We start from the raw sequence: 72,089 nt of genomic DNA, 5'->3' as shown, positions 1-72,089 counted from the left end.
AGTGATGATGACAAGAAATCTATCAAGAGAGCACTAGCAAGCATTGCCCTCAACAACAAGTCCTCCATCTTCAACACTTTATCAACATGCCTCATGGCAAAGCCTACCAAGGTAAAATATGATGAGAGTGATGATGATGAATGTGAAAGTGATACTTGTAGGAATGATGATGATGAGGATGAGGAGTACACCAAGGAAGAACTCTTGGACATGTGTGAGCAAGTGCGCGCTTGAAATAAGATGAAGAGAAAGGAGTACAAAGAATTACGCAAGAAGGTAAAATTTCTTGAGCAATCCTTTGATGAGCTCAATGCCACTCATGAGAGGCTCATGGAAGCCCATGAGAAGCTTGGCAAAGCTCACTCTAAGCTTGAAAAGGCTCACTCCTCTCTCATTGAGTAAGTCAAAGTGGAGGAAGCCAAGAAGGAGCAAGTGATCGTATCATGTGATGTGGGACTAACATGTGATCTTATTGATGAATCTTTTTATAAGCCCATTATAGTTGCTCCCACTAACACTTCTTGTAGCACTACTACTTCTACTTCACCTTTGAGTGATGGTCTCACTTGTGATGCCTCATTAATGATGGAAAATGAGACCCTCAAGAAGGAGGTGAATGAGCTCACTCGTGCCTTAGGCAATGCCTATGATGAAGATGCCTGCTTGCTAAAGTGCTTGGGTAGCCAAAGGTTTTCTCTCAACAAAGAGGGACTAGGCTATACCCCCAAGAAAGGCAAGGCGGCATTTGTCACTCTCAAAATTGGCTTTGTGAAGGGCAATGGTCGGTTTTGGAATAGATGTAAGCAAGTTGGGCATGTAGAGCAATATTACAAGATTAACAAGAATAAGCTACCTAATGTATCCTCAATTAAATTTGATTCTTGTTACATGCTTTTTAAGGGTGCCAATGGTGTGAAGGCTCAGTTCATTGGTACACAAATTGTGGGCCCAAAGAAGGTCATTTGGGTACCAAAGACCTTGGTAACTAACCTTCAAGGACCCAAGCAAGTTTAGGTACCTAAAAAGAATTAATCTTCTTTTATAGGTCAATTATAAAGCTGGAGGAAGGCATTGGGTGCTTGATAGTGGGTGCACACAACACATCACCGGTGATCCAAGAATGTTCAATTCAATCAATGAAAACAAGAGCAATGGGATTGATTGTCGTAGAACCAACCAATTTATAAGAGCACAAGTACAATGGCAGCCCACAAGCGGTCGCACTGTCATACTTGAGCCCATATAAACCCGATAGTCTGTCGAGTACCATGACGGGTCTCGATAAACGATCCACAAACAACCAAGATCATACATGATTCAAGATACATGTCATATATTACATAAAGTTCGCAGATACATTTCCATCATCAGAGTATGAAACAAAGTTATTACAAACCAAGTTTGATAGATAATAGCGAAAGCAAATTAAGTTTGAAAGTAGCATTTGCCAACATACGATCACAGTCCACAAAAGCATATAGAGGGATTAGTAAAGAAGCCTGCCCAAGGCTTACTCCTCATCCACAGCGGGATAGAAGCAACTCTTGCCATATCCATGATATACTATGCCATCTGCAACAATGGGAATAAAACCCTGAGTACAAGAAGGTACTCAGCTAGACTTACCCGTCATAAACCAGAAATAAATTGACTCCAAGGATTATGCAAGGCTATATAAGTAGAGATAGCTTGACAACATTTGCATAAAAAGCGATTAACTCAGTTATACAATTATAATTCCGTTATCAAGTTAATTATAACTATCCATCTCTAAATTAGCAACTATCCTGTGCCAAACATGTGGTATATCATTTTAAGAGCATACAATAGTAACTATAGCAGGTATAGTAATTCCATGTTTATCCAAACCATCATATTCCATAATACAATTACTACGATGCTGGAGCTAGCCAAGTTTCTCACTATCCAGGAGAGATGGCGATTCGAATCAATTTCAACCAGCTGGGAATTTATTCCTAACAAAAAACCTAGGCAGACCAGATCAACGGTCACCTTAGGTCACCTTTAGTACAACTCAAGTACACATTTTGCGGGTTCACCCAGTGCCACACAATCAGGGACAACCAACTGACAGCATGTTCAGGCCCAGCCTGCCCTTAGGCTCACGTGTGGCTCCCCACACATCCTTACTACCATCCAGAGTGCGCACTCTTACAGAGTGGGGCCCGGCCTGAGTTGAGCTACCCGGCTTCGCGGTCAGAACGAGTTATCCGGCTAGCTAAGTGATAGGCATGCGTTTAATCTTGTTAAAAGGTCCAACAACGATACGGTCCTTAATCGGCACAGATGGAATCACATGAGTCAACCTACCATAGACTCCACCCAGCCTCGATTTACATTATCCCATGGTTCTTTTCCACGATAGCAAATATAGCCAACCGTACTTCGGTATCCACCTATATCTCATAGGTGATAGGGAATCACCCGACTTCTACCGGTCTAAGCATGGCTAAGCATATACTCGATCCTGGACCTACATAGGGTTAAAGGTATATTTTTGGATAAGGTAGTTTCATGCATCAAGTGTTTCTAGTCAACTCTTATAACCTAATGCATCAATCATAAAGGACTCAAGTAATATTTTATAAAACACTAGGAGACTTAGAATGCTCCGAGGCTTGCCTTTCAGAAAGGAAGTGGGACGGTGGTCAGGGCACTCCGGAAGCTCTTCTAGGGCCTACTCCTCTTCTTTAGGAGCTGCAGCTTGAGGAATCTCCTGCAGGTCCCCTTCCTCTCATTCGTTGAATTCCAGCAATGTTATTTCCTCTGTCGATCCTATATGCATGAATATGGCATAAGATATTGCGAATGCATACATACTGACAAGTATAGTATGATGACACATGATGAATGCATTCTTGTAAGTATTCTTAACAGCATGGTGTTAAAGTAATAACAAGTGCATCATGTTTTACTGAGTATGTGCATATCTCTTCTTGATTACTTAATCAAACACTTCAACAATTCATTTACTACACCACAAAACATTAGCTACTTGTTTTACCCATAACTGGAGTTATACTTATCCAAATGCTGTGATCTTGGACTTTCTGGAAAGATTATAAAATTTTCTACAACTCTTATTTAAAAACCAAAAGCTAATTCGCACTCTATCTTAACCAAAATAGGCAATCAATCCAGTGCTGCCAAAAATTCCAGAGAGCAAGCATTTCGGAATACTGACTTTAAACAGCTATAACTCCTAAACCCTTTGGCCTATTGTCCTGAAATTTTAACACAAGATATATGAAGAAGTTACCTACAACTTTGTTATTAACCATTTTTACAGCAAACATCTAATACGTACGTGAGCCTTGCCTCTGGTGGATCGAAGGTTGTATGAGTGTGCGATGGCTGGGTGAAGCTTGAAGGCTGCGGCACGGCGGTGGGGCGCCGTGGTCGCGTGCAAGCTGAAGAGAAACAGGGGCGGCGGCTAGGGCAATTCCCGGCTCCCAAGGGAAGCCGAGTAAATTGATTACTCTTGCTTAATCATAATTGTGCCTGATTACAAATATTTATACTCTAGGGAAATATTGAGGGAATAATAAAAAATATGCTAATGGGCTACTTTAGGCACTAATGGGCCTGCGCCTGGTATATTGCAAACCGGTCATAACATCTCAGGTTAATACGTACGTGAGCCTTGCCTCTGGTGGATCGAAGGTTGTATGAGTGTGCGATGGCTGGGCAAAGCTTGAAGGCTGCGGCACGGCGGCGGGGTGCCATGGTCGCGTGCGAGCTGAAGAGAAACAAGGGCGGCGGCTAGGGCAATTCCTGGCTCCCAAGGGAAGCTGAGTAAATTGATTACTCTTGCTTAATCATAATTGTGCCTGATTACAAATATTTATACTCTAGGGAAATATTGAGGGAATAATAAAAAATATGCTAATGGGCTACTTTAGGCACTAATGGGCATGCGCCTGGTATATTGCAAACCGGTCATAACAACATCATTTTTACTATGCAACATTCCAAACTACAGAATCTGTCCGAAAACTCTTCTCACCCGAATTATAAAGCAATGATATTCTTACTGCATATAAACATTCCAAATCTGACCTTACCAAGCATACCAATAGTTCAAGGACATCAAATAAACTCAAGAAAACATAATGTCCAATCCCAAACTATTCATTTAAATGCCTTTATCAATTTAACTAGATAGTTAGGTTAAATAATTAACATATACCCAATGTGCATAATAAATTCTCAGAAAATTACAGTGGACTCCTAATTCTCACAATAGGCCACTGTGGAAATTTCATACCATTTGCACATGTACAACATCCTATGCAAAAATAACAAGCTAGCAAGGGTTATTTTAGTGAAAATAGTAAACTCTATAGAAAAGTGTCAAGCAATAGATTATCTATTTTTTCTAGCTTCATATTAGTCCCATACTACTGTACAAAAATTTTCATAGCAATATATTACATATTTTTATCCCTACAAATTTCCTTAGAAAATTTTATTTATTAATGAATAAATAGAAAGACCATATGTAAATCAAGTTTACAGCAAGCTTATTATTTTTGCTAGCTAGAGCATGTCAATACAAAACCCACAAAATTAGAATCACAATTTTAGGAGTTTTCTAGCTCAAGATATCTAATTTACAAAATTGTAAACATACAAAAAGCATTTACCTAAATGCATTTTAATCCTTAATAAAAACATTAGAAACTGTACCTCTCATATTTTTATAAAATACTACACTTCCAAAGGAATACAACAAAATTTGGTTCACCAGAAATGGACATCTATAACTCCACTTATCATTTTTCAAAGTTAGCATGTAAAACTGAAATAAAGAAGGTATCCTACAACTCTACAGCCACTGACAGGCGGGACCCACAGGTCAGTTGACCCCACATGTCAGCGAAACAGAAAACAGAGGAACACACGGGGCGGCGCTATCTCGCCAGCGGCGACCTCTCCGGCGACGGCACCTGGACTACAGTGACCCCCTCGACCTAGCGCACACGCTAAGGTATCCAGGTGGACGGATTATCGACGCGAAGGACAACGGCGGCGGCCATGGCGGCGCGGCGGTGCGGGTCGACGGCGATATGTCAGAGGTGACCATGACGACTCAAACCAAGACTCGGACAAGCATCCATAGGATACGGTGAACCTATTACGCACTCAAATGGGGCACTCGGTGGTCGGAGTTGGCCGGACCATGGTGACGGGCCACGGCGACGGAACAGCGGTGAGGGCTACGCGTGGCATGGCGGCTTACCGGGTACGGAGAGCAAGCAATGCGAGCGTGGTGAGACTCTAGAATGATAGTGGAGTGGTTGTGGTGGCGAACGAGCAAGGTGGAGTGAGCTTGTGCTGGAAATGGCGATGGCGGCGCTGCCTGAGCTGCTGCAGCTGCTGTGCTGCTACGAACGGTGAAGGAGGAGGCAGAAAATGCAAATGCGAGCGTGGGGATGGAGCGGGCGAGTGCGGGGTGTGATGTAGTGCCCTCTGGCCCAGCGTGGCCTGGCTGGTCAGACCGGCAATGACGCATGGCTTTTCTTCCTCCACGCGGCGGCCATGCTCTGTTGCCGGTCGGCCATGACAGCGCGCGGTGCGGCATTCGTCAGAGTGCGATCCTATGCCTGACAGCGCGATTTGAAGCAATTAAATCTCCTAATTCGTAGCTAGTTAGTGCAAACAACCTAAACAGAACTTGTAGCCCTAAGTACCAGCTACAAAACTCCTTTAGAAATCAAGGTCTAATTTGCAATGGATAGAGAGAAAAATCAACTCAAAGTAGTGACCGTCAGACTGGAAGCACGCAGGACTTAGAAAAATTTCCTAAGTGCTGAAAGCAATGAAATGCTGATTCTTGTGAGCAATTTTCAAGCATGTTAGGGGCTAAACTAGTCTATGACCCAAACATAAAAGTTGTTCCCCTTATCAAATACTACAACTTTTCTTTAGTGCACACATCCATGAAAGTCTCTATCATATAGTTCAAACTTGGTCAAACCTAATACATTCAAATGATGACTTATACTTGAACTATGACTTAGTGACCAAATTAGCCCTAGCCGTGAATACCAAAGTTGTTCATGATGACATACTAAACATGTTTAAGCTATTCCCAAGTTCACACAATCATTTCATGTATTGGTTACACATAAAGCTTTCCAGATCAACATACATAGCATCACTTAAGGACTTGATCCTGCAAAGTGATCTTCATGAACATTGTTCCTCTAGTCATCCTAAGTGTGGCTAAGATGTTTTAGTGACCCACATCAACCATTTACATATATTCACTCATGATCATAAACATATACAAAGAAAACATAAAATAACACACATGTTTCATATGTTTCAAACACATGTTTCCAATGCAAAAGCTTAAATATGAATGCTTGATGCTCATGCTCATGCAATGTAAGTCAAATTATGCAACCTTAACACCGAGGTGTTACAGATAGTATCACATTTTGTGACAATGGCAAAGGCAAGGTCAAAAGGCTTGGTAAGATTGCAATATTGTCACACCCCAAAATTTCTAATTTTGGGTTATGCATAGAAAACACTAATTAAAATAACTGTTTTGATATTTGGATAAAATTTACCAATCTTAGTTTGAACTAGCATAAATTTAGTTATAGGAAAAATGTGAATTTCAAGCTTTTCCAAATTAATTTGACGAGCTATTGCTTGATGTGATGCTTGGTTGTTGATTTATTTCATGTTGTGAGAAAAGATTCTTAAAATGTGTTTAGTAAGTCGATCTTCTTTCTCCAGCAATTCTTAGTCTTTCTCACGGATCAAATTCCTTGTTTTCCAACTTAATATTTGCTTGAGAAGTATCCTAAAATCTTTTCCATGAAATCCAAATCACTCCTTCTTGCTCACTATTCATCAACCTATCTCCATGGATACCTCAGGAATTTCTTCGGCTTTTTCCAGAACTTGTTCCCACTTGTTTGTGAGCATAATCTAATTTTTAAATGCTCTAAAATATCTTTTCATGAGCTCCAAATACTTTATTTGGGTTCGTCTTGTTCTAAAATATCTCTGAGAATTTTCCCTGAATTTTCGAAGCCTTCAGAGTATTTTTCGTGGCTTAAAATTCAATTCTGGACTTTTCTAGAATTATTTTATCCATGAAATTAATTAATTCTGAAAACAATAAAATATCTCAGATTTCCTTATGCCCAAAGGCCCATGTCTTTATTTACTAATAGGCTTTAATAATTAATTAGGCCTATTAGTAAAGGTGGAGGGTGCAACATCAATTAGTACTATATTGCTAGTTGATGTAGATATGGGGAGTTTTCTTCCTATATATATCAACCAACCCCTTGGGCAAAGCACACCAAAACTACCATATGGGGAGCCCCTAGTTTAGAAAATCCCTAGTGTAGTAAATTATATTTTTCTCCTCTTTCCGTCGCCGTCGCCGTCGCCGCCGTCGCTGGTTTGTTTTAAAAGAGCCCCTCCAGTTTTCTATTTTCAAACCTGTAGCCCATAGCACTTTTTCAGAATCTGTTTTCTTCTTTTAAAAGCGTAGTTTCATCGGTTTAGATCCAAAATACGTTTTCAGCTATTTACAGAATTGCCACTGATTTTGTTTTGGCCATAACTTTTCTGTTTTAACTCCGATTTGATCCGTTCAAATTGCGTTAGGTTCATAATTTCACAATTTACATGTTCATACTACTGTTAAGTATATTTTTAACTTTTAAAATTCATGATTAGATTTAATCTAATATTCAACTAATAGAAATCTTGTTTAAATCATATCTTCTGCGTCTTAGATCCGTTTTAGTCCATTCAAGTTGCGTTAGATTCATAGCGTCAAGATCTACGTGTTTGTAACAGTGTTTATCATGTCACTAACACTGGAATTTCATGGTTTGAATCATATCTTAAATAACAATTATGCAACTGGATCTTATAAATAGAATATGATTTGTTTCACTTTAGTTTTATAAATCAAATCTAAATTTGACTTAAATTATAATCTCTATAAAATATCTTATATATGTTTTTATACCATTAAGACACATGAAGCTAATAGTTTTATGAGTAGATCTTTTGGTAGTTGTATCTTTTCAACCGTAGCTCCGATTAGAGTGCTTTTCGCGCCTGTGTGTTCGTAGCAATGCGTAGATTAGTTTTCAAACCTTTTTATTGATTGGTGTATTGTTCTAAATTTACTATGTTTGCTATGCATGTTTGTATGGATGCTTGTGTGGTGCTTTTCGGTCTTGTCCAGTCGGTGAGTTTTGCGTTGGTGATTTAAAGGAAGTTGGAGACCAAGAAGCAATGCTACGAAGTTTTGGGATTTGAAGAAGGATCTAAGTTTAAGGCAAGTATAGCATGGGATCATCCTTGATGTCCTATTCACTTTAATCACTAAATTTCATATGCATGTGTCCACCTTGATACCCTTTATAGGATTCCCTAGAAATTGTTTACTGAATACCTTGAAACCTCAGGATCTGTGCATTTGGGTATTACTTTTGCTAGCGCTTAACATTGACCATGATCTTGATACTTGATTAATAATTGAGCTATAAACTATAAAAGATGACTTGTTAGCAACAATAGGAGGGTTAAATTCCCTCTCCATGAGGACTCATTTGTAAGTGATCATCCGGGACTTACAGTACATCTGTGAGGGCTACATGGCTCTGGCTCTAGTTGCTTAGAAGACCTTTTCTAGCCGGCTTAGAGGATACTACGAGTTGGGTATAGGATAACCTCTATCATGTTGAGCCTAGCTATGGAAGCGGCCTTTTATTTTTGGAAGGGGGGTTCCTATATCCGATGACCCTGCGGCCCTTCCCGGTTAGACGAACTTTTGAGTGGCTTTATATAGTTCTCTGTGTTTTGGGCCTAGCTAACCCAGGCATTTGAGAATCATGACTTACAGTGAAAGTGTACACCTCTGCGCAGAGTTTAATAAACTGATATATCAGTCATGCTCACGGTCACGAGTGGCCAAGGGATTCTTATGCCAAAGATGAGCACTTGTCTAATTATGCTTAACTAAGTTGTCTTTGAGCTGTTTATTGTTCTTGTATAATGATCATGTGTTATGGGAACTATGGTGCTACCTTGTTGCTAATAAATGCTAAAACTTGATCATACACTTAAAAGCTACTTGTAGTTCAACCAGTGTCAGCTATTTGAACCTCATAAACCCCGTGTTATATTTGCTGAGTTCGACATGGACTCACCCTTGCAATTTCCCCCACACCTCAGGCTGGATATCAGTTTGCTAGAGTCTGAAGGAGTTAGGCTTATGATCAACCAGTCAGTTGTCCCTGTGTATTTGGAGTCTTCACCTGAAGATCGGAGTAGTCTTTCCGCCGTCTATACTCTGAGGTTATAATCTTTATACTAATATGCTATGTATTTAAGCATTGTCCTTTGATATTACCCTTATTTGTAGCTATATGTAAGATTTGACTTTCTGGGCTCACATATGGTGTGCATTCGGCTTTGTCCTTGAAACCGGGTGTTACAAATATCCAATGACTTGAGTATTTCCAATGTGCTACTAGTAGAGAGCTTGAACTTCAACCTTTTGTCGGTAGCTCAATTGTGTGATCTTGGTTTTAAGTGCATATTTGGTGTGGATGATATAGAGATCATAAGTGTAGATGGCTCTAACTTGATATTCAAAGGATTTAGATATGAGAATCTATACTTAGTTGATTTCAATGCTAGAGAAGCTCAATTGACAACATGTTTGATCACTAAGTCTAGCATGGGTTGGTTATGACATAGAAGACTTGGTCATGTTGGAATGAAATAATTGAACAAGTTGATCAAGCATGACTTAGTTAGAGGCTTGAAAGATATCATATTTGAAAAGGATAAGCTTTGTAGTACATGTCAAGCTAGAAAACAAGTTGGTAACACACATCCTAAGAAGGGCATGATGAGCACATCTAAGGCATTTGAGTTGATGCACATGGACTTGTTTGGACCAACCACATACACTAGCATTGGTGGAAACAAATATGGATTTGTGATTGTGGATGATTTCACTTGATACACATGAGTGTTCTTTCTTGTTGATAAGAGTAATGTGTTTGCAACATTCAAATCATTTGTCAAGGGCATTCACAATGAGTTTGAAACAACTATCAAGAAAGTGAGAAGTGACAATGAAAGTGAGTTCAAGAACACAAGAATTGATGAATTATGTGATGAATTTGGAATTAGACATCAATTCTCAGCCAAGTATACTCCTCAATCAAATCTTAGTTGAAAGGAAGAATAGAACTTTGATTGACATGGCAAGATAAATGTTGAGTGAGTACAATGTGAGTCATTCATTTTGGGCCGAAGCAATCAACATGGCTTGCTACTATGGCAACCGACTCTATTGTCACCCCATGATGGAGAAGACGCCTTATGAGCTATTGAATGGAAGAAAACCCAACATAGCATACTTTTGGGTCTTTGGTTGTAAATGCTACATATTGAAGAAAGCCACTAGATTGAGTAAGTTTGAAAATAAATGTGATGAAGGTTTTTTGCTTGGTTACTCCACTACTAGCAAGGCTTATAGAGTTTGGAATTTGGCTAGTGGTACTCTTGAAGAGGTTCATGATGTGGAATTTGATGAAACAAATGATTCCCAAGAGGAAGATGAGAATCTAGATGATGTAAAAGGCACTCAATTGGTCAATGCAATGAAAAACATGGACATTGGTGATATAAGGCCTAGAGAGGTAATTGATGTTGAAGATGACAAGAATCAAGTGCTCTCTAACTCAAATGTGCAAGCTAGTGGTTCTAATGATCAAGTTCAAGCAAGTACTAGTCACGACAAAGTGCAAGATCAACAAGTGGCTAGTTCATCATCTCAACCAAATGATCAATCAAATGCAAGCAATTAAGTGCAAGTGCTTTAACCAACCAATGTTGCAAGAGATCATCCATTAGACACTATCATTGGTGATATTTCAATAGGTGTGCAAACTACATCAAGATTAGCTTCATTTTGTGAGCACTTCTCATTTGTGTCATCTATTGAACCTAAGAAGATACATGAAGCCTTGAAGGATGTTGATTGGGTCAATGCTATGCATGAAGAGCTAAACAACTTCATAAGAAACCAAGTATGGGAGTTGGTTGAGAGGCCTAAGGATCATAATGTGATTGGAATCAAGTGGGTCTTTCGGAACAAGCAAAATCAAGATGGGATAGTAATAAGGAACAAAGCAAGATTAGTGGCTTAAGGTTACACTCAAGTTGAAGGTCTTGACTTTGGAGAAACATATGCCCCGATTGCAAGATTAGAAGTAATTAGGATCTTGTTAGCCTATGCTTGTGCCCACAATATCAAGTTGTACAAAATGGATGTGAAGAGTGCATTTCTCAATGGGTACATTAATGAGCTTGTGTATGTTGAGCAACCTCTCGATTTTGAAGATGACAAGAAACCCAACCATGTTTACAAGTTGAGAAAGGCTTTGTATGGATTAAAACAAGCACCTAGAGCATGGTATGAGAGATTGAGAGATTTCCTACTCTCTAAGGGATTCAAGATGGGAAAGGTTGACACCACTCTGTTCATCAAGAAGCTTGGAAATGACTTGTATGTAATGCAAATCTATGTTGATGATATCATTTTTGGTCAACAAATCAAGATTTTTGTGAAGAGTTTGGCAAGATGATGGCAAGTGAGTTTGAGATGTCCATGATTGGAGAGCTTAGCTACTTCCTTGGTCTTCAAATCAAGCAAATGAAGAATGGCACATTTGTGAGTCAAGGCAAGTATATCAAGGACATGCTCATGAAGTTTGGAATGGATGATGCTAAAACTATTAGTACACCAATGAGGACAAGTGGAAGCTTGGATAGTGATGCTAGTGGCAACATGGTGGATCAAAAGATGTATCGGTCTATGATTGGAAGCCTACTTTATGTGACCGTATCAAGGGCGGATGTGATGTTTAGTGTATGCATGTATGCTAGATTCCAAGCCTCACCAAGAGAAAGTCAATCGAAAGCAACAAAGAGAATATTGAGGTACTTGAAGCATACACAAAATGTTGGATTGTGGTATCCTAAAGGAGCAAAATTTGAGTTGATTGGTATTCGGACTCTGATTATGCGGGATGCAAAGTTGAGAGAAAGAGCACATCGGGCACATGTCAACTATTGAGAAGATCATTTGTGTCTTAGTCATCAAAGAAGCAAAATAGTGTAGCACTTTCAACCACCGAAGCAGAGTACATTTCGGCCGGCAGTTGTTGTGCTTAATTACTTTGGATGAAGGCTACTTTGAGTGACTTTGGAATCAAATTCAAGCAAGTGCCATTTCTATGTGACAATGAGAGTGCCATAAAGCTCACCAACAACCCGGTTCAACATTCAAGAACAAATCATATTGATGTCCGCCATCATTTCATAAGAGATCACCAACAAAAAGGGGACATTTGCATTGAGAGTGTAGGCACCGAAGATCAACTTGTCGATATCTTCACCAAGCCACTTGATGAGAAGAGGTTTTGCGAGCTAAGAAATGAATTGAACATACTTAACTTCTCCAATATGTGTTGATGCACCCCCACTTATATGGCATGCCTCTCCTTCGAGCAATCCAAGGTAAAAGTTGATTGGCATGGCATATATACTTGCTAATGACATATTTAGTGCATCTAGACATATTTCACATTTGAATTGGCTCATTCATGAAAATCAAATGAATTTGATGCTTGTATGGTACCACTATTGCTTGTATGCTTGAAATGATCTAGTGGTAGCATATGACATGTTTGTGGGCTTGTAAACCTAATGTTTGATCTAGAAAATAAGCTATAAGTGTTTAACTCAACATGGTATAAGATAACCCTTATTTGGAGGTGTGAAGAAGCTTGTCCTTGGATCAAACCGAGTTAAATATCTTTTACAAGTAATCTAGATTGAACCAAATTGAGAAAATAATCCTCATTTCACATGGTTTCACCCCAACCTATCTATAATTTGAGCTCACCTTTTGTGCTAATTATTGACAAAGGGGGAGAGAAATTCACAAAGATAATAAGATAGGAGGAGCAAACAAATGAAATGACATTATAAGGGGATCAATCAAAAATACACACAAGTAGGGGGAGCAAGCTCATAAACTTGTATATTGCATTTTGATGTGCATTTCATATATTTGCTTGCATAGCACAAGTTCTAAATTTCAATATCCATGCTTGTGTGGTGTATGCTAGTTATAGGATTGAATGATGAAATGAAAAAACTAGCATGCATAGGCTAAAGTAACTAGACTTATGTATATTCTATGGAAACTAGACCCTTGCTTGTAATATTGATCTCATGGGGTATTCTAGTTTTTGTGTATGTCTAGTTACTAATGGTGCTAAGGATGGTATATTGGTGCACTCCAATTGGTATCACGCTTCAAAGGTCCATCTCTTATACCTTAGCATCATTTGGTAGAAATTGTCTCATATATTTCCTATCTAAGCATATGTGCAAGCTATAATCCAAACTCTTAGCACATATGTAGGGGGAGCAATTGCTACCATTTGAAGTTCATGAAACTTATCCATATTCTTTTACACATGGTAAATATGCTTGGGTAAGCAACGTGGATTCAATTAAATCTCAATTCATATCTTTTTGAAAGGGTTGTCATCAATTACCAAAAAGGGAGAGATTGAAAGCTCTAGTTTGGTTTTGGTTAATTGATGAAACCCAAAGTGCTAACCTAGTTTATTAAAGTGATTATGAGATAGGTAGCACTACTCCAAGTGATGAAGCAATGGCGAAGATCATGACGATGGTGATGGCATGGTGATGATCAAATGCTTGAACTTGGAAAAGAAGAAAGAGAAAAACAAAAGGCTCAAGGCAAAGGTATAAATAGTAGGAGCCATTTTGTTTCGGTGATCAAGACACTTAGCGAGTATGATCACATTTAGGATCGATAGCCATACTATTAAGAGGGGTGAAACTCATATTGAAATGTCGTTATCAAAGTGCCACTAGATGCTCTAACTCATTGCATATGCATTTAGGATCTAGTGGAGTGCTAACACCCTTGAAAATGTTTATGAAAATATCCTAACACATGTGCACAAGGTGATACACTTGGTGGTTGGCACATTTGAGCAATGGTTAGAAACTTCACCGATGGAGTGTCCGCCCATAGAGTGCAGACAGTCTGACAGTGCCACCGACGCCCTATACAGAAAAGACAGGGGTTCATAGAGTGACCGGACGCTGGTGGTGTAGTGACCAAATGCTGAGGTCTAGAGTCCGGTCAGTGATAGCAGAAAGCACACTGTTTTAGCCTTATGACTAGACGCTAGAGTGTAAACTGATCGGACGCTCATGGTCTGAGTTCGGTCAGTGCTGACGTACGCTGACATGAGGCGTACAGAGGAAATGTTGAGTGACCGGACGCTGGGTGTGTCCGGTCGAGCATGACCGGACGTGTCCGGTCGTGAAATGTCACGTTTGGAACCTTACAGGAAATGATCGGACGCTGAGATCCAGCGTCCGGTCACTTTCTAACTGACGCGTCTGGTCATCACTTGACCGTTGAAATCGGGCGATCAGCGTTTGAAGCCGATGACACGTGGCGCACATCGCTCGACCGGACACTGAGGTCCAGCATCCGGTCAATATGACCGGAGCGTCCAGTTGGCCCGTGTTCAGTGTAGTGAGGAGCCCAACGGCTCTATTTCGTGGGGGCTTCTATTTAAGCCCCATGGCTAGGTCAAGCTCACTCTCTTGGCCATTTGCATTGACATAGCAACCTTGTGAGCTTAGCCAAAGACCTCCCACTCATCTCTATCTTTGATTCATCATCTTTGTGAGATTGGGAGAGAATCCAAGTGCATTGCTTGAGTGATTGCATCTAGAGGCACTTGGTATTCGTACTTTGCTGCGGATTTCGCTTGGTGCTCTTGGTAGTTGCCACCACCTAGACAGCATGGTGCAGCGGTGGAGGATTGGCACAAGTCGGTGATTGTTCATGGCCATCTCCGGTGATTGTGAGGGGATTTGTACCTTCCCCGATAGAGCACCGAAAGGTAACTCTAGTGGATTGCTCGTGTCATTGAGTTACCTCACTTGTGGGTAGGTTCTTGCAGTGTCTAAATTGTGTGGACGAGGTTTGTGCAACACCTCTTAGCTGCCGAACTACCAAGTGTTGGTCGACACAACGAGGACGTAGCGTGCTAGCAAGCACATGAACCTCAGGAGAAAATTGGTTATCTATTGCCATTTGGTATTCTCCCGGTGATTGATTTAATATTCACCTTGTGATTGGTTCACTCCTCTACACTGCAGTATAATCACCATACTCACTCATTTATATTCTTGCAAACTAGTTATGGCAAGCTCTTTAGTGTAATTAGAATTGAGAGCTTGCTTTGTTACTTTTTAAGTTCATCTAGTGGAGCTCTTTAGAGTAGCAAGATTGAGAGCTCTTAGTGAGTAGTAACTTGGCAAGTTGTGTGCCTAGGAATCATTGCAACTAGAATTGTTGGATAGGTGGCTTGTAACCCTTGTAGAGCTAGAGCAAGTTTGCATTTTGCTATTTGTCATACTAATCAAATTGCTCTAGTTGATTTGTAGATTTTTAAATAGGCTATTCACCCCCCTCTAGCCATATTAGGACCTTTCATCTAGTGCTCAAAGTTTGTTGTGGGGTTACAAACAAGAGGGAGTAAGATGAGGGTGCAAGAGGTCCGGTCAAACTCTGGACCGAATGGCCAAGAGAGACGGGAGCTCCTATGTGCGCTAAGTATTTGAGCGTGTGCTCTGTTGGAATCGTTCATGAATCGATCCACTAGTGGTTGAATCGTCTATGAATCGATCATCTTATTGGAGAGAGCGCATCTCCTTTTATAGGTGAAGGGGATGGCTTTACAAGAGAAATAGTGTGAGAGAAAGAGAGTGTGTGTGCTGCCTAGTCTTGTTGCCCATGTCATCGAGAATAAGGTGGTTTGTCGGCACCCACAACACTGTTGATGTCTGGATGCATGTGATAGGCTCCATTGTGATCTTCTAGTATGGCTGATGTCGGCGCCTACCATACTGTAGGATAAATGTCGGCGCCCATAACATTGTTGGTGTTCTGACATGTCTGGAAGGATATAAAGTATCCTTCTAACATGACCTAACAGTACTGTCCTGCAGGTGTGCAGGGTACGATCCTTGATATTGCGATTGACTAGAGCGCCTTGCCTTACTCGCTCTATCTGTTTCCTAGGTCTTCATCGAGCGAGCGTCCCCGTTCGATCGTTCCCTAGTCGGCTCTGGCCTCCCGGTCGGAGAAGAGCTGTAAGTAGAGGTTTGGTGTATTCTCGGTCAGAGAAGCGAGTCGGAGTCGGAGGCAAGCGTTGTCCCTTCTCGGCCAGGCCTTCTGGTCGGAGAGGCGGGCCAGAGTCAGAAGCAATGAAAGCAAACGCTGTTCCTCCTTGGTCAGGCCTTTCGGTCGGAGAGGGGGCTGGAGTTGGAAGTGAGCACCAGAGTCAGAGGTGAGCTAGCCAGGTCTTCCAATTAGACAGGCGGGCTGGAGTCGGAGGCGAGCATTGGTCCTCCTTGGCCAGGCCTTCCGGTCGGAGATAGCCCTTCTAGTCTATCGTTAGTTTTTTTGGGCCAGCCCAGGAGTTGCGCGTTGTTCACAATGTCGTCTGCTGGGCCAAGCTTTTGCTAGGAAGCAGGTCCATGAGGAACCCGGGGTTTATGAACCCGATAGGCAGAAAATAGAATGAATGCATAAAACTCATAAGTTAACGTGAAAGACATATAACTACTCTTCAAAATTAAATTCTTCCGTTGGTTCGAATTTAATTAGAAGATAATCAACATCATTGCAGCGAAACACGATAATAAAATACATTCTATTAGTTTAGGGGCATTTCTTAGTCTCTACCTACTCTCTGAAAAAATGACCACGTTGGTGTAAAATTTATCAGAGATTTAAACCTCAAACTTGAACTCATTATAATATTGTCATCATCAACATTGGTCAGAAAATGACAATACCATAATCTGACTTAAACAAAATGGACTACTCCTCTAATTTAATTTTTTCTATTGGTTCCAATTTAATTAGAGGATAAACATAATCATAATTTACTAAATATAACTGCTCTTCAAATTAAATTCTCTCGTTTGTTCGAATTTAATTAGAAGATAATCAATATTAAACTTTGCAGCAAAAATATGAAAAAATAATTTATCTACTTTTCAAAAGCATTTTACTGTACTCATCTACTCTCTAAAAAATTATCCCTTTGGTTCAAATTTTGATAGAGATTTAAACTGACAAAAAGCATCAAAAATTTGTTTCTGAAAATAATAAAAAAAACCCTCAGTATTTACTGTTCATTTGGGCCGAAAACGTGAAAATTCGATACGCGGCCTAGCTTGCCAGCGTGCCCATGTGCGTGGCCCAGCGGCCTGCTTATCTCATCCACTCACCAGCGCGCTCGACCCAGCTTGCTCCCACGCACTACTGCCAGTGGTGGCTTGCGCTGTGTTCCCCAGTGTCCTAGGCCACAACTTGGGCCTAGGTTAGGATTTCCTCAACCCGCCTGGGCTGAAAGAAGCCCGAGCGCCCGGAGTCGTTGATCCTGATCTGACGGGCGTCCGTCGTTCTCACAAGATCAAAACCACCCGCCGCGCTGCATCATCGAAACCCTAATTTCATTTTTCCTTTCCTCTCCCGTCTGCTCTCCTCTGCCATGGCACCCAGCTTTCTTCCACTTCTCCTCAAAACCATGACGGTCAGAGATGGCGGCGCCGCCGTCGGTCCACTCGCTGGTGCGCGCGCCCATCGTAGGGTGAGCGCGCCGCCGTTGAGCGGTCTAGCAACGGCGCCCTGAGCGTGTGTGCGTGGCTCCCTGAAACCCTAGAGCTCATTCTTTCCTCTGCTTCTCTCTCTTCGCCACACTACACACCACGGCCACCACAGTAGACTACTCCTGAACTGGCGCGACGAAGGAGATGGCGCCTCTATGGCACCCCTCACCAGCGCACACGTGCAGCCAGAGCCGCGCACGACTCCGTCGAGCGACACCGCGGTGGTGCCCTTTGGGGCCCCACACAACGGCGGATCTCTTCCCACGCGACGGCGGTTGTGACGGCAATAAGGAGACCAGGTAGGTTCTTCCTCCCCTTCTTGTAAGTGCAATCAAGCCATATTATGGGTTTTGGCATTGATGACCACAAAATTATAGGACTAATGAGATTTATCGAGATGATAAGCAGGGAATCGAAAAATGAGGATGATATACAGGTTGCAGGTGTCCTAATTACAAAAAGTGGCCAGACCTAGCTCAAAGGAAGTTTAAATTCTTTTATGTTTTGAAATTGAGTTTAGGAAAAGCCGTACTATTAAGAGGGATTTTAGGACAGTTGGTCAACTATTGAACCAGATGCTCAAATTCATAGATTTACATCCTCCCACCTAGTCAAAATAGCTAGCCAAATTTCATATCATTTTACCTGCCGCCCTGTTAAGAGCGGCAATGCCATCCTTAACTGACCATTGGGCTCGAGGGGTATTTATACCCTTCAGGCCCAGCCCACAATGGTTATCTTCTTCACTGAGTCATTCTGCTCGAAACAAGACAGAACCAAAGCTCACTTCTCTCCTCCATTGTTGCTCCACCATCCCTCAAGCAAATCCTTGATTCCAAGCATCAAAACTTGAGAGAAAAGGCAGCAAAACTCGATTGGAGAGCAGATCCACTGATTCCCAAAGTCTAAGAGCATTTGGTTCACGTTTGGCCGGTGGTTCTAGGGTTTGTTACTCTTGGAGCTTGCTTCTAGCTGGCTAGGCGTCGCCCTTGCGCTTGCTAACTCGTGTGGCAGCCTTGGGAGGTTTGTAACCTCATTCAAAAGCTAAGAAATCACCTCTCACCTCAAGAGTTCGCTCTCTTGATTTAAGAACGAGGATAAGGCAAGCCTTTGTGGCAAGCCCAAACCTTTTGTGGCTTCCTCAACAACGTAGACTTAGGCAAACCTTTGTGGTGAGCTGAACCACGGGATAAATCTTGTGTCTCACATGCTTCATCTTGTTTACTTGCTGGTTTAGCTCATTGCTAGCTGTTATTAGGGTTTGGTTGCTCGATCCACGCTTGTGTGAAGTTTCTGTGGTATTCAGTCTTCGAATTGGATCTTGTCTTTCCATTGCAGGATTAAGCAGCTAGTGGGGTCAGGTTCATCTCTGTAAAATCTCAGCTATGTTAGATTTATTTTCATAGAGCGACAGTGCCGCCCTAAAAGGCCGGCAGTGCCGCTGTCTGTTCTAACAGAGTTTTAAGTTGAATTTTTATAGGCCTATTCACCCCCCTCTAGGCCTCCTTTAGCTTCCTGTAGGTCCTACACTTCTCCGTCCGTTCCCCTGCTCTAGGGTTAGGGTTAGGTGGATTCTTCTTACGCCCGTGATGGCTCGGGGTGCGCTTCCCGCGTGGCGTGGAGGCGCTGGCTGGCGGTGGTGATCTAGGGTTAGGGTTTCTAATCTGATTTGGATAAGTTCTTTCTTGATTTCTTTTCTATTTTTTACCCCAAACTGGATCTACCCACTAGCAACCATGGCTCTGATACCATTGACAAGCTTAGATAAGAGGACTTGCTAATATACCTCACCAAAAGGCAGTCGCGGAGGTGGCACCGCCAACAAGGTGGCCACGATGTGTCGGTGATAAGGTCGGCGATGGGGTAGCGCTCCAGTGGCATCCCGGGGGCGGTGTGGACGTCCGGCTCTGTGCAGAGGCGGCGGTGAAGGCAGTGGTGCTTCCCATCGCTCACAGCGCACCCTTCTAGATCGGACTAGGGCTAGGAACCTCGGTGGGGTGCTGGCGGCTGCGGTGAACCTTATATCTCGAGCCCCAGCCCCATCTCCTATTTATTGCGCTGCGCGATGGGGGCGCATCAGCCAGAAGAACGGCTGGGCGCCCCCGATCAGGGCGCGGATCAAGGTCCCAATTGACCGTTGGGCCAACTTGGTGGAGATCAACCTAACTGCCGAACTGCTACGGGATCGCCCGCCCAGGATCTGGCCAAGAGAAGGCGGAGCGGTCGAACTCCGAACTTGTCGTCCGTGCTACCAGCACACGTCAATTGCCAATGGTTTGATTAGAACATTGGAGTGGTACTGTATGCATCGTCAACGCTTTCAAGAGCTGATGCCAAATGCTCAAACGTACTTGGTGCTCCAAACATTCTATCCGGTACTCCCTCGGTAGCAAATTGTAAGAGGTTCTGTCTTTTCTATATATATTGTTTTTACTATGTATTTATATTACATATATTATGTCTAGATATATAGTAAAAGGAAATATACGTAGAAATGTCAAACATCTTATGATTTAAAACGGAGGGAGTACTTCAGTGTGTCACAAAGTCATGTAGATGGGGCACTAGCGGCCTAGAAACTAGAGTTTTTATATTTGTTAATTATTAGTTTGTCAATTTAGCGAAGTGATAATGTGGCATGATAATTAAGAGATGGAGGAGGATATGATTTTTCAGGCAAATCATGTCTATATGGAAACTAAGATATAAAAAATGTGATAAGTAGATGATAGAAGACATGATACTAATTAGACAAAATTTATTTTGAAGAAATCATGCAATGAGAATATGACTTATATGTGTAATATCTAGGTGACTTAACAAGTATGTCACGTCACAAGTTAGGCATAGCATAGTTTATTAGGCGTGCATTTGATTCATTGGTTTATTAACAAGTATGCCCTTTTTAGCACCTTTTTCCCACACGCCATGGACTGGTTTTCGGGTCTGTTTGTCTTATGACCGCAGGTTGCCATAACTGAACTCTAGCCCCGCGAAAAAAGTCTAGCGTCCATTTTGCCCGTCCAATAGGCGTCAAAAAGTTGTCATTGAGCACAAGAAACGAGCATATAGAAGTGTGGCACGCTAGAGATGCATCAAGAAACAAACAGTCGCCGAAGTGAGTGTGGCACACAAGAGTTCTAGTTTTGAATGTTTGGGACATAAACCATCAGGGCCTTCTTACCAAACTTTCCCATGAGTATGGTTGCCACATTTTATGTGGCATTTGTAGTTTGTCTAAAGTGTGGTGCGGTAAACTTCAGGACAAACCAAAATGCCCAATATAGGTATTAGGGGAAAAAAATAAAATATATGAGATACAACATATGACCCATTTGAAACATAAGAACTTTATAAAAATCATTTTAATTTCTTAGGAGAACATATAGGATTAAAAAATCCCGACATTTCAAACGGGACCTAAATCATCCATGAAGTAATGGTACGTCGGCCCATAAATCCCAAAAACGCTGCTACAGCGGTGCCGCCTTACGCCCTTACGGCAGGACATGTTAGTCTGGGCCAGGATACCACAGCCAGGGTGAAAAATGAAATAGGGCCAGGTCCAGGGTGTAGCAGGCCTAAATCGGGTCGACATAGGCCGGTACAGAATACAGAAGAGTCCTATACTCCTATTGGGAGGGCCGAGCTGGTCGCCGCTCGCCGGACCGAGCCTTTTGTCCCAGCCAACGGACAGCCACGTCTCAACAGCCTACTCCGTCCATTTCTAGGACAGCCTGTGATGAGTCGAGTTCATTGGAGACAGCCAGGCCTAAAGGGCTAAACCGCTAAAGCCTGAGGCTAATCAGGTCCAACATGCTAGACAGCCCATCAAGTTGGTTCTCCTCCACGCTGCTATGATTTTCCCCTCTGATCATTTCCCAAGCAAATCCATGCCTGCTAATGATCAAGCCGAGAAAAGACCACAGTGTCTTCAGACACCTGACCATGAGATAATTTCAGACAAAACCTGCTGCGCCCCGTTCACTCATAGGATGGCTACGGTTCCTACCTGTAGCCTGTCAAACTCGACCCAATCGGATTCCTTAACGTACACCATCTTTCTCCCGGGCCATCTGATTATTCTCTCTGCACACGTTACGGCTGTATCCTCTACGAGTACCTTGTACTACTAGGTTGTAGCCATGAATGGGAAAGATAGCTGCCTACGGTTACATGTCCTCCATCAGATTAGAAACTACTACTGCTATAGATCAGTGCAGCGGCGACACCGCAATTATTTGGGACAAGGAGAACGTAACGCCAACCGATCTAATGGCCCCGGATCCCCTTTTCGTCGTCTGGGAGCAACTTTTTTTTGTCATGCAATGCACTGTGGCTCCGGCTGTACGTGACAGGGATGGCTTTTTTTTTTTTGGGCGTGGGGGGCGTGGGTGCAATCATGCAATCGTGCGTCGCCATGGCAAAACTTCTGCCTCTGTAATCATGCCCCCATGCATGCACCACCGGGACAGACAAACTTTCGCTACCGAACGCCTTTTCAGATGGCGATCTCAAGTGGTAGCAGGAGCAGCAGCTAGCGCTGATCAAACAGCGGGCGCAGGGGCAGGCGATAGATCGCGGGAAAGGACAGAGCACAAAACACACCTAGTAGCTCACGTGCCGTAACACGGAGTAATAAGACTAGAGAGAGGGGCTAAACGGAAGAAATTAAAAACACACGGATGACGGGATGAGTGCGAGCGAGGGCGGTTGTGCCATCTAGAACCGCCGACCATATATTGGTTGGCTCGTCAGTTGTGATGTGCTGTGTCACTTCAAACCTCCTCCTTTAATCTGTGGTTTCCATTATGCAACCCGCAAAAACTAAACCTCCGCGCGGGGCCCTCATCACGGGGAAGCTACGCGTGTAAAGCACCCGGCTTTGTCTAGTTATGGTTTGTCACCTCAGTGGCTCGGGGTTCGTGGAACGCTAACTGTCCCTGGTCCCTTTCTCAACCTTTTTCTTTCGAAGCAGAGAGAGGGAGAGATCAGCTCGAGTGAGATGGGACGTTAACCTCCATCGATCATGGCAACTGCGATAGTGGCGTGGCGGCCGTGCACTGGGCCGGGCTGCATGCATGGCCACGCGATCGATCTCTCGGTAATTACGCGAGAAAGTAAGCTAAACCTCCAGAGCAGACAAAGACAACCGAGAGAGTTAGAAAGAGCTTAGTCGGAGTCCATATCCAATCTCCGACGCGAGCGCAGTGATGAAAAGCAAAGGCGAGGTGGCCAGACGGTGTTGGAGCTGTGCGCTGTCAATAAAAGGATTTGGACGACTCCGCGCAACAACGCGAGTAGCGAAGAGACGTAGCCTTTCTTTTACTTGCTTTAAGAGCAAACCAACCACAAGTGCTTGTTATCAAACCAGAAAGAAAAAACAAGTGCTGGAGCTTTCCATTCAGTTTTCACGATGCCTCAGTATCTCTCTCTCTGTCTCGGTGCGCTTTCCATGCAAAAACAAGTGCTGGAATTCAACTGAACAACGATGACAGGACAGGAGTACTGTTTTTGAGCACGGGGATACAGTAGGAGAGCGTCAGCAGCAAATTAACATGGCGCTTTTCTCGTAAAACGATCGAGTAAGGATTCAGATGCTGGCGCGGTGAAAAATTTACCACCGTTGTTCAGTTGAGTTCGGCCTTGCTAGCTAGACGAGTTTTTTACCCCCACACGTCCACGTGAAAGATCACTGTGTGGGGAACAGAATTCCCAGGCCAGTGATTGGCCAAATCGGTGAACGCTGCGCCACTCTCCCGGTTCGTGTGTCCCTGTCCGTCGAGTTGGGGAGGCTGGCGTGGAGCGCGGGCCCGCCACTTTGGTTAACCATCCCCTTCTAGTAGATCGGGAAAAGAAAGACGGCAAAGCGGAGAAAGAAAAAGGCGCCTGTCCAAGAGCCAACCGGGGAGGCGTGGCCGCATTGGCCAGCAAGTAGCCGCGCGATGCAGACCGGACGGACGCGCTCATGTGCCGTGCCGCCGCCCGCTGGTCTGGTTGATCGCTGCCGCTGCTGGCCGACGACGCTAGTGCGCTCGCCATTTCCGCGAGGAAAACGCGCTGCCGCCACGGTGATTTTCCACGGGCGCCACCCAACCCGGGCGGGCGGCCGAGTCCGATTGGCCAGCTTAGGCCCGCGACGCGTGGTCCAGCGTTGCGTCCCGCTAGATGCCGTTGAACGGGCCCGGTTGCCGTATCGGGAAAGAAGTGCTACAGCTTTTTCATTTGCGCCGGCAGCCTTTCATTTTTCCGCCGCGGTGGAACCTGGTGCGCGCGTGCATGGCCACCGGATCGGCTGGCTGGCTGGCTGGCTCGCGGTGCCAGAATTCGCAGCTTCCCCCCAGGAGCAGAGTGCGTTGCGTGTTCTCTCTCTCATCTCTATCGTGCTGGCCACACCCGTCGCGGTTGAACCGGTCGTACTTCAACTCCAACAACTGCCCGCCCGGTCTGCATGACGCGCGCCGCAGTGCTGAATTCAAACTTGGAACAATCGATCGCGTCCGTATGGCACAAGCGCAGATTGGTATGTTTCGATCAAGACGACGCTCAGGCTCAGCGGGATATCGCAGTCGTGTGGTTGGAGCCGGCGCATATAGAGGGATAATTTACGTTCCTGCCGTAAACGAGCGTGTGGAAATGGACGGAAAACGACGTCGATCGGAGGCGGGAGGAGGTAGGGGGCCAGTAGGAACAGCCCGGGGCGTCAAAGCAGCCACGTCGCGGATCATGGCCTACTTGCGGCTTGCGCTCGCCTGATTTTCCTGTTCGGACTCTTATCATTACGAGAGCGACGTTGTCACATTCAGACGGCAAGAACACAGGAGGAAATTTGAGGCAGGACCAGGAGGAAGAATCCAAGCTCCTCTTTGCTGTGCCCGTTTGTAACAAGCAATCGATTTGACAAGCTGGTGTTAGAGGTCTTCTGCTGTGTTCAACTGCACGTGTTTACTGAAACACAAAAGGTAGGGCGTATGTACTTGTGGTTTTTTTGAGCCTACGAAAGGGTCAAGTTTCAACAGTTGCACTAGAGTCCAGTAGTGCATGTAGGTGCTCACAGGGAAAAGTGGAATATGCAAACCAGTATTCATAACTAAAATAGTTTTCTAAGTAGAATGGTAGCCTTGGCTTATTACTACCTTATTTTCTTGGCAAACACCCTCTGTTTAGTCTTCTTCTTTTCACTGTCCAGGCTAAAAAGATCGGAATTTATACTACGGGTGCAGAATCAGAAAACGCGACACCACAGCCGCTTCATCACCGTCGGATTTTAAACCAGAACAACTAAACTCGGTAGTGACGAGGGTTAGCTATCACTATCGGTTCCTACAAACCGACAGTATTCTGCAACTTCACTGCCGGTCATTTACACAACCCGACAGAGTTCAGTTCCACCAACACTGCCGAATCATGAGACCATCTGACAGTGTAACCTTGAACATCACTGTCGGTTTGTGTCTTTAGCCGACAATGTTGTCGTAACCAGCACTGCCGGTTTGGGATAAGATCCGGCAGTGATGTCTAAGCCAACGTTGTAGGTTTGTGGCTCAAGCCGACAGTGCCATCTTGGCCATCACTGTCGGTTTGTTGCTAACCGACAGTGATGGCCCGTTCGCATTTTATTGTTTTATAATTTATTTTAATTTATATGTTTTTGTGGAATCGGGTTTCGTTTTATATACGCTACGTAGACGACAGGTCCATCAATATTAAACTACAAATGTTACGGTTACAGTTCAAATGTTCTTATCAAGATCTCGATCCCTCAAAATAAAAAAAATATTCGATAAGATGAAGCATGCTTCTCGGACTTCTTACAATAATCTAGCGAGCCGCTCTGGACCATACTGGTCCTTGAACTTCATGGATTGTGCAATGAAAAATACTCCATCTTTTTCCAATACCTCGGCTAAGATGAATTTTGCCAGCTCTGATTGCAATGCAACGATCTCCATGTCTAACAGCCTTTCGTGGTTATATTTCTTGCGCTGTCGTTCAAAAAAGATGATATCTAAAGAGGAATCAATAAATCATTTTGTTGAATTATTAACAGACATAAATAAAATGAAAATTATACACACCAACTTATCTGCTTCTTTCGATTTCCCGCCGATATAGCGAATCATTGCCCACGTTACCTAAAACCCACATTTATTGTTTCCCACCGGCTGTTTTAGATACTTCCCCTTTATATTGACAACCTTGAATGGGACCTGCGTCCCACCGATGTCTTCTTCGGACACTGTGCAACATTAAAAGGAGAAACTTTAGAAAGCAGTATGTGTGATTAGAAAATAATATGTTATTAGGATCGCTTACTAATTCAGCACTGCCACCAATGCATCCAGATGATGAAATGGTTTTTTCTTTAAGTCCCACACCTCGATCAATTTTTTAGCAAGATTGAAACAAATGAAGACGAAATGGTTGCTGCAATCATAGAAAACCTAGTTGGGGAAGCTACACAGAAAACTAACTCATTGCAAGTGGTCACCCAAGTAAAAAAAGGTACAAAACTAGTTCTCATCCAGTCTTCTGATGACACCAACTAGGATACAACATCAACAAAACCATCACGAGATAACACACGTTGCTGCAAACTAATACATGTACTACAATTTTACACCTTCTATATTATACCAAGCGGCTTTGATTTAACTATCGTACCCAAATTCCGGTGCATGTTAACCGGGCAATAAATTTTAACAAACTATTACTTCCAATTCACACCACGGTATGAAAACACGCACAATTCATTCCACCACAATCTACTCTCGTACGCAATTGAAGCTCGTATGCAATTGAAGCTCGTATGCAAGAAGGAAGAGGGGCAGAGCTCAGGTTGGCCTCGGCTAACCTAACGAGCATTTCATCAGAACACATAGCGGGCAGTGAGCCACGCATTCACCGTGGGGGGTGGAAAAACAGCTGTCCGCGCGCTCCTGAAGGCCTCTACGGTGGGAGTGCTAGCGTGGAGGAGGAGGGGCACGGCTGGCGTCGTGGACGAGGAACGAGAGCATGGACGACACGGTGCTCCGGCATGGAGCGGTGGACGGCATCACAGGCGCTGATGCGGGACTAACGGGGACGCATCGAGGGGACACACGGGCATCGACGTCGAAGAAGAGGAGCGCGGGGCTAGGAACGGTGACGTGAGGGGCGGTGGACGTGTGCGTGGGGGGCGGTGGTTCCCGTCGGCGTGGGGTAGTGCTCCGATGGCGCGGGGGAGGGGTTGGCGCGGGGTTGAAATAACTTTGAAAAATTTCACCCCGCGCCTTGCTTTTATCCCAATGGCTCATCACTGTCGATTGCAAGGTCTAAACCGACAGTGATGATGCAACATCACTGTTGGGCCATGTCTGGACCCGATAGTGATGGGGGTGGAGTGGTTATGGGTTAAGTAGCATGTATTTTTCCTTTCTTTCGAAATCCTCCGACTGGCGCAATGGTTAAGACCGCGCAATATAGCCCCAAGACCCGTGTTCGAGTCCCAGACGGCCCAATTTTTTTGATTTAATTTTATAAATTATTAAGCGCTCTAAAAGGTCAAAAAGAAAAAAATAAGCCTTGACACACCTCCTATACTAGCAAAGCGGTTAAGACTCAGAACTCTAGTCCCCGAGACCCGAGCTCGAACCTGAGGGCTGGCACATTTTTTAAAATTTTTTATAAGTCACTGTCGGTTTTCAAAATAAACAAACGGTGATAACTAGCATCACTATATATATATATATATATATATATATATATATATATATATATATATATATATATATATATATATTTCTTTATATACTGAATAAATAGGAGCATGTGTATTTCTATGTCGAAATGGCTTAAAAATTTTTTGACAAGCATGTACACATAAAGTAAGACCCCACACAGGATCTTAGGTTTTTCTAATCAGTTCTTTTATTTATTATATTTTTTGTGTGCTGAATAAGACAATAGAGGGTGAATTTCATCTTGGACCCAATAGATTTTTTCATCGACCTCCATAAAATTCTTATCCCTAGGGCACATGAGAGCCTGTGTAAAAGTTTAGCACCATTCCGGATCGTTTCGTGGGTAGACTCCGTTCAACCTATAATTAATCGGTGACGTCGCGCGGAAATTGAATTAAACCTCAGAAAGTGGCAATCTATCTCCAGAAAATCCCAAACTTGGTGTTTTCTTCACCTGTGACATGTGCAAGTCTAAGAAAAAGTTTAAGACCAATATGACACTATAATGCATATGAGCCACAGAAACCTTGATAACATATGTGTATAGTCATAGTTCGATGAAAGGGCTTATATACCTTTGTGAAGCATGTATACTCCGTCTATGTCAAAATGGCTCGAATTTTTTTTGGCAAGCATGTATACCAAAATTAAGGGCCCACACAAGATCTTAGGTTTTCCTGTTCATTTTTTATTATTATATTTTTCTCTGTGCTGAGTGAGACAAAAGAGGGTGAATTGCATCTTCGACCCACTAGATTTTTTAATTGACCTAAATAAAATTTTGATCCCTAGGGCACATGAGATCTTGTGTAAAAGTTTGGCACCATTTCCAATCTTTTCGTAGGTAGACTCAGTTCAACATATAATTAATCGGGGTTGTCATGTGGAAATCCAATTAAACTTCAGAAAGTAGCAAACCATCTCTGAAAAATCCTAAACTTGGTGTTTTCTTTACCCGTGGCACATGCAAGCCTGAGAATAATTTTGAGACAAATGCGATATCGAAATGTAGATTTCTAGTCGCCCAACAAATGTTACACGAATTACATCCGTAACAATAATTAAACACACAAGCAGTATAAATTAAAATTAGAACTCAATTAAACTACAACCTTGCAAACCTAGCTAAATAAACATTAATTACTATCGGCATCACTGTCGGGATGGAAAAACTGAGTTCACACGTCCATAGCCGACCACTTGCATTAGATGTCGTGTTCTCGACGATGTCCGAGATAAAGAACCAGCTAAGTGTTGTTCGCAACCAATTTATTAGGGATATAGTTCGCGATATATGTATATACACACACACACACACACACACACACATATATATATATATATATATATATACACACAACAATGATATTAAACTGATTATACTTATTTGTTAGCATAAAAAACAAAAGATGTTGGAAAATATTTCATACAATAGATGGAACATGGAATCGCGGAATGGCCACATTATGAGCGAATGGCTCGTCGTCAGGGTGAAAACTTGGTTCTTATGGTGGGGGAGGTCCGTTGTTCATACCACCTGATCGATAAAATGCAAAAAAATATGAACATAAAATATATGCATAAAAAATTCTTCTAAGTAAAATGTGACAACATAATTAAATATAGATCGAATGGAAAGAATAATAATATATATAAATATAGAATGCAAAGAAACATGAATATAAATATAGATCAAATAAATATAGATAAAATATTGGAGAAGATAACATATCAATACCAATAAAAAATATAGGAGCCATGACCAAATCACGTAGAGAGAGTGGATTTCTTAAGTGAGAGTAAAACGTGATAAATGAGAGTATGAGAATTCGTGGGTTGGTGGGATCAATGTATGTGGCGGACGGTTTGTTTTATATAGGGGGCATAGACATCACTGTCGGTTTTCAGTTACAACCGACAGTGAAAGTGAATATCACTACCGGTTTTTAAATAGAACCGACACTGAATGTACATATATGTAAAGGATCGTGGGAAAATTTTAATAACAATGATATATTTATTTAGATAGAGTATAAAAATACATAAAAAATAACAAAAATATTAGAAATAAATTGCATATACGATAACAAAGAACTTACACTAAAATTACATATACGATAACAAAAACCTATTTGCGTATAGGTCAATGTTACTATCAATGTGTATCAACACATTATAATTTAACCACCTTAGTAGCATTCTTCTAACACCAACTAGTGTCAAACAGCAGCGCTGAGGTGGTCGATGAGCTATACCAGTTGGAGATGATAAGGTGGCATCGATAAATCTATGCCTCTGATGTACATGGCTTTTTTCTCGGTATAGTCCACAGCACACCAGATTCAGCTCGACACCGCACAGCGCCAAGGTGGTCTATGAGCTATACCGGTTGGAGATGACAAGGTGGCATCCATGAATCCATGCCTCTGCTGTACATGGCCTTTTTCTCAGTATAGTCCAGAGCACACCGGATTCAGCTCGGCACCACACCGATGAACCAATGCCGCTGCGAGACAAGAAATTGTCCAGAGACCCTTTCTTTCAAAATCCTCTGACTGGCGCAACGGTTAAGACCACGCAATATAGCCCCCGAGACCCGTGTTCGAGTCCTAGATGATTCAATTTTTTTGTTTAATTTTATAAATTATTAAGCGCTCTAAAAGATCAAAAAGAAAAAATAAAATAAGCCTTGACACACCTCCTACACTTGCACATCGGTTAAGACTCATAACTCTGGTCTCCAAGACCCGAGCTCGAACCCGAGGGCTGGCACATTTTTTTAAAAAATTTTATAAGTCACTGTCGGTTTTCAAAATAAGTCGACAGTAATAAACAGCATCACTGTCGGTTTCGTCTCATCACTGTCGGTTTTTTGAAACCAACGGTAATATATATATATTTCTTTTATATACTGAATAAATAGAAGCATGTGTATTTCTATATTGAAATGACTTAATTTTTTTTGGCAAGCATGTACACCTAAAGTAAGACGGCACACAGGATCTTAGGTTTTTCTAATTAGTTTTTTTATTTATTATATTTTTTGTGTGCTGAATGAGACAAAAGATGGTGAATTTCATCTTGGACCTAATAGATTTTTTCATCGACCTCCACAAAATTCTTATCCCGAGGGCACATGAGAGTCTGTGTAAAAGTTTAGCACTATTCTAGATCTTTTCGTCGGTAGACTCCGTTCAACCTATAATTAATCGGTGACGTCGTGCAGAAATTCAATTAAACCTCATAAAGTCGTAAACCATCTCCAGAAAATTCCAAACTTGGTGTTTTCTTCACCCGTGGCATGTGAAAGTCTAAGAAAAAGTTTGAGACCAATACGACACCAGAATGCAGATGAACCACAGAAACCTTGATAACATATGTGTATAGTCATGGTTCGATAAAATGGCTCATGTACCTCTGTGAAGCATGTATACTCCGTCTATGTCGAAATGGCTTGAAGTTTTTTTAGCAAGCATGTATACCAAAATTAAGGCCCCATATAAGATCTTAGGTTTTTCTGTTCATTTTTTTTATTATTATATTTTCTCTATGCTAAATAAGACAAAAGAGGATGAATTACATCTTCGACCCATTAGATTTTTTAATTGACCTAAATAAAATTCTGATTCGTAGGGTACATGAGACCTTGTGTAAAAGTTTGGCACCATTTCGAATTTTTTTGTGGGTAGACTCAGTTCAACCTATAATTAATCGGTGTTGTCGCGCGGAAATTCAATTAAACATCAGAAAGTAACAAACCATCTCCAAAAAATCTCAAACTTGATGTTTTCTTCACCCGTGGCACGTGCAAGCCTGAGAATAATTTTGAGACCAATGCGATATCGAAATGTAGATTTCTAGTTGCCCAACAAATATTACACAAATTACATCCATGACAATAATTAAACACACAAGTAGTACAAATTAAAATTAGAACTTAATTAAACTACAACCTTACAAACCTAGCTAAATAAACATTAATTACTATCGGAATCACTGTCGGGATGGAAAAACTGAGTTTACACGTCCATAGCCGACCACTTGTATTAGATGTCGTGTTCTCGACGATGTCCGAGATAAAGAACTAGCTAAGTGCTGTTCGCAGCCAATTTACTGGAGATATAGTCCACGATATATGTATATATATACATATATATATACAACAATGGTATTAAACTGATTATACTTATTTGTTAGCATAAAAAATAAAAGATGTTGAAAAATATTTCATACAATAGATGGAATAGGGAATCGCGAAATGACCACATTAGGAGCGAATGGCTCGTCGCCAGGGTGAAAACCCGGTTCTTATGGTGGGGGAGGTCCGTTGTTCATACCACCTGATCGATAAAATGCAAAAAATATGAATATAAAATATATGCACAAAAAATTCTTTCAAGTAAAATGTGACAACATAATTAAATATAGATCGAATGCAAGGAATAATAATATATATAAATGTAGAATGCAAAGAAACATGAATATAAATATAGATCAAATGAATATAGATAGAATATTAGAGAAGACAACATATCAATACCAATAAAAATATATAGGAGCTAGGACCAAATCACGTAGAGAGAGTGGATTTCTTAAGTGAGAGCGAAACGTGAGAAATGAGACTGTGAGAGTTCGTGGATGGATGTGATCGATGTATGTGGCTAATGATTTGTTTTATATAGGGGGGCATGGACATCACTGTCGGTTTTCAGTTACAACCGACAGTGAAAGTGAATATCACAGTCGGTGTTTAAATAGAACCGACAGTGAATGTGCATATATATAAAGGACCGTGGAAATTTTTTAATAACAACGATATATTTATTTAGATAGAGTACAGAAATACATAAAAAATAACAAAAATATTAGAAATAAATTACATATATGATAACAAAGAACTTACACTAAAATTACATATATGATAACAAAAACCTATTTGTGTATAGGTCAATGTTACTATCAATGTGTATCAACACATTATAATTTAACCACCTTAGTAGCATTCTTCTAGCACCAACTAGGGTCAAACAGCAGCATCGACGTGGTCTATGAGCTATACCGGTTGGAGATGACAAGGTGGCATCGATGAATCCATGCCTCTACTATACATGGCCTTTTTCTCGATATAGTCCAAAGCACATCAGATTCAGCTCGACACCGCACCGATGAACCAATGCCGCTCTGGGACAGGAAATTGCCCAGAGTACACCAGGTAGGGTGAGCACGGAAGATGCCATGTCTCTCTAGATGTACAGTCCAGAGCGCACCACAACGGATGGCTCTGTGAACCTCGCGACGTCTCCAATCTTCGACGTTGCTCTATCTTTAGTAGCATTCTTCTAGTACCTCTTATGTGCACCGTTTTGGTGGACTACGACGCATAACGGTATCTGTGCATGGAGGGCTTTCTCCCATAGAGAGGACATGCATGTGAAAACTAGCAAGCAGAGAACGAACCAAATAAATAAACCATCGATAAAAGATGCTCGACAGTCCACCGAGGGGTATCCCACGATGGTAGATTTGTCATAGAGGTGAGCGAGATCAGGAGCGAGATGGTAATACAAGCACTAAGATACAAGATTTAGACAGATTGGACCATCAGTATGACGTAATACCTACATCCTGTGTTCAGATATATTGCATTGAGATGTATGGATCGTGTCCACTAGGGAACCCTTGCCTCTCCTTATATAGTCTGGAGGGGCAGGGTTACAAGGAAAATATCCTATTTGGTAGTATACAATAGCTTGCGGTGCACGTCGAGCAGCGCCGTGCATACCTTGATCTTATGGGTTGGGCCACCTTTGATGGTGCGACCCATGTCTTGTCTTGTGGATACCAGGGGCCATACCCCCATAGCTAGTTTCCGAGCCTGACAGTAGGTGACATAGTCACATGGTGCTAGGGTCAGAAAGTAGAAGACTAGCCGAGCAGTTAGCTAGTCCCCGAGCATAGCCTCGAGATGAGAACAAGCACATTCACTGCAAGGTGAAGTGTGCCCACTTAGTCCCCTAGCCTACTGGAAGATGAAGAATGAATCTTGTAGCAGGGTCCAAGAAAAAGAAGTCTGAAAGCTTGCTGAAGTCGTCTGACATGCGCATATCAAGACCCCAGACGTGCTGCCTAAGACCAGCACCCTAATCCGAACAGCATGGAGCAGCTTGATAGCACACCGACGAGACGTAGCAAGGTCCGACCACCAAGGGAGCACCTAGGTGTCCCCGGCATCGCTGGCGATGTCCGAGCACTGAGGAGCGAGGAGTCCCCTATGTCGCTGGCGATGTCCGAGCACCGAGGAGCGAGGAGTCCCCGGCGTCGCTGGCGATGACCGAGCACCAAGGAGCGAGGAGTCCCCGGCATCGCTGGCGATGACCGAGCACCGAGGAGCGAGGAGTCCCTGGCATCGCTGGTGATGTCCGAGCACCGAGGAGCGAGGTGTCCTCGGCGTCACTGGTGATTTTTGAGCACCAAGGAGCGAGGAGTCCCCGACGTCGTTGGTGATGTCTGAGCACCGAGGAGCGAGGAGTCCCCGGCGTCGCTGGCAATGTTCGAGCACCGAGGAGCAAGGAGTCCCCGGTGTCGCTGGCGATGACCGAGCACCGAGGAGCGAGGAGTCCCCGGTGTCGCTGGCGATGACCGAGCACCGAGGAGCGAGGAGTCCCCGGTGTCGCTAGCGATGTCCAAGCACTGAGGAGCGAGGAGTCCTTGGCGTCGCTGGTGATGACCAAGCACCGAGGAGCGAGGAGTCCTCGGCGTCGCTGGCGATGTCCGAGCACCGAGGAGCGAGGAGTCCCCGGCGTCACTGGTGATTTTTGAGCACCGAGGAGTGAGGAGTCCCCGGCGTCGTTGGCGATGTCCGAGCACCAAGGAGCCAGGAGTCCCTGGCGTCGCTGGCGATGTCCGAGCACCGAGGAGCAAGGAGTCCCCGACGTCGCTGGCGATGACCGAGGAGCGAGGAGTCCCCGACGTCGCTGGCAATGACCAAGCACCGAGGAGCGAGGAGTCCCCGGCGTCGCTGGTGATGATCGAGCACCGAGGAGCAAGGAGTCCCTAGCATCGCTGGTGATGACCGAGCACCGAGGAGCGAGGAGTCCCCGACGTCGCTGGCGATGATCGAGCACCGAGGAGCGAGGAGTCCCCAGCGTCGCTGGTGATGACCGAGCATCGAGGAGCGAGGAGTCTCTAGCGTCGCTGGTGAGGTCCAAGCACCGAGGAGTCTTCGGCGCAGCTGGCAACGCCCGAGCAGCGAGGAGTTCCTAGCATAGCTGGCAACATCCGACCACTGAGGAGTCCTCGACGTAGCTAGCGATGTCTGAGCAGCGAGGAGTTCCCGGCGTAGCTGGCAACGTCCAACCACCGAGGAGTCCTCGGTGCAGCTGGCGACGTCCAAGCAGCGAGGAGTTCCTAGCGTCGCTGGCGATGACCCAGCACCGAGGAGCGAGGAGTCTCCGGGGTCGCTGGCGATGTTCAAGCGCTGAGGAGCAAGGAGTCCTCGGCGTCGCTGGCGATGATCGAGCACCGAGGAGCGAGGAGTCTCTGGTGTTGCTGGCGATGTCTGAGCACCGAGGAGCGAGGAGTCCTTGGCGTAGCTGGCGAGGTCCAAGCACCGAGGAGTCCTCGACGTAGCTGGCGACGTCCGTGCGGTGAAGTGTGCCCACTTAGTCCTCGAGCACGAAGAATCCGAGCACCAAGGAGTAACTAGCGTAGCTGGCGATGAAGCACGAGCGACGAACAGTCTAGTCAACTGGTCGGCGGTGAAGGGAGCATTGAGTAGAAGCAACTGGCGTACAGTTCGATCAACTGGTCGACGACAAAGTCCATGAACCTAGCGGTCCGACCAGTTGATCGGTGGAGAAGTTCGAGCACCAGGTGGTCCGATCACCTGGACGATGATCCTGCAATACAAACATGTAGAACGGGTAGTACATGATGTAAAAATATTTGAACTCCGAAGAAAAAAAATAGCGTATGTAGCTTGGCGATCAGTTGGAGCGAAGATGTATTTAATATAAACCGTCCGAACAGTTAGTGTGTAGCTACGTCTCCAGCCCTAGCTAGCCTGTTAACCATAACACAGAGCGCGGAGCCCATGTACGTGTAGGAGGAACAAGCTTCGCTAAGGAGTCGTTGCCGACCACCCATAATGCAGAGGGCAGACGCTCGTGCACGTGTAGGGAGGAGCCAGAGATAGGGTCGTCTCTGGATGCGCCCGAGCATCAACAGGACTATTTGGGGGTTCAGAAAATCATTTGGAGAGCAAACATAGAGAAAATAGCTTGGAGAAACATCATGACGATATACAGAGATTGGAGGATATTTAGAAGAATATTAAAACATGCTTAGCTTTAGACAGAAAGTCTAGTCGATGACGTATGGTGTTATCTGGTTGGCGTTGACAATGAGCACCTGGCGGGTAGTGAGTTGTTGGTGAAGACGACCTCGGAGGTGGTTCCGAGATCGGATCTGCTGTCACGGGGGCTGGTGTAGCCAGCGATGAATCATCGTCGTGGACCGACATGGATCTCCACGAGATTGACAACGAGAACGCGTTGTTGATTTGAGGTCCATCTGGCTCGCCATGGGATCAAGCGCACACCCCTACCTGGCGCGCCAACTATCAACAAAAGATGCTCGATGGTCCACCGAGGGGTATCCCACGATGGTAGATTTGTCGTAGAGGTGAGCGAGATCAGGAGCGAGATGGTAATACAAGCACCAAGACACAAGATTTAGACAGGTTCGACCGTCAGTATGACGTAATACCTACATCCTGTGTTCTGATGTATTGCATTGAGATGTATGGATCGTGTCCACTAGGGGACCCCTGCCTCTCTTTATATAGTCTAGAGGGGTAGGGTTATAAGAAAAATATCATATTTGGTAGTATACAATAGCTTGCGCTGCACGTCGAGCAGCGCCGTGCACGCCTTGATCTTATGGATTGGGCCACCTCTGATGGTGCAGTCCATGTCTTGTCTTGTGGATATCGGGGGCCATGCCCCCACACTCTATCTTCAGTAGCATTCTTCTAGTACCTCTTGTGTGCACTGTTTTGGTGGACTACAACACATAACGATATATGTACATGGAGGACTTTCTCCCACAGAGAGGCCATGTATGTGAAAAGTAGCAAGTAGAGAACGAACTGAAAAAATAAACAACAAACAAACAGAGTTATTTGGCAGATTTACCGCATCGATGTCGTCCAAGTACTCGCACATCTAGTATAGCCTTTTGTCTTCTCTCCTAACCTCGACCTGGTAGGTCGGTGATTGTAGCGATAAGTACTCCCTTGATTGTGACATGTTTCTTTTTGTACTCGTCCCAAACATCCAGCACACCCATTTCAAACATCTTCACTAGTTCATCGATCACTGGTTCCAGAAACACATCGATGTTATTCTTAGGTTGTCTTAGCCCTTGGATCAGTAGTGGCATCTGGATGTACGACTGCTTCATACAGATCCAAGGTGGAAGGTTGTATATATAGAGCATCACTGGCTAGGTGTTATGATTGCTTCTAACTTAGTCGAAAGGATTTATCCCATCTGTGCTCAAAGCAAACCAAAGGTGCTTTACCTCTCCACCGATGTCCTTATAGAACATAGTATTGATAGTCCTCTAGTCATGCTCATCGACGGGGTGCCTCATCATTGTATCTTTCTTACACTCTTCGCCATGCCAGCGCAACAGCTTGGCTGACTTTGCACATGCAAACAACCTATGCACCTGGAGAGATATAGAAAAATACCAAACGACCTTTACGGGACTTCCTCTAGTCTTGGTACCCTCATCTGACGGCCCTTTCTTGTACCGTGGAGCTTCACACTTGGGGCATTTATCCAAGTCTTTGTATTTTTCTCCATAGTATAATATGCAATCATTGGAACATGCGTAGATTTTTTCAACCTCGAGGCCGATGGGACAGATCATTTGCTTGGCCAAGTATGTCTTTTCGAGCAACTCATTTTTTCTGGGAGCATTTTCCTTATTATACCTAACAACTGATCGAAGCCTTTATCGCTCAATCCGTTTGTCGATTTGAACTCTAACAGCATGATATCGACTTTCAATTTGCTCATAGGACAATTCTTATACAATGGTGTTTTGTCATCTTGTTTCATTTTCTCGAGCTTTCTCAGCTGTCTTTCACTTAGACATCCGGTCTCTACATTACGTAGCAGCTGAGAAATGCCATCGTTATCCTCGGTGTCATCAGTTAGCGTGTTCCTAAACATATTATTAACTGTGGCTATAGGCTCCGTGTTGACACCGGGTTCCTCGTCAACATCGTGGATGGCTACATCAGGCATGTCCACATCATCATCGTTTTCCTGCGAAACATTCACACCAACCTCGCCATGCATAGTCCATATCGTATAGTTTGGCATGAACCCCGTGGTAATCAAGTGTGATCGTATAGACCCAATTTGACAAAAATTTCTTTGATTCTTGCAATCTTTGCATGGGCAGAAGATATGGTTCTCATTCCCAGCATGTGCTTTGGCATCGATGATAAACTGGCTGACGTCATGCATGTATCGCTTGTTCGTTCAGGACAGATGCATCCACTCTCGATCAATCTCTACACAAAAAAATATTGAGACAGTAATTATAAAGAATTAATAAGAAATTGAGCTTCATAAACAACAATTGTAGATCGAAAGTACCATTTTTGGAAAATATTATTGTACACTAATTATTGGAAAATTAAAATTGGTAGCCCCGGCCCTGTAAATTGAAAATTATAGTAAAAAATAATTATTGTACAATAATGAAGAACAACTATTCTACTCGATGCCACATAAAAATGGAGACACTTATTTTAAAAAAGACTAAAATTGGAGACATGAACATGAACAATAATGTAGCTCCAAATAATGCCCATATAAATTGAAAAACGCAGCCCCATAAAAAATTATTGCACAACAATGAATAACAATTATTCTACCCCATGCCACATAAAAATAGAGACACTGTTGTTTTTTTTAAAAAAAGTCTAAAATTGAAGACATGATCATTAACAACAATGTAGCTCTAAACAATGCGTTGTTATGTGACACATAGATTAATTTTCTCAATAAATTGTAAAAGAATCTACTCTACTTCTAAAAACTAATTATAGCATCACATACTAACAATGATGACCTTGACCACCATGAAATAATTAGCTAGAAATTTAAATATGTTCATAGACACCAACCTTTTGGATGATGAATTTACCATAATTTGAGTCTTACACAAATGTCCAATTAGAAAAGTGATATCTAGAATGAAGAAAGAATTAGAATGAGAATCAAGCAATGTAGCCATCAAAACAAAGCTAATTAAGTAACAAAATCAAAGGATTGGATGTTTGTTACTGACCTTAAAGCAAAAAGATCAAGTCATTCTTCAAAATCCAAGTGCTAGCTTTATGATGAAGAGCAGCCGCAACAATGGAGGAAAGGACCCAAACGCGCCTATGTTCTCGGGATGGAAGAGAGTAGGAAGGAGAGGACGGCTGTAGCCTTTTTGTGCTGTAGGCTTATCACCGTCAGTTCTTGGATAGAACCGACAGTGATAGAGCCCAATCACTGTCGGCTCTTAGCTTAGAACCGGCAGTAATATGTGGCCGTCAAGCCACTGCCGGTTAGAGACACAAACCGGTAATAATAGTTATCATCACTGTCGGTTTAGTCACATCCCAAATCAATTTCTGATTTTTAGAGCCAAGAACCGATAGTGAAGGATCAACACTGTCGGTTCTCCTAATTCTGGTAGTGATGAGCCCGACAGTAAAGTACTATTCTATAACAGTGGCATATACGCAGCTCGATTCTCACATGAGACGAACCAAACACGACATCAGCTTGCTGGCCCAACCGCCGGCCCACCACAAAGTCTCTTTCTCCCATTTTTACCCTCAACCTGCTTGACCCCTCCATAGGACCATAGCCACTAATTTACCTGATTCCATGGACCTTCGATGCTTCCATACTTCGGCACCTTTGATTCTAGTGAAAGCAAGACTCGATGCTTTTCCCATCTTGCAGCCTAGGATCCTCGTGGTGGAAAGAATGGTGTTCATTAGCATAAATTTATGCATAAGCACGTACTATCTGGTTACTCAAGTCTGCTCTCGATCCGATTCTACCATTTCTAGCATCCAAATAGTATGTATCAGAGGCTCGTTCGCTGGTCTGGACGGGTTCAGCTAGCCGGCTGATCCCCCTCATGCGTTACTGTTTATCAAACCAGCCGAACAGTGTTTTTCTCTCGTAACAAATCAGCCGGAACAGTGTTTTTCAGCCAAGTTTCAGCAAACCGAACGGGGCCACAGAGAATGCACTGTGAGCTTGCCCTTGTGCATTTATTTAAAAGTATATATATTAAAGTCATCATTGATTATTATTTTACAACAGAATTTTCAACTACCAAATCTAATTATCAGTTTGTGGACTATCAGCAATGTATACATGCTCGGAATGAAAGCGTTAGGTTCTTCCTTTTGACGTTTAACCCGAACTATTTCAGTTGGACCAATCCCAGTCTGCCGTGCACATCTTTAATTATACGAATGAAATAAGTCAAAATTGACAATTAGTGGCAAACTCAACTTAAAGAACTGGTATAGACCTATTTGTCAGCTCACCCCAATTATGGTATGCTGGTCAACGAAAAAACAAAGGCGCATAAAATTGGTTCCTCTTACTCCTAAAGCATAAGGCATTTTTCTTTGTGTCCGACTGCCTGTCCATGTGATTGTCAACTTGTTTCAATCAGAATGAGCACAGCCAAGCTGCCCTGTTGACAATAAAGAATGAATAGGCTCTTTGGTATTTTTGCATACAGTTCTTTTATATGATAACGTACATATCTAAAGAAACCCGTACACTAATCATTTATGATCATCCGATCCAAGAAGTCTTTGCTGGCAAATCACCAAATCATCAGACACATATTTTTTTGTATTATATAATTAACTATACTTTTGACACAAACACAAGAAACGATGGAGACAACGGCTTTCAAAAATGAAATTTGATTTTTGGAGGTTGGTAACCTTTTGTTTTGTATAAATGTCCACGTCACAAACTGGACGTTTCCTTTAAAAAAAAACTGGACGTTGAATTATTCGTTTGGCTTAGCAAATTTATAACCTGGTTTCCAATCCATCACAATCTTGAGCCGCCTTTTATTATTCAAAACTTGTAGTCACTTTTATAAACTTGAGCTGCCTTTCGAAATTTTAGAAGCTACTCCGAAAGATTAGACAGACGACATAACTTGTGATTACAATGTGTATAGCTCCGATGAGCACTTCGTCCGTCACTAAAGAATACTTGTATTAGCCGTACATATGAGCACATGTGCTAAGCCGGAAGCTTGAACCCGACCTCGAGGTTATTTATTTCCATTAACTTGTGAGTCATGGTGCAAATAACATGGCTACCAAAAGCGAATAGTGACAATTCACGTACACTGGTTTACTAACTCGTGCACGATTACATTTCTCTCATTATGTCATTTTCGTTAGTTGATCTCCATCAATAGGCCCAACGGTCTACTGGGCCCTTGGATCTGCGCCCTGATCGAGGGCGCCCAACCCTAATATGGTTGGTGGGCCCCTGTCGCACAGCACTATAAAAAGATAGGTGGGGATCACGGCTCAAACTACGAGGTTGACCTGAGCCGCCGTAACCACTGACAAAGAAACACTAATCCGATCTAAAGAAGAGTGCTGCCAGCGACGGGAAGCTCCATCGACTCCGCCGTCGCCTCTGCATCGTCTCCACCACGCTGGACTCCACCGCGCCGAGCTCCCTCGACACCGGCGTCCACGAGGCTACGGCGCAACTGCGCCAGGGCGAACTAGAGGAACTCTAAGTAAGATGCTTACCCCGATCTACGGTTTAGAGGCACTATTGTCTAACAATGGTATCAAAGCCAAGGTTACCGGTGTGTAGATCTAGTATGGGGTAAAGCATTGAAAAGAAATAAAAGAAAGAACAAGGGTTCGATCCGTTACGGATTGAAGCCCTAACCCTAACCGGGTAAAAGAAAAGAGAAAAGAGAACAGGAGGGTGGCGGGCGTCACTGACTGCCAGTCGCCACCGCCACCGCGTGGGGAAAGCTGCCGCACCGTCGTCTTCATCGACGCGTGGCAAGAAAAGATCAGAGGGTTCAACCAAACCCAAGCCCAAAGAAAACCGAATCTGGTTAATCCTAACCCTAACGAAACCCCAACCCTAACCCAAATCCCCAATCGATAAAGAACCAAGAAGAAACAGACAAGAAAGCAGAGAACCGATCAGATCCAGTTCGGATCTGAGAAGAAAGAGCGTTTTCCTAACCCTAACCCTAATCGGGTGAAAGAAAGAAGAAGAAAGAGGGATTCGGCCTAGAAGAGAATCAAAGCCGAACCCTAAACCCGTGAAGACCCTCTAGGAAAGAAGAATAGTGGGTCAGATTCCGAACCCTAACCCTAGATCTAAACCCTTACCCCAACACCGGTTCGGATAAGAGAAGAAGAAGATCCAAATCAGAGAAGAAGGGGAAAAAGGGGAAGGGACCAACCTCACCGTGCGTCGGGCTAACCCTTCACCAGCGCGGGAGAAGAAGGCTGAGCCAGGGGAGCTGTTTCGCTCGGGCTCGGCCAAGGGGGCGCCGCGGCCAGGCCGCTCGACGACGGCGTGCTCACCCGCTGGGGAGCACGCACGCCGGTGAGGGGGCCGACGACGGCGCCATGGCTGCCCGCTCCACCGCTTCGCTCGCTCGATGCGCCACGTGGCTGAGAGAGAAAGGCAGAGAAGAAATGGACTAGGGTTAAAGGGGGCCGGCCGCGCGGGGGAGCATGGTCTCGCCGCTGCGAACGACGGCGCCATCTCTCTCTCTCGGCTCCGATCGCTGCTCGCTGCTGTTGCGTTGAATGAGAAGGAGCGCGGGCGTAGAGAGAGAAGAGGGAGGGGCGAATGACGCTAGGGTTTCAGCGGAGGCGCTGAGGTCGTCGTTTTGATCCGCCGAGATGCGCGCGTAGCCATCCGATCTTCATCAACGGCATAGATGAACCGGGCCAAAATCAGGCCTAGGCGGGCATGAGCGGGAGGCCGCTTTGCCGACCCAGGCCCAGGTTGCGGCCTGGGTATGGGTAGCGCGCGTGCGTGGGCTGCTGTGGCAGCCGGGGCCGTGCACTGTTGCTGCAGGCCGGGCCACAATGAACAGTAAATAAAGTTCTGAGTTTATTTAATTTTCAGAAGCCGATTTTCATGATATTTGTCTACTTTAAATATCTCTATTAGAATTTGAACCAACGGGATAATTTTACAGAGAATATTTGAGAAAAGTTTAATGCTTCTGAAAAATAGATAATGAATTATTTCATGTTTCCGCTGCTAAAGAAATAGTTGATTCTCCAGTTATTTTAAACCAACGTGATATTTAATTGGAGAAAAAGAGATTTTGATATGATTATGATGTTGTTATTTTCTGACCAACGTTGTTAATAACAATATTATAATTTTAATGATTTTATGCATTAATTCTATTTCTGCCCAACAATAATGTAGAATTAGTGTATAAGAACAATTATAAATTTTAATGATTTATGCATTAATTCTATTTCTACCCAACGGTGATGTAGAATTAGTGTATAAGAACAGTTGTATGTTTTAATTTTGACCAACATTGAAATCAAGACATGCAATTGTTGTTATTTTTTATATTAAGAAAAAGTTTGACCAGACCTTTATCTTGGCTAAGGTGAGCTGGATAGTCACCTCACCGTGTTCCACTGAGCCTATGGCACCAGTGAGGGAGACAAACGAGGCTGATGTCGATTGGGCAACTAAAGAGAGAGATTTTGAATTCTAAAAGATGTCCTATGACCTTGAGCATAGGAAGCGGGTCACTGTCAACAAGAAATATTTAGCTGTGATAAAGAATATGATTAAGCCTGTAATTGTGGGCTCAATCCTAGACTGTGACACGGTCACCGAGTATCTCGATAGAATAAAGAGTCAGTTTACTGGCTCTTCAAAGACATATGTTACCCAGCTAATAAAGCAGCTGGTGACAGAGTCACTCTGGAAATTGTGGCATAAGAGAACTCACGATGCGTCGTCAAAATTATGGCACTGTCATTTTGGCCATATTTCGAGGGGGAGAATAGAAAGACTAGTTAAAAAAAGTATATTCTTTCTCCATTGGAGCTCTTAGATTTAGAACAATGCAGAGAATACATAAAGGAAAGTATATAAAGAAAATTAAAAAATATACCAAAAGAAGCGTAGGAATTTTATAGATTATTCACACAGACATCTGTGGTCCATTTTCCTATAAAAAGTGTGAATGGTTATGATTCATTCATAACATTCACAGATGATTACTCCCATTATGGCTATATTTATCCAATCAAAGAAAGAACAGAAGCATTGGATAAATTTAAGATATTTAAGGCAGAAGTTGAAAACCAACACAATTTAAAGATTAAGATAGTCAGGTCCAACCGTGGGGGGGGTACTACGGTCGGCATACCCCATATGGCCAAGTTCCTGGACCTTTTGCAAGGTTCTTACAGGAAAATGGCATGGTAACCCAGTATCCTATACCGAGCGAACCTCAGCAGAATGGAGTAGCTGAAAGACGCAATTGTACCCTGATGGACATGGTGCGCAGTATGATAAGTTACTCTACCTTACCGTTGAGCCTGTGGAGGGAGGTGTTAAAAACCGCCATTCATATTCTCAATAGAGTATCAAGTAAGTCGATGCCCAAAACACCGTATGAGTTGTGGACAGGAAGAGTACCCTCACTAAACCACTTACGTGTGGGGGGAGTTCTGCTGAGGCTAAAGTATTTAACCCAAATATTGGGAAGTTAGATCCCAAAACAGTAAGTTGCCATTTCATTGGCTACCCAGAAAAGTCAAAAAGGTTTTCATTTCTACTGTCCAGACAGACATATAAAGTTTGTGGAAACGAGACACGCTGTCTTCCTAGAGGATGAAATAATGAGGGGGAGCATGGTAGCTTGAGAAATTGACCTTGAAAAGAAGTGGGTGTATGCGTCCGCTCCAATGATTCATAAGCTATTTTTCTCACTACCTGTTGTCACCGCACCAATAGTGTAAGATACTGTGGTGCCAGCACCTGTTGTTATTCCGCCTATGGCAACGATGAATGACGATGAGGAACCTGTTCTTCAGGATCCTGTAGAACCTATTGCCACACATGAGGGGGAGCAACAACAGCCTCAAACAGAAGATGTGCCAAATATGGAGGCCCCTATAAGGTCTCAAAAAGTTAGAAAATCAGCTATTTCTGCTGACTATGAAGTATATAACACTGAAGAATTTCAAATGGAGGATGATCCCACCTTATTTGAAGAAGCCATGAGAAGTGATCATTCATCAAAGTGGCTTGAGGCCATGGAAGATGAAATGAAATCAATAAATACCAATAAAGTTTGGGACTTAGAGATAATTCCTAAAGGAGCCAAAACAATAGGCTATAAATGGGTCTACAAAATAAAACTTGACACTTAAGGGAATATAGAGAGATATAAAGCACGACTTATGACAAAAGGCTTTACGCAAAGAGAAAGGATTGATTACAATGAGAACTTTTCTCTAGTCTCATATAAGGATTCCTTCAGAATCATAATGGCATTAGTGGCACATTATGATTTAGAGTTACATCAGATGGATGTAAAGACGACATTTCTCAACGGGGACTTGGAGGGAAATGTTAACATGGCACAACCGAAAGGTTTTGTTATGGAAGGAAAAAACGAATGGGATGCCGCTTAAAGAAATCCATTTATGAATTAAAACAAGCTTCAAGACAGTGGTACTTGAGGTTTGATCAGACAATAAGAAATTTTGGGTTTAAAGAAAATGTAGAGGACAATTGTGTCTATGCGAAGTTTAAGATTGAAAAGTTTATCTTCCTTGTCCTGTATGTGGACGATATCTTACTTGCTAATATTGATGTCAGTCCACTACTAGAGACAAAGAAGTTTTTGTCCTCAAAATTTGATATGAAAGATCTTGGTGAAGCCTCATTCGTTCTAGGGATTGAGATTCGTCGAGATAGAAGTAAAGGGGTATTAGGACTATCACAAAAGGCATACATAGAAAGGATCTTAAAGAAATTTAGTATGCACAAATGTAGTCCCTCACCTGCTCCTATAGTCAAGGGTGACAGATATGGAGATTTTCAATGCCCCAGGAACCAATATGAGATTGATCAAATGAAAGTGGTTACATATGCTTTAGCTGTCGAAAGTTTACAATATGCTCAAGTATGTACGCGCCCTGACTTGGCATTTGTTACCGGGTTACTTGGTAGATTTCAGAGCAATCCTAGAACATAACACTGGAAATTAATAAAGAAAGTCTTGTGTTATTTGCAAAGAACGAAAAGCCTCATGATGACGCATAGATGATATGATTCACTCCATATAGTGAGATATTCAGATTCTGATTATGCGGGAGACGATAGAAAATCCACGTCTGGATATGTATTCACTCTCGTAGGGGGAGCTATTTCATGGAAAAGCTTAAAGCAAACCGTCACTACATTGTGCGTGTTATGAGGCAACGGGGCAGGTGAACTGGCTAAAGAAGTTCATACCCGGTTTGAAGGTGGTTGACGACATCTATAGACCACTTAATTTATACTACGATAATAATCCGGCAGTACAGTAAGCTCACGACAATAAGTCAAGTGGTGCTGCCAAACACATTGACATAAGGTATTATGTTGTGAAAGATAAAGTCCGGGATCATGTCATAAGTCTTGAGCATATAAGTACCGAAAAGATGCTCACGGATCCGCTTACAAAAGGCTTACCACCCAACGTGTTCAGTGAACATATAGCTAGCATAGGGTTTAAGGGAAAGCCTAAAATTCCTGGACAAAAGAAGGTCCAAAGTTAAGTATCTATTTCAGAATAGAGTGGTGTGTTGTAGCTGTTAAATCTATTGGCAATTGACCGTGACGATGAAACATGCTCTATGCGCTAATCTGTAATGGAATGAACAAAAGTAAATGATATGAAATTAAAAGATGATAGTGAGATCAAGGGGAAAAATGTTAGTTGATCTCCACCAATAGGTCCAACGGCCTCTTGGGCCCTTGGATCTGCGCTCTGATCGGGGGCGCCCAACCCTAATATGGTTGGTGGGCCCCTGTCGCACAGCACTATAAAAAGATAGGTGTGGATCACGGCTCGAATTACGAGGTGAACCTGAGTCGCCGTAACCACTGACAGAAAAACACTAATCCGATCTAAAGAAGAGTGTTGCCAGCGACGGGAAGCTCCATCGACTCCGCCGTCGCCTCTGCATCGTCTCCACCACGCTGGACTCCACCGCGCCGAGCTCCCTCGACATCGACGTCCATGAGGCTACGGCGCAACTGCGCCAGGGCGAACTAGAGGAACCCTAAGTAAGATGTTTACCCCGATCTACGGTTTAAAGGCACTATTGTCTAACAATTTTAGCTCATTTACTATCTCGGATTGTACTATGGATGGATGCTTTTGTTCTCACTTTTCTCTTTAGAAAGAAAGAACACAACGGCCCTTTATTTGAATTGCAAAACAATTGGCTTCCCCGTTGCCTAGCGTTGTTGCTTGTTGGTTCTGGCTTTGTTAGAGCCAATTTGCCTATCCGATTGCCCAATCATATGTCCCGTTGCATTCAAATTATAGGGTTCGCCTAACCTTTAGCCTAGGATAGAAGTTCGGCGGTCCACACATCGCACGAGGAAAAACAGAAACAGGCTACGTACGTATGCCACCAGGAAAGAGAGAAAAAAGAATTCGCCAATCATGATGAAATACTTTGGTCTTGTTAATAAGCAACAACCAGCTAGAAAGAGCTTGTAAATCTAAATACAGACGGAACCAAAAGCCCTGCTGATCGTCGACGAAAATACCAAGATCTTTGCCGAACCCCACGGCGCGCCAACCCTTCTTTCCCCGCTGCCTAACCGTGCCTCACCCTTCCAGGTAGGAGAACGATGCTGCCGTTTACCAGAAGAGAACCCAACTATTCTCGCGGAGAGCAGAGAAGAAGCGGTCACAGCCCGGATGGATGGGTTTGTGGTGCGCTCGCGAGAGGAGGAGACGTGCTTGGACCCGCGATCGAGCCGTGCACCGTCGGGGATCGAAGGCGCGTGCGGACACGGCGCTCCTCCGATCGTCCACACGACCACGCTGGCCGTTACCAGGGTCCCCGGGCATGGTCGCCGACTTGGCTTGGCTATGCGTGCCGCCAGCTCGTACGTGGTGTAGTTCTGAGTTTTGAGTTTTGACTCGGGTGGACGGCCGAATGCGGTCTAACCGTTCGTTTATTTTTTCCAGCGGTGAAACAGCTGACCAAGGCGGATGTCGCAGGTGGCAGGTGACCAAGCGGTGAAACCAGCGGTCTAACCGTTCGTTTGTTTTTGTTGGGTCAAGGACTCATCAAGGTAAAAGAAAACGGGTTGGAGAGAGAGGTGAAGTACGACACGCCGTGCCAAAGCGAGTACAGCCCGGGGGCGTGCGTGCAGAAAACGAACTGTGGAATCTGGAATGCGACCGCCGCCGCTAAAAAAGATTAGAAAAATAAGGCCTTGTTTAGATTGAGAAAAATTTCAACCCGATGAATAGTAGCACTTTCGTCTTATTTGGTAAATATTGTCCAATCGTGGACCAACTAAGTTCAAAAGATTCATCTCGTGATTTCCAACTAAACTGTGCAATTAGTTTTTTTTTTACCTACATTTAATGCTCCATGCAAGTGGCTAAAAATTGATGTGATGGAGAGAGAGTGAAAAAACTTGGAATTTTGGGGTAATCTAAACAAGGCCTAAGGAGGGATCTGAGCAATCAAGGCGTTGCGGCTGTTCCAAGGAGAAAGGTACTAAGAAAAAGAAGATGCGGCGGAAAGATGGATGCCACCTACACGTACGTCAATACCTATTAATTAATTTTTATAGACACTATGTTTAAAATTATGGCTCTAATAAATAGTTTCTGCACGATAATTTTTTATCCAATTATATATATTTTTTCTCCATTCTCTATCAATCACCTACCTTCGTGTCTTAGTTCTCGGGTAGACATGGTTTCTAACTTAGACCCACTTTCTATGATTTTTGCTCTCTCTCTTCTATAGCTATCTTGCCACATCAGCAAAACGCTTAGATAATGGTACAATTAATGTTCATAGAAACAATGACATTTCTACATTGGGAGTGCCTCTGTACTACGTAACTGCTTAATACTACTACAGTGCCTGTCCAACAACCGTTCAAGCTCGGCTTTGATCGAGAACTCCCGTTGCCAAATGCTAAGCCAAATGGTACGGTATCTTCAGAGAAGCACGTGTGTCCTGACCGCGCTGGATTTCACTTGAAGCAAGACTCTTCTTATTGGCTGCGTACTGAGGAAGTACTGTTCTCGGCGGAATTTTACTGTTCAGAGATGATTTTTCTCATAAATTTCTCCAGATTTATTCAGATTCCTCTTAATTCCTCCAAACGAACGGGGCCATTGATGATAAATTACGAAACTCCGGCGTCACAAAGACGAGACATGAGCTTAGTATTCACCGAATATTTGGAGGTGCAAATCACGCTAAGCGTCATGCATGGCGGTCAGGCAGTCATGCTCTTGTATAGTCCTATTGGCTAAGCGTGGCTACCTAGAACACTTACGGCGACACAAACAGGTACGCGTCAGATTAATGATACCAATACCATCAAGGGATAACAGCAGTCAGTCACCGGCCATCGCATAAACTATCAATTTCAAAAACAAAAAAAAAGGTTGGATCCTGGACGAGGCCAAGCTACAGCGCATCGCAGGCTAGTTTACAGCACGAGAAAAAACAAAGGTGAAGTCAAATCCGAAATGGAGACTCTCGATCGAACCGGAGCATAACAAACTGCACAAGATCCGAAGGGCAACGTCAAACCGAAATTGAATAGATCAACGCCCGCCTGGCACCTGTGAATCTGTGATTATCCGCGTCCACATGATGGCGACCCGAACAAACAGCATTTTAAATTCCAACAAATAAATTTCGGCTGCGAGTTTCTTTCAATTCCATCTACTATGATGAATTAATTAAAAGGAACTGCATTAATCAGTTTTTAGTTGGCAGAAGATTGATGGAAATCAGACACGCCTGGATAGATGTGGTTAATTGGGTTGCCATCATCATGCCATATTGACATGCCAGCGGGCAGCGGCAGCGGAGAAAAGTTCACGTAAAACGTGCGTGGCTGACCGTCCAAGCCAAGCGGTGGAAACAACGCGAGGCGCCGCGTCAAAACGCAACGGCAGCGCCCGCCCTTCCGCCGAGACCCCGTTCCCGTTCATGTGGGCTTTGGCTTGCCGTTCCCGTTCCCGTTCCCCCATAAAGTCCACCTCCCCCGCATTACTGCGCTCCCTCCCATCTCCGCCTCCGCTTGCTGCTGCTGCTGCCCAGCCTGCCCCTGCTCCACCTCGGACGAGCCTCTCCCCTCCCTCCTCGTCGCGTCCCACATAGCCGTGCCTCCTCCTCGCCGCCGCGCCCCACCGCTCCGCAGCCCACACTGCCCCGATCCCGCCGGAGTGCCCGCGGCGCACGCGCCCTTGCCTGCGCCGACCGACCGCCGGCGAGGGGTCTGGGCGCTTGGTCTCCGTGACCTCCGCAGGCGCGCTTGGTGTCTTCGTCGTCCGGCTGGTTTCCGCCAGCCTCGCTGCCCGCGAGTGGCGTCGTGCCGGCGGCGGTGCGGGAACAAGGCGAGGGCGGCGCGCCTTGTCGCCGTGCGGGCTGACATGACTTGAGCCTTGAGGTGCGTGCGGTTGCTGGCTAACCTGCTGGAAATAACATGGGTGATAAAAGGGGATGGGAATGGGGGCAAATTCAGGAGATGATACTCATACTACCAGAATTTTATCAACCAAATCAAGAAGCTGAGGTCCCTGTTCTAATTTTGTGAAAAACTGGCATGTGTCAAATCTGGCTCCGTAACTGTTCAACTCATCGCCCTCTTCGTCGCTGGTGTACGCGGTGCCGAATCGGCGTCCGGTATCCGTCCCACCGAAGCACGCCAACCACCCCGAGCGCTCTACCCCATCGTTGTGGTTGCTGCTGCAACCGGCGCCTCCCTTCCCTTAATTGGTATGTCATGGCGTGGAATGGGAGATTCATCCACACTTGGATAGGTTTCTTTCCTTGTTAAGGATCCCTACTTGCTTGGAGGAATTTTCCTGGAGTGGGATTTTGTTCTAGGAGATCTTCTGTGCGATGTGAGCAACCGGATCCATATCGTCCTTATTCTTCATTAGTACTATTAGATTGCTTGCTTCACAGTGGAGTATCCATCCATCCACGGTTCTGGTTTAGTTTCTCTTCTGCCGTGCGTGTAAGATCGTCTCAGTTGATGTTGACGCCATTTATATTCCTAAACATAGGATAATTCGCAGTTTTTACTGAATCCTCATGCTCCATGCCAAGGCCGCCCCAGGTTTTCCTTTGTCGGCTATGAAGATTATCCTTCACAAGGAGATACTTTTGGTATTATGCCTTAGTCGTACCGAAATGGAATATAACTACTTAATTGCCAATAAGCCAAATTAGGCTGATAAAGTAACGGAGTGGAAAAGGAAAAGGTCCAGAATTGGGCGGTGAAGATATTATTGGCACCCTTCTTTTGTTAATATAAACTATTAGATGCACATTCTGAGACTATGTAATACCATTCTTGTTTAAATCAGGTAACTTCATTAGCTTGGGTTACAGAATAGTAACTAGCACAATATATAATGAACATGTAGTGACACAGATCATACTCTCAGACCTAGTATGCAATGAGAAGGGTGATGGGATAAGGACCAACCTTGAACAATGAGAAGGGGGATGGGATAAGGACCAACCTGGAGCAGCTTCTTTTTTTTTAGCTAACACCAGACTCAACCCCACATAGATATGTTGTCTGTTACCCAAACTTATAAATTCATTTGTTTCTAATAGGTATCCTTTTTTTACGTTTCTAGAGAAATCTTATTGTAGTTTCTGTCTCTACGTTTCTTTGGAGGCTTTGGGAGAGGAAGGTAGTTGAGAGTTCTCTATGAATCACAATATATTTCCTAGCCCATCCCCTTTTGTCAGCTATTGGTTGAGAGTTTTGCTTTTGGTTCAAAGACATCTTTCCAGAGTTGATAATTGTGTATCAATTACTGATATAGTGTTGTTTGATCAGGCTTTCCCCTCAACTGTAATCATGAGAATTGAGAATTGATTAAGCTGATTGATACTTAATATCTTACAAATTTCAGTGATTTGTTTAGGTAAACACTTTGCTTCATTGCAATTCCTTGTGACATGTTTGTCTTTTTTTTTATGTGTTGCAGGTTTAGGATGTGTGCAGAGGGGCTGTATTCTTGTGTATAGGTTCTCTTTCTATTGATCAACTGTTGCTGATTCTGACGGAATGTTGGAGGGTCAATCTTGCCTGATATCAAGGTCGCTGCCAAGTTCCTGTGAGCAGGAATCCAGACTAGCTTACATGACTTACCACCTACTCGAGATCACGAGGAGTAAGCGCCCGCCTGGGACCCTGTCTATTGAGCACGACATTGCTGCAGTGGCAGCATTGACTAAACGGACCAAGTCCGCTGAGGACCAAAATGGTGAGGCACTGGATTGTCAAGGAAGTAATGATCAGGGCGACTCAGATTCAAGCACCCTAATAAGTTCCATTGGCCGGGACAACTCAATCAACTGCCTTGCTCGTTGTTCTCGTTCTGATTATGGATCTATCGCATCACTGAACAAGAGCTTTCGATCACTTGTCCGCAGTGGTGAACTGTACAAGGAACGTCGACAGCTGGGGAATTCAGAACACTGGGTCTACTTCTCTTGCAATGTGCAGGAGTGGGAGGCGTATGACCCCTACCGTTCACGGTGGATGACGCTTCCAAGGATGCCCCATAATGAATGTTTCATGTGCTCTGACAAGGAGTCACTTGCTGTGGGCACTGAACTTCTGGTGTTTGGAAAGGAGATTCTTTCACATATTATTCTGAGCTATAGCATTCTGACAAATTCATGGTCACGGGGTGTTGAAATGAATGCCCCTAGATGTTTGTTTGGATCAGCTAGTTTTGGAGAGAAAGCAATTATAGCTGGAGGCATGGATGCTGATGGAAGGGTGCTTCGTTCTGTTGAGCTGTATAACTCGGAAACTAAGAGATGGATAACACTTCCAAGCATGAATAAAGCTAGGCGAATGTGTTCTGGTGTCTTTATGGATGGCAAGTTTTATGTAATTGGTGGAATGGCCAGTAACACAGAAGTGCTGACTTGTGGAGAAGAGTATGATTTAGATAGAGGTACCTGGTGGGTGATAGAGAACATGTCTGAGGGGCTCAATGGTGCAAGTGGTGCTCCTCCACTTGTCGCTGTTGTTGAAAATGAGTTATATGCAGCGCAATACGCCGGAAAGTTGGTAAGAAAGTATAATAAAATGGATAACTCATGGACAACATTGGGGGAGTTACCAGAGCGGCCAGAAGCTGTGAATGGCTGGGGTATTGCATTCCGGGGCTGTGGAGAGCGTCTTTTGGTTATCGGTGGACCAAGAGTGCTGGGTGGTGGGATGATTGAGCTCCATTCTTGGATTCCAAGTGAGGGGCCATTGCAATGGAACATGATCGGAAGCAAATCTTCAGGTAACTTTGTTTATAACTGTGCTGTCATGGGGTGTTGATATGTGCACCCTCAAACATACTGTCGACACGAAAGATTGTGATGTTGGTTTTATCAAATGGCATAAAGCACTGATTCCACCTGATGGGTAATCTCTGCATTCTTTTTGACATTTCAGATTTTACTCAAGGTTCAATAGAGTAGTCAGTTCCATGTACTCGTTAATAGTTACCCATTGGTTTCTGTTTTCAGCACATTTTATTTGCAGTTGATGATTTGTACCATGCTCCATATACTCTGGTGAAATGAGTTCTCTGAGATGGATGCATATAGGTGATAAATTGTAATTGAGGTAACCGTGCATCTATATGATTGTATCACTGTGTCAACGCTGTAGTTCCATTGTGCAAATGTGTCTTTCCAAGAATTGCATGAAAAAATTGTTTATCTGTACATTTCCCAGCATAATTTTGAGCACCGACCTCTCCATGTTTGTAGTCTGCCTTTAAATCCTTTGAAACAGTTGGTGCTAAAGCCCTTCCACTTTCCTTTCAGTAGTAGGGATCCTACGCTAACTTTGTTTCTTAGCCTATGAGATATTATCATCAAGTGTTAGGCAGGTGCCCACTTTATTATATCCAAGATGGCGACAACTGCGGAGCTAATCAGCATATCATTGTCTGGTTCGTGCTTTGTATCGTGGAGATTGAGAGGCCATGTTTTCTTTGTCGAGTTGTGCCTATGATTAGCTTGATGGGTTTGTTTGGACCCCATCAGTTTGCAGCATATCTATGAAAATCTGCTGGCTGTGCCGTGCCTTTTAAATTTTTTTGTGCTCTTTCAGTTGTGACTGGGTGCTTTTCGGGTTGTCTTTTGTGCATCAGTTGGTAAAAGGATTATTGGCTAGGATTTCTAAGGCATCATCCTAGAAGATAAGGAAAAAAGATAATTCAAACCTAAAATGTGCACTCTATCCACGCACAATCCAAGTGAATCTACTTCTACTACTAAAAGAATACACCTCATTTGGACTGTTCTAATTATTGTGGTGTCTCTAGCCAATCATCATTTCTGCTCATCGAGCAGTTTTCTGCTTTAGCAGTAGCACTACGGATTCTTGTCCTCGCATTCGATTTCTTGGTATTACGGTGTTGTTGCTGTTGCATTATGACCTCTGTATGATCATTGGGCAACAACTCCTAGCGTCCTGCTTTCGTTGACGAGAGCCCAAATCATCATCCCCAGGCCGTAGGCCTGTCGCTGTGCAGCTTCCGTTTCTATCGATCCACTCAGTCAGATTCACGAAAATGGAAGCCAGTCAGATTCACGAAAATGGAAGCCAGTGAGATTGATGACATGAATCACGGACTCTCATAATCTGTCTTTTTTAGCTGTTTTTTCAGCCGAAACAGTATTTTTTTCTCATAACAAATTAGTCAGAACAGTTTTTTTTGTCTTGTTTTTTTTAGCGAAGCGAACGGAGCCGGAGAGAGCGGTGTTTTTTCCCCTCACTTTTTGTTTACAGTCCTTGCCGAGTCGTGCGGTACAGTGCTGCAGCGCCCGTGGGCTGGGAGGCTGTTGCTGCCTCGTCGTCCTCTGCCGGCTGCACTGGCAGTCTGGCGGCACTGGGCACTGCCCTGCCCACTTCTTCCGGCTTGGTCCCGTTGCGAGCACGAGTGGAGCCTGGAGCCTGGAGCCGTGGAGGTGGAGCGCACCACAATGGTACGATGGCAGGCAGCGACGTCGGAAAGATACTCCCGTCATCTCCATGCCTGCACCTGCACCTGCACTGTAGAGATGCGACGGGAAAGATACGGTTATCCGCGGGCGTACGCTTCGCAGGCGAGGCACGGGCTGGTAGGCTACAGGCCAACTGGCGTGCACTACTGTACAACTCTTCTGACTTCTGGCAGTGGCTGCGCCTGCGCACCTGGGACCGCACGGCTCTGGGAGTGGGATGGTCGTGAGCGTGACCTCGAGGCTCGAGGGGCGGAGCCGTCGACGAGTTCATGCACTCGAGTGAGTGCTTCGTGCTGTCGTGCGGTAGTCGACTACTAGACGCGGTGACGTACTCCTAGGCAGGTACTAGGCACTGGCATGTGGCGACCGGCGAGTCAACAGCAGCAGTGTTTCCGCGAAATGTGAGCGAGAGGCGTGGAGGCCGTGGCGCACGGTGACCCGCGCCATTTCTCGTGCCGTCGTGCGCCCTGCCGTGCCCGAGCTAGCTCTGCGTTCGTACCGGGGCTTTTTGCCCTGCTGCCCCTCTCTGGCACTGGTGCCTGGTCCTCCGGCTGTCTCTACCCCTGCGCGCGTACGCCCTAATCCCGGCCCCCCATGCGGCCTCCTCGTCGGATGCATCCGCCTCCTTCCTCCGGCTGCCGCGCCGATGGATGCAAAGCGACCGCAAACCAGCCTGACGCGGTCCCTGCCTGCGCGGCCGGTCCCCAGCGGGCGTCGAACGGCTCCGAGTGGACTCGGCTCTTTTCGGGGGGCTCCGCGCCCTCGTCTCGGCTGATCTGGAGCAGGACCACGGTCCACGGCCCGCGCGGTTGCGGTTGCCATTTGGGCATACTCCTAGCATGTGTCAATGTGTGCGTGACTGATGCGCGCCTGCACGGCCGCGGGCCGCGGCAGCGTACGCTCGCTACACGGCTACAGCTACGAGCCTTTTCGGGATGCGTGGAGCGGCGCGGCAGGCGGCAGCACGTGGGCACGCGCAGAGGTCGCAGGCTCCCATCCTCATTGCCCCCTGCCCTCTGCCGCAACCGCAAAGCCAGCGACTCAGCGAGGTGGTTTTCGGGGTTGTTCCTTTTCCCATGCTGCTCCTGCCTCCTGTAGTCATGCTCCTCTCCTCCTATCCTTGGTGATCCTTGGTTTGTCCTTTCCTGCGTCCGTCATTCGGTATATTTCTACTGCAAGTTCCAACGATTCATGCGACCGTAATTCTGTTTCCACAGAGTATATTTTTAAGTTCTTTCTGTTTTAGGGGCAGTTTGTTAACAGCTCAAATTAACAATTATTGCAGTCGGGTATCTCTAGATCCAACAACTCATGGGCGTATTGAAGTTTTTTTTTTTTTGTGAATCATCTTGTTTACATTTAGACTAAAAATAGAGAATCTATCCGCTTTATTTTAGACAACATTGTCTAGATTTGATGAAGCAATTGGACTTAGATCTCAGTCACACAGGGTAATTCTGAATTAGTATTGCTAATATGCACTGAAGCTCATCAGTTCTACCGTATCCTTTTTCTTTTCTTTTATTATTTTTTTTCTTCGACTCAAATGAATTCTAAAACAGCATACACTGGTATGCTCTAGGGCCACGGCCCATGGGTCTCACTCTCTCCGACACTAGCAACTTAGCATATAATTTCATGGGCCTACTGTAAACCACTTCTCTTGTCGAGCAACATTCAGCCCATCGTTTGCAAGAAAAGGCACTATTGCTTTTCTTAGAGGAGCCCATATATTGCATCGGGTCCAAACCCTCAAAAATATATGGAAAAAAGTCCCTTTTGCCTCCAAAACTATCACTACAGTCCATGTTTCCTCTTGAAACTCTTAAACAAGATAAAGTATCTCTATTAACTCTCAAAATCATTTAAATCTTCTCCTTGTCCGGTTAGAAGTGGGTTACAAGGTAGTTTCATCCTTTCTATTAAAAAATTGATACACACCTGATAAGGTTTTTAATCCATGAAAAATTTGTCTAACCTCCTAAAAATTCTGAGAAAATCCTAAAGATGTATCCATGTAGGATAAACCCCAAAAAATACTTAAGAGTTCATGGAACATATAACTCAAAGCCTCTATAAATGTATTCAGCATGAATGCATCCATTGTATGTTGCATTCATGCTCGTTGCATATCATTTTTTTTGTCGTGGAAAGTATTTAGAAGGGCGTAAATGTTTAATATAATGTTTTGGGAAATTTCAAAAAATTTGGACATTTTTCTCACGTTTTGAGAGAAATCTATTTTTTAAAGCTTCTAGATATATTTCATGATATCTAAATATTTTAATTGGGGTCCTTGTATCCCAATCTATCTTTAGGGTCCCGCATCTTTTCACGCCGTTGCCACCAGGGTCGAACCGCAGCCTGCGCTCCTCGGTCCATCGCCGCCGTCGACATGCATAGGGCCCCTCTCCTTCTTCTTCTCCCCGGTGCTTCTGCCGGAGACAAGGAGGGGAGGGGACCCATCTTTTTTCCGTAGTTTTCTAGTGTCTTAGAGTTGAGTCAAAATAAATTTCCTAGGAAATCAGATAATTTTCGGTCAGGGTCGTGTATCCTGCGATGACTTCAGTGATTGCCACGACAAGGTTGTCATTGCAGGCGTCGATTTCATCAGCAGGTGGGCAATTTGTGGCCTTTATCTGCAAGGAGAGGGGTGCTTCTGGGAGCCTCATACAAGGATAGTGACTTCGGGTCATCGATCTCATTATTAATGGTCGCGGAGAGGATTCAAGGTCTTGAAGTGATGAATCTGCCCTATGTCGTATCCGAAGATGCAACTGTCGATATTTTTTAGCGATTTAGATACGTTTCGAACTGATTCCGAAATGTTGGATCTTGCGGCATGTCTAATATTTTGGGGTTGGTCGTTAGATTCGGTATAAGAACTGCACTTTGGCACATATGTTCGTGGGAAGCCATTGGGAGAGAAGACGATGGAAGAATCTGGATAGAATATTATATATTTTTTATTTTAGATTTTTTTCATGTATAATTTGGGGATGTACTGTCCCAAGATTTAATATAAGTCCCCTTCCCTTCGCAAAAAGGTTATCTTTAAGTTTTTTCTATTAATTTTTAGAGCCTTTAGAGAGTGGTTTAAAAATATTATCTGGTGGTTAACATTTCTAACCGGGGTTGGAGATAATTTAAACGGTTTTGATAATTAAGAGAAAACAATTTATCGAGCTTTGAAGTTTGAGGATAAAAATTAGACTCTGGCAATAGTTTAAGTTTATTTTAAGAATTACGCAGTACAACGTAGACTCCCACAACACACACGTACACTCATCTCTATGAACACACGTATGGAAACTCTACCCCTATGGGCACTTTCGAAGGACTGAGCCGACAGATCTTGAAATTCACAAAGTCACCACAGACGCCTCAGTGTCGACGGGAACGTCGCCTACCACTGAAAGCATAGCCCCGATATATACTGAAATAAATCCAAAAAAATACGAGCACCCATGAGCCTAAGAAACTTATGTGGGTAGGTTCCACCACAAGAACCCATCCAAGTGTCAAACTCTAAATGAACCATCGTCTTCTTCCCACAATCCGGCCCATACGGAACTTCAGGCCCTGAGGCAACGGCCCAACCTGTCAAGTGTCAAACTCTCATGAACCGTTACCCGCTAAAAATGAACGTCCGCGATTAGAGCTTGCACAAAGTGAAAAATTGCAGGTCGTCTTCTTCCCCGGCTCAGCTGTTTCCCCATCACCCTCCTCCCCCGGATCCAAACCCTAAGCCGTGGTGTGATCCGTTCCGCCATGGAAGCAGCAGCTCAATCCCATCCGCTCCCGCTCCTCCAAGATATCGACCCCGGGGTCCGCCGTTTCCTCGACGGCCGATTCCGCTCGGCGGCCGACCTCGCGACGGCTTCCGACGTCGAGGCCGAGATCCGCGGGCACTGTGCGGAGCTAGAGGCCTCCATTTCCAACCTGTACGTACGCTTTCAGGAGGCTGCCGCTGCGTACTCGTCTCGCCGCGAGGTCGCTGGTTCGGCCCTCCGTGGCGTCCGCGGCGGGCTTGGTGCCCTCAAAGCATCCGAGTCAACAGGTATGCCGAGCACGGAACACACACGAGGTTCTCAAATTAAGAGCTTACTAAGCATATTGCTTCAACAATTTCATGATTCCTGCCTTTTGTTTAGGGGTTGGAGAAGAGGTGGAAGCGAGAACGGAGCAGACGCAGTTCGAGCAACTCCCTGCTCTGGCCTCCGAGGTGGCGAGAGTGGAGATGGTCAGAGAATATGCCGGTGAGTATAGAATTTCTGGAAATCACATTCCTTCTATGCTTGAGATTTTGAATGGCTATCTCAGCACTGCCAATTTTTCAAGTTTGTATTGATTTAGGCATAAGAATTCGTGCTATGAACTTGTGGTGCATAAAGCCTATGTGTCCCATCCAATGTCTGTTTGGTTAAGGTTCAACTACAGATTGAACCATTATGTTAGGCACGTAGGAGGAAACTGTTGTGCATGATATTGAAACTGATGGATGTTTAATTATGAAATTCTGATATGATGTGCCAGTGTGGAGCTGGAATTACTTTTAGCAGTGCACCCTATGATTCTGATGGGATGTCAAACGGGGGTTGCTTGTGGGAGCAAGCTGGCTTTGGTGATTGAAGCTGCTGTTTGGATTGGTTGGTGTAGATCTAGCCCGATACAGCTGGGATGGATGATGGTATCTGTCCTGGTACTACTCAATTAATTGGCATGGGATCTGGTTGCTCTCAAATTGGTGCTTCATTTTCATCACATGGATGTATGTGTTTGCCTTTGTTCGTTTAATTAATTAGAAGTGATGGGGGACATTGCATTATGGTGTCCACTGAGAAACAGATTTCATGATTCACAAGTCGCAGCTAGCTACTAGTCCTTAGCTAGTTCTTCTGTACACAATTGTAGTAGTTGATGAGCTTTCAGTAATAGTAACAATATTGAATTGATGAGTCTTCTGCGATAATAATTCTGAAAGAAGAATATTTATTTTGTTATTATCGCAACCTCTCACATATTCAACCTTACCCTTATTATGTACTCCCTCCATACTGGTAAAGAAAGTCGTTTAGCATACCAAGGAGTGATTAATTAGGGTAGAGTTTTCCCTGTCTACCCCTATTAAATATGGTTGCGGGTCCTTCGTAGACAACAACCTCACGCAGCTTGATTGGTTAGCGCAGCAACTCCTGAGACTTGAGGTTCCAGGTTTGATTCTTCGCGGGCGCAATTTTTTGCCGGGCGCTTCGATTTTTGCCGTGCGCGATTTTAGCGTTTGCCTCTGTCTGTTGCGCGTGTGCGTTTGCATGGCACTGTGTGGTTGCATGGCGTGCTGGCCGAGCGTTTTTTGCGTTTGCCTTCGTCTGTTGCGCGCGCGTGGGTGTGTTTTTGTTGCATCGCGCGCGCTGGCGTTCCGTCGCTTGTTTTTCCTTCTTTCGCGCGTCTGTTTTCGTTGAAGGAATCTCAGATGTTTGCAAACTGGCAGTTCATACTTCATAGTGATGTCCAGGGTTTATCAGTATTATATTTTTGCTGAAAATATGTCGTGTTTTGATAACTGATATTGAAATAATCAAATAATAAACAATTGGATTCCATCTCTGTAATAGTGGTTAGGTAAAAATGTTGGCTTGCCAAGCCTATCGCAACCCTCGCCCTTTATCTGCGCTTTGTACTGGTTTATCGCAACCCTCGGCCTGTAGGTGGAGTTTGTGTTGCAATAAATCTTATATCGTTTTGTGTTGCCATGCAATAAATATAAGATTTGTAAGTTGTTTGGCCATGTTTTATCATCTTATTTACATCATGTTAAATCTAAACAAACAACCCGAAGTTGCTGTTGGTCTCTTTTTCTTATATTCATTATTTTATGCTAGCTCGAATCAAGTGTTCTCTACTTTTGTTGGAGACCTGAAAGAAGATGCACATTATCGGTTACATCATTGGATGAAAATGATGATTGGTCTAAGATATTGTAGGTATACTAATTCAACTATACAATGACATGAAATTTACAGGGAAGGGTAATTGTGGACTTTTATCAAGATAATGAATTTAATAATCAAAACTAATTTAAACAAACTCCCTAGAAATTCTAATTGTTCCACTTGGTATTAGATGATTATCAGTTACCGCAATTCCATTATCTGTATTTACATGCCCTTCTCTTGTCTTAGTATTTGTTTTTTAGTTAAGTTGCTGTAGTACTTTATTTTTAACTTTGTAATTGGTGTGTTCTTAACGGTAGGTTGTCCTATACAGAAATGGCTCTCAAACTTGACAGTTTGGTGGGTGATATAGAAGATGCCGTTTCTTCTTCTGTTACTGGAAAACTTAAATCTCCTGTAGACAATTCAGAGGTATGGATCTTGTCATATTGTGATTCTTGGGAGAGTCAACTTGACAACTGCTAATTTTGGCATTCTCTTTTCTTTTTCAGAAAACACATCATGTTGCTATTGGATATCTTAAAAACATAGGAGATCTTTTAGCTTCTGTAACTACGACTAGACCACAATGGACTCGCCTTCTATCTTCCGTGGATCACAGAGTGGACCGATCTTTAGCTATACTAAGACCACAAGCCATTGTTGATCATCGATCTCTTCTTTCTTCCCTTGGCTGGCCTCCTTCACTTGCTGGCTCAAAATTTTCAAGTATTGATTCAGGGAAACAAGCAGAGATTGTGAACCCATTGTTTTCGATGCGGGGTGACCTGAAAAGCAAGTATTCTGAGAGCTTTCTTGCACTATGCAATTTGCAGGAATTGCAGAAACGTAGAAAAGCTAGACAACTGAAAGGGCATGATGTGGGAAATCAACTACGTCAACCATTATGGGTAATTGAAGAGCTAGTAAATCCAATATCTACAGCTGCGCAACACCATTTCTCAAAATGGGCTGAAAAGCCTGAATTTGTTTTTGCTCTTGCTTATAAGATAATTAGAGATTTTGTTGATTCCATGGATGAGATTCTACAACCCCTTGTGGATAAGGCCAACCTTATTGGGTATAGTTGTAGGGAGGAGTGGATTTCAGGAATGGTCATTGTGTTGTCAACATACTTGACGAAAGAGATATTTCCTAAGCAGATTGAACGTCTTCAGGAAAGTAGTAGCTCAAGTGATGCAGGCAGCACGGCGTATCAGGCTAGAGTCTCGTGGCTCAGCCTTGTTGATCTAATGATATCTTTTGACAAGCGGATTCAAGATTTAATCTTGAGTACTGAACTGCTACTTACTGCAAAGGATGGTGACAGTTGGCAGAGGATCTCAGTCCTCTGTGTCTTCTGTGATCGCCCAGACTGGCTTCAACTATGGGCAGAGATTGAGAGAGAGGAGAGTCTTAATAAGCTGCAACCAGCAATGGATTTAGAGAAAAATTGGAGCACAAGAATTCAAGGAACAATGCTTGAGTATGACTCAGATGATTACAAGTCTCCAGTAATCACCAGTGCCGTTCATCAGACCTTGTCTTTGCTAATTGATCGTGCTCGTCCTATCCCTAGCATCACGCTTAGGGCAGAATTCATTAGGATGTCTGCTGCACCCATCATATCAGAATTTCTTGGTTACATGCTTCGGAGGTGTCAAGAAGCAGAGGGGCTAACTGCTCTGGCTGATGATAATGCTGTGCTCAAGGTGTCACAATCTATCAATGCAGCTCGATATTTCGAATCCACATTGACAGAATGGTGTGAGGATGTTTTCTTTCTTGAGATGGAAAATTTACCTGTAAATGGTGAGGGTGGGTGTATCTTTCAGCAAGAGATAAATCATCTGAAAGAGTTCAGAGTGGAATGGGCTGATAAGATTTCCACTGTCATTTTGCGTGGATTCGATGCTCGTTCTTGGGATTATCTAAAAACTAAGAGGCAGTGGCTGGAGAAATCAGAGGGACCTGCTGTATCCAGAACCTTCATAGAATCTTTAGACTACATGCAAGGGCAACTATCTAAACTGCAAGGTGGCCTAAATACCGTTGATTTTGTGACGGTATGGAGAAGTGTGGCAAGCGGGGTAGACCAGCTGCTTTTCGCCGGCATTTGCACAAGCGGCATAAAGATTAGCAGCAATGGAGTGGAAAGGCTACAGGGCGACCTGAGCGTTTTGTTTGCTATTTTTTCATCGTGGTGTCTGAGACCTGAAGGCTTCTTCCCTCGACTGTCTGAGGGATTGAGGTTACTGAAGATTGATGAGCAGCAGCTCAGAGATGGGGCGTTTACAGATAAGAATTGGTTGAGGGAATATGGCATTAGGCATCTGACAGCTGCTGACAATGAGAAGATAATAAAAAATCGGGTATACGATGCATGATGAATTGTACTTAACTAACACCAGTCTGAAGTTGGAAAAAGAATTATCAAATTTGAAAGAGTTTACACTGTTTTACTTCATACAGATTTGTTATCTTAAATACAGCTACATTGGTTGGTGTAATAAGGTACATTATATTTTATCAAAATATATGAAGAGAGACTAGTTATGAGATTGCATATATTTTGTCTTGTTTTCACTTTTCCTTGGTAAAGCTCTTTTATTTTAACAGAAAGAAATGCAAAAATGATTAGAAAGTAAAATTATTCAATCTTTTTTTGTATTTTAATAAATATTTTTTTTAACTAATAACTAGATACTGAAATTCTTTGATTCACTTTTTGAATTTAAGTAACTAGACCCATTCTTAATTTTGGAATATTTTAATGAGAGAAATTGGAAAAATCCGGAATTCCAGTATTTTTTCTTTTTCTTATTTTGTTTTTTGAATAAGTGGTAGAGTCTTACCGTCTGTGACCGGAAGGTCCCTGGTTCGAGTCGCGGTCTCCTCGCATTGCTCAGGCAAGCGTAAGGCTTGCCACTAACACTCTTTTCTAAACTTCGCACAGAGCGGGAGCTCTCTGCAGTGGGTACGCCCTTTGTATACAGAAAAGGTTGCCTATTCTCTTCCTGAAAGGACCAAGAAAGCAGCTTTTTCCCTAAAGCTGTTCGGTTCGGAACTGAAGCACACCGAAGGCTGGTGAATCAGTGTGTTTTGACGGTCTGCCTCCTTTAGGGAACCATGCATTTCCCTTTTCTTGGTCCGTTACAGTCGTCGAGTAATTGGTACCGGTACCGCTACCGCACCACACAATCATAGAAATGCTGCGATTCAGTTTGAGCTTGATCGCAAGCTCAAGCTCCTCTCGCTTCTCTGGTTGCCAAGCCAACGTGCGTCTCACACGTCGATGGATGTCGACCGTGTCAGCCCCGACCCAACCGGAGCGTTAATGCTAATGCGGCAGAGGGCGCAACAACTTTTCGCTGCAAATCTTGGGCCCGAAAGATTCCGCCTTAATCACGCGTGCCCACATGCCTCCCGGCCCCGAACCACCGCCGGATAACGGTGTCTGTCACGCAGGCCGTAAACCATCGTATACTATCGTGGATTATAAGATGAAATAATATTTTTCTTTCACATCAAACCAATTAGCAGTAAATAATCCATGATCCAACTTAGCCAGCCGAACGATCGGGAAAAGAGGGACGGAGGCGGAGCCGTCTCGGTCGCTGATACGAGCGATCCATCGGTGGCCTGGCCTGCAGGCCGCGGGCGGGCGCGCGCGGCACCAGTAGGTGCGTGCCTGCCCGCGCGCAGGGGCAGGGGTAGGCAGGCAGGCCACCTTGCCGTGCAGCCCGGCCACCACCACCGCCCGGTCCCCACGGCCCCCCGACGGCATTCGCTTGGGTTGGTCCCCGAACGCGTGACACCGACGCCGCCCGTCGTCGTCCTACGTACGTACGCCGGTACGCTCTGCTAGCTCGTCTCTCCCGCCGTCCCGCGCTAGGCCTAACAGGCACAGCGTTTCCGCCCGCTGGCAGCCGAGCAGTGCAAACCTGGTCTCCGCGTGCGCCGACCCAAACGCAGCGAAGCGAGTGTTACGTATGCGCGCCGCCGCACGTACATACTGCATGCACCATGCTCATGCATGTGACGAGACGACGACCGACCACTCTGGCGGTGCGGCACGCGCGCCTAGGTAGGACCGTAGGAGCCTAGGGGATAAAGGCTACTCGAGTGCGCGCAGGCGCAGCCGCGCTCCTGATTGGCCCTCAGGAGTTGACGCCGCCGCGCTCGGTACTGACCAGTGACCAGCTGCTGATGGATCGAACGTGACGAGCACGAGATGTTCTGCGCCACGGGCGCGATCGAGCAGTGCATGTGAGGTGGACGGTGGACCTCTGCGAGTGTCTACGAGTGCATACATACACCAAGATTTAGATAGTATAAGTGCATACTTAAACCACACGACCGGAGTATATGTGCATACATTACCGTATGGTGATATACAAAACAACGAGAGTATGTATTCATACTCACTACCGGACGCGGCTTCTTTGCCGAGTGTCTGAGGCACTCGGCAAAGGCCGATATATACTCGGCAAAGCCTTTGTCGAGTATAGTTTATCGGCAAAGACCTCTTTGGGTACTCGGCACCAATCCGACACTCGACGAAGAAAAGTGGCCGTGACGGCGAGCGCCACCGTGACGGCGGCTTTGCCGAGTATCAAGGTCAAGCACTCGGCAAGGGTACCCGCTTTGTCGAGCGCCGTTGACTTAGACACTCGGCAAACATGCCACCTTTGTCGAGTGCCTGCTCGTGGCACTCGGCAAATCTGTGATGTTTGCCGAGTGCAATGGCCATTGCACTCGGCAAAGCATGTTCCCAGGTAGTTCTCAGATAGTCACTTTGCCGAGTGTCATGGCCATTGCACTCGGCAAAGTGACTGAAAACAACATTTTTATTTGTTTTTTACATCCCATCCAAACAAACAGAAGATATATATAACAAACATCATCAACATCACATATATATCATCAACAACACATATATATCACCAACACCACATATATATCACAAACGTCACATATATATCACAAACGTCACATATCTCACAATATATCACAAATATATATTGTCCTTCGGTACAAGGATGTTAGCTTCCTTATCCCACCGTCCACCATCTTTGTTCAATCACCTGCAATTAAAAAGAGTAAACCAACAAGCACAGATAAACAAGAAGTACTTAGAAAGAGATGCAAAATAAACAAAACGTAATTACAAAATAAAATAGTATTACATGTATTAGAAATAATCTTCATGATCGGGATTAGCTGCATCATAAGTCTCATCATCACTCTCAATCATGTCGAAATAATCAACACTATCCGAATGAGCAATGCTGTCATTGTCATTGTCTAAATATAATCGCTCAAGCATTTGTAAGTCTTTCTACGCACTGTAGAAGTCACCGTTTAACTCCTGATCGCCGTCCAGGGTTTCATCTTGGCTCCGCGACGCTCGTTGGCTCGATTGTGAGGCTGGTGTTTTGTTTCGGTGGTCGGTTTCCGCGCGCTGCACCAACTGGAGTCGCGCCATTGTGCGTAGGCCGTCGGGGACCATCCCGTGGTAAAGGCAGGCTAGTTCAGGGGTCTCTCTGTAAAACGTGTCTCTGTTGTAATTGTGCGCATTGTGCCGCGTAATAAATGGATAGATTGGGGACTCTTCTGAAAATCGTCGACGCGCATGCGGACTCCCCGCCTTGGGTCGTGACTGGGCCGGCCTGCTACGCGCACCGTGTTCTGCGTGGGGCATTTTGGGCTACCAGGCCAGATCCGATTACCGCCGGCCCTTTCCAATTTCTAAAGTCTTTTCTAATTTAGCTCTTAAGGTAAACTTGTAGATTCAATGAAAAATTGTGTAGATGTTCAAAAATTATGAAACCAATTTTGTTAGGTTTCTAAAATCATGACCTACCTGCTAATGTATTTTGTTCACTTAGTTTCATAGAATTTTTAAGAGTAGACTAATTAGTTTGAAGCACTTAAAATGGGTAAAACATGAACTGATATAAATTTTTGTGAGAAAATGGTGATAGTGTTGACTCTAAAAATTTTACAGTAAATTCCTAATATTACTATCTGCTCACCGTAATTTTTGTAGCTCCAGAGTGCTTAGTTTGTTAGGAAGATAATGATGCCCTATTTCGAATAGACAGTAAATCGATAGAATAGAATAAAGAAATAACTTGGGTTGTATAGCTAAAACACTCGTTGGGAAATGACGTCTGATTCGGCAATGTGGATACATAGCCTAAGTACGGTCATCGTTAGAACTAGCTCGCTAGCTTGAGAGGCTTAAATCGTACTTTACGAGTCACAGTTGTAATTGGTTAATCACGTCTCTGCATTTCATCCACGTATACCCTAATAGGAACAATGAGGGATCATGGAGTCCTCTAGGGTATCGAAAGGAGGGTCTGGAGGATCATGCCACCACGATGGAATGCTAACTTTTGGTTATATCTTACCCAGGCAAGCCCCTGTGCATAACCCCTATTATTCTGCACTTTATTTTATGCTTGTGCATTAAGTTTAAGGAGTTGAATGAAACCCACTTGTATATATATATCCTTATCCTATGAGTCTTACTAGTATGACAGGATCGTGTAGATTGCTATGCTAAAGGACTCCGGTAGAAGTCGAGTGATTGTCTGTCACTCGCGAGAGACAGAAAATATATTATTGTGACTATTATAAGGTTACTATCACATGGAATATATGTGGATAATAATTGGAGACCGGACGGAATGGTACTTTGGATCTGGACTTGGTTTGGCATTCGAGCGAGGCTCAGATTGCATCTGTTCCGCCTGTGTCGGTTAAGGACCGACCGTTGCATTGGATTCTAGTCAGGTCATTGACTTATTATCCTGAGCACATACTTGTTTATGGGAGCAGGGAAGGCTCATTGCTCTCTTATCGTGGGTTCTGACTCTTTCCTGACCGACTGATTGAAGGCGGGGATGGCGGAGGTCTAAGCACCACACTGAGTCTGAGACTCAGGTATGGGGGCTTGGAGTCCAAGTTTGGATAGGGACTTGGACCCCTTGACATGAGAGTGATGGGTTGGTCCTGCTTGTGCTTAGGGTACAAGCGGGGCGTGTGTTTCGAGATACCCAGCTGGGCACATTGATTCGTGAATCGCCCGGTAATCCGGTACGACTTGTCTACAATCTGGCACCGTAGTAAGAACTGGAAGATAAAAGGTGATAAAATGGTTCTAATTGCTTACCACCTGCTTGAAAGTAGCACATGTGCTTATATAGAATGGTTAGTTAATGAACTAATGATGACTGCTAATAAAATTGAATATAAGGACGTACGTTTAGTAATGCTTCCTGCAGATGTAATAACCCACGAGCCAGATAGCCTTGCATATTCTTGGAGTCTTTTCTTTTCTCCTGACGGGTAAGCCTTGCAGAGTACAATTGAGTACTCAGGGTTTGTTCTACCCTGTTGCAAGTGACAGGAACATGTGGAGTTGGCACTTGTGTGTGGAAACCTCCTGGTGGGCTCAGCGAGGATTTCCTTAACGTTGCAGACATAGAGTTTATTTGAAACTTTCACCAAAAATGTTTTACAATGGAAAAACTTATAACCTGCTATAATGTATATAACGGATCATCATGCTAATGATTAACTTGTCATTAAATAATTTTATTTCCGCTGAGACTCTGATAACATGATTATATTTCGCTGTTATATACAATAATATTATACTCTGATGTTGCATGAAAAGTGATGTAAGAAATGGCTAAAATATTGTAAGTTTTATTCTCTCACTTGTAATCCTGATGGAAAAATATGGATTTTCGGGTTCTCTCATGGGGTGTGCTCGACGGAATCCACCCGATGTAGCTTGCTTTCATGGTGCTCAGTGTCTGGTGAAAGACGAGCGCCTCCGAAGGTGTATTATTTCAAACGGTTCTGCCACATGTTTTGCTTAATAATGGTGATGTGTTAGGTACCCGTGACCTGAATGGGCATGTATATGGGCACAAAATTAAACCTATGATAGGTCATGGGTTTTTTAATAGGTTTATTTTATTTTCATAGACGATATAGATTTGGGTTGGCAAAACCCAGCGAATTTTGTAACCGTTGCCATCTCTACTCCTTTGCAAAGACCATATCTGAGCTCCCGTGCTGGCTCCGTAGCGGCAGTTTGACAACGTGCGCTTTCGGAGCCGGTGCGAGTGATGTGTTTTTTTTTTTTTTTTGAGCAAGTTCGAGTGATGTGTTGTGTGGGAGTGTGTGGACGGCCACAGTAAGATAACTGGTCGCCGACCGAGCACATGCATGTACAAGGTCTGACAGACGGTGGAAGTACTTGTGGCCGGGTTCGGGTACCGCGGTGTGTGTGTCTAGCTAAGTTAAGTCTCGATCGACGGCGGCATGCGCAATTAAGTCACTGCAGGATGAAAAATGCGCGGTCGGCTAATCATGTGACACGATGAAACATAAGAATTCAGAGGTTCATGCATCAAGCTCACCGAGAGTAAGACCCAGAGCTTGAGACCCGCAGCGGGGGAGCCGTGCGTTTATCTGGTCGGATTCACACTCTCTTTTACCCCGACCGTGCGACGACGATTCAATACCATATATCGTATTTGCAGCGCTCCATGGTCCATGCTGTACCCAGAACACCGCTCCCGAAGTCATTTACCTGGACCATCTCATGCTAGTGTATCTATCTTGGCGAATAAACAAAAGTAAAATTTTATCCTAGGTCACAGCAGGATTCCACATGATAATTAACAGAAACATCAACTGCAGAGCGCGCCTGGCCGAGAGAAGAGCAAAGCTAATAACCTTTCTGCTAGTTGTATATACACTTATAACCCATTTATTAGGTCCTGTTTGGATCCCTCTAGCTAGTTTTAGCCAGTTTTTAAGAATCTAGCTTTTGAAAAGTAGGTGAGATCCAAACAGATTAATTTTTGCTGCCAGTTTTTGTCAAATTCTTAAAAATCAGAAAGTTGTTGGTACATAGCTTTTGCTAGTTCCTCGTGAACCATAGAGCGATAAATGAAGTCGGATTCTTAAAAACCGAGGGATCCAAACACCCCCACCAGTTTTTGTTCAAAATCCAGATTTTAGAAACTAGAGGCAAAAAAATGATTTTTAAGAATACGAAACTGATCCAAACAGAACTTTAGTCGACTTACTCCCTCCGCCCCCGAATAAATCAATTCATAGAATCCGTGCCACTCAAACTTTTTAAGTTTAACCAACTTTATAGAAAAAAGTAACAACATTTATATGACATAAAATGAGCATCTTATGAAAATATATTCTATGGTGAATCTAAGGGCAGTCCAAATGCTAGAAACTACTATACCTATTAATTTTCATAGAAACTACATATAGAAACCATAACCCCAATGAATAGTTTCTACGGAACAATTTTTTATCCAATCACATACATTCTCTCTCCATTCTCCACCGATCACATCCGTTCGTGTCTTGGTTTTCGTGTAAACAAGGTTTCTAACTTAGACCCGGTTTATTTGATTTTTGCTCTCTCTCTTCAATAACTACATTGCAACATCCGCAAAACACTTAGGTGGCAGTACAATTAATGTCCATAGAAACTATGATGATTTCTGCATTGAGAGTGCTCTAATGATACTAATTTGATGCCATAAATCTTAACTTTTTTTCTAGAAATTCCGCCAAATTTTAAAAAGTTTTACTTAAGACAGCTCTAGGAATCTATTTGTTCAAATATATGGTAATTGACTGACCTACATCAAAGTTATCTATTGTCTGACTAACAACAACAAAAAATCATCCACCTGAAGTATAGGAGAGCTGGAGCAGTTATTAAGCACGAGACCGTCTTCAGAGAGATGTTTTCAGTTTTCACCGCACTCCCGGGCTGGACGTTGCTGGTGCAAACGTAACCAGATGAGAGCTACCGGCAACCCCCACGAAACACATAACCACCGGGCTCGTACTCGTACCGTCGTCGGTGCGATGGAGCATGCAACGCGTGCGTGTGTCCTGTGCGTGCCGGCCGTGACTTCTTGCAGCAGTTGCTTGCACTGGGGTTAGCTCGTGGTACAAGCTAGCGTACACGTACATGTACCTGAGGTAAGAGAGAGTACCTGTGCCGCAACTGCCGTCTGCCGAACGATGGGGGGACAGAGGAGGTGGTTGCTTGTGACGTCGGGCACAGGCACGTGTGGGAGCCCACGGCTGGGGAGCAGCGCATGCAATCGGGGCCTTGTTTAGATTGAGAAAAATTTCAAACTGATGAATAGTAGCACTTTCGTCTTATTTGGTAAATATTGTCCAATCGTGGACCAACTAAGTTCAAAAGATTCATCTCGTGATTTCCAACTAAACTGTGCAATTAGTTTTTTTTTTACCTACATTTAATGCTCCATGCAAGTGGCTAAAAATTGATGTGATGGAAAGAGAGTGAAAAAACTTGGAATTTTGGGGTAATCTAAACAAGGCCCGGGTCCGCCCCGCCCCCATGCATGCAATAAACACCGCGACGGCGACGTGCAACTTGGCCCGATCTCCTTGCAACTCGTTCTCTCGTGCTTCCTCCGTCCCAAATTAATTAACTGCCCTTTTTTTTCATGTCGTAAGTTTAACTCGATTTATATAAAATACGTATAATATTTATATCTCTAAATAAATTTATTAAAAAATAGATTTAAAGATCTTTTTGAAGATACTAATTATATATCATAAATATTAATATTTATTTAGTTAAAATTATTTTTCGAGAAACGAAAACGAGAGTTAGCCCTTGTTTAGTTAGACCTCAAAATCCAAAAAATTGCTACAGTACCTGTCACATCGAATGTTTGCGGCCCGTGCATGGAGTATTAAATGTAGACGAAAAGAAAAACTAATTGCACAGTTTGGTGGGAAATTAAGAGACGAACGTTTTAAGCCTAATTAGTCAATGTTTGGACACTATTTGCCAAATAAAAACGAAGGTGCTACAGCAGACCCAAAATCCAAATTTCGCGAACTAAACAAGGACTTACATTGGGACAATCCTACCACACCATTACTACTGCTGGTACGAGCAACCAGTAGCTGGCCTCTGCTTCGCTTCTCGCTTCCTAGAAATTGCAGCACCGTCAGGACGGACACGTACCTGCTGCAGCTTTAACGACCATACAGTAGGTCCACAAATGTCCTAGCTGGTGCTGCTGAGGCACTGGCACAGGCCTAATATCGAACCCCAGTTCTAGCTCCAGAGGTAGTATAGCT

At 43.9% G+C, this 72,089-nt stretch overlaps 2 protein-coding genes across 4 annotated transcripts; both read left to right on the top strand.

Moving 5' to 3' along the window:
• Positions 1–49,889: 49,889 nt before the first annotated feature.
• LOC136467748 (F-box/kelch-repeat protein At1g74510-like) lies at positions 49,890–53,637 on the top strand. Of its 3 annotated transcripts, XM_066466526.1 has the most exons (3): positions 49,890–50,368; positions 50,623–50,697; positions 51,930–53,637. In XM_066466526.1, the coding sequence occupies exon 3, from the start codon at positions 52,010–52,012 to the stop codon at positions 53,285–53,287; it is 1,278 nt and encodes a 425-aa protein (XP_066322623.1). In that variant the 5' UTR covers positions 49,890–50,368; positions 50,623–50,697; positions 51,930–52,009; the 3' UTR covers positions 53,288–53,637. The 3 variants fall into 3 exon arrangements, with proteins under 3 accessions (XP_066322623.1, XP_066322622.1, XP_066322624.1); XM_066466525.1 differs by lacking the exon at positions 50,623–50,697; XM_066466527.1 differs by lacking the exon at positions 49,890–50,368 and having other exon boundaries at positions 50,688–50,825.
• A 4,996-nt stretch (positions 53,638–58,633) lies between these two features.
• On the top strand, positions 58,634–63,465 carry LOC136464501 (RINT1-like protein MAG2). Its single transcript, XM_066463449.1, has 4 exons — positions 58,634–59,026; positions 59,121–59,225; positions 61,234–61,331; positions 61,412–63,465. Exons 1-4 carry the CDS (start codon positions 58,738–58,740, stop codon positions 63,284–63,286), a joined length of 2,367 nt encoding a protein of 788 aa, XP_066319546.1. The 5' UTR covers positions 58,634–58,737; the 3' UTR covers positions 63,287–63,465.
• The last annotated feature ends 8,624 nt before the right edge of the window (positions 63,466–72,089 follow it).

This window comes from Miscanthus floridulus, chromosome 7 (assembly GCF_019320115.1).
Source record: "Miscanthus floridulus cultivar M001 chromosome 7, ASM1932011v1, whole genome shotgun sequence".
NCBI lineage: Eukaryota > Viridiplantae > Streptophyta > Magnoliopsida > Poales > Poaceae > Miscanthus > Miscanthus floridulus.
The sequence above is the reverse complement of the archived record's forward strand: the minus strand, read 5'-3'. Positions and strand labels throughout refer to the sequence as shown.

Coding starts and splice junctions, on each gene's coding strand:
- LOC136464501 (XM_066463449.1), top strand. CDS start 58,738: ATGGAAGCAGCAGCTCAATCCCATCCGCTCCCGCTCCTCCAAGATATC. Junction 59,226..61,233: donor GATGGTCAGAGAATATGCCG/GTGAGTATAGAA, acceptor TGTCCTATACAG/AAATGGCTCTCAAACTTGAC. Junction 61,332..61,411: donor CTCCTGTAGACAATTCAGAG/GTATGGATCTTG, acceptor TTTCTTTTTCAG/AAAACACATCATGTTGCTAT.
- LOC136467748 (XM_066466525.1), top strand. CDS start 52,010: ATGTTGGAGGGTCAATCTTGCCTGATATCAAGGTCGCTGCCAAGTTCC.